Below are 72,089 nucleotides of genomic sequence, written 5' to 3'. Positions count from 1 at the left end.
GATATTTACATTAGGCTGCAGGTGGACATCTCAATATTTTACATCATTAATAATGTTCTGGCACTGAATTAACAAAAATGTTTTGTGAAAACTACACTGCAGACATCATGTGTTTATGGGGTTTATTCTCTGGAGGGTGCTGTTGTGTCGTTGTCGTGAACATGCTGGATTTCGAAGAAAAAAACCTTGGAATTAGAACATCAAAGAACTTCACAGAATAACAGAACATCAGAGAACATTAAGTACTTGTGTAATAATTTAATTAATCTGAAATATTGCACAGGGTTTACCATTAGAGGGATTGTTGCCTCCAGCCATGTGAAGAATAGTCAGCAGGTATGTGCGATTTCTGAAATTGAACATACTTCATACTTGGATAAAAATATAAAAAATAAAATAAAAAAAATAAATAAAAACCTTTACTTGTTAACATAGGCTACAGGTAGTTGACATTTACATAAAAGAGAAAGAAAATTTTTTGCATACAAGACAGTCAGTTGTATTGCACATACTCTTTGCTGCTTAAAAAAGGTATATGATTATTGGTTTGTGGTATACCTGCCAACATCTGATTGTGAAAAATAGGGAGGTGCACAATGCAGACTGCGTAATAAACGTATAGGGAGCGACAGTACTGGTAAGTAATACTACATTGAAGATGAATAATACCAAGAAACTGACCCTGTATTCAGATGGTCCCTTACCACATCCTTCACAGTTTTAGCAATAAATGCTTTTTGAATTATTATTAATAAAAAGAGTATATTCTTTCATATATTCTGATAACTTTTCTGATCCATGAAAAAACCTTGATCTTACTTCTGTATTCATCTGTGTTGGTTTATATGTAATTTGTTACGTTTTTTTGTTATTTATTTTTATTTATTATTTTTTTTCCTTCACCTGGGGTTATCTTTATGACTCAGTGATTGTATTCATACATTGCTGGATCTGTGTAATTTTGTACATCTTATATTGAATATTTATATTTTTCAATATCAATTATTATTTTCAATAAAAAAAGAAAATCCACAGTTTTAGCACAATATGTGAACTATTCAGACGGTCCCTTACCACACCCTGCACAGAATTAGCACGTTTCAGCACAATATGTGGACTTTACAGACGACCCCTAACCCACCATATAAAACATTTACAGTTTATATAATTGTTAAATTAACGATCTAGAACGATTTCTCCGTGACGCCATCTGACCAGCTAACAGGACAAATCGTCATTTCATATTTAAATAAGGGACGATCCCATATGAGCAAAGTGTGGATGCAGAAAATCATGAGCTTATCAGGAGAAATTGTAAATCGGCAGTACAGCGGGAGGAGGGGTGGAAAATCGGTAGAAACCCGGTCAAATCGGGAGTGTTGGCAGGTACGATTTGCAGGCCTATTTTTATTGAACAAATCACATAATCTACAAAACTGTTAGACAATATTTGTCTAAATGAAATCAGATATTCATTTCCACTATTATTAATTATTAATCTATTAATATCAATCCTTTATAAGCCTTTTAAAGACATTAGTTGGTGTAGGCTATGTGTTGTAGATAACACCAAAACCATCTCTTGATATATTAAAGCTAATAAATAATAATAATAATAATAATAATAATAATAATAATAATAATAATAATAATACAATTTCGTGAGTGGTGGTGATTTCTAGCTGTGTTTATTCTTTATCCTTTAAATAAATAAATAAATAAATTCCTGACATCAGATTTAAGTCTCTTCATTTTATCATAAGAGTTCTTCTATTGATATTTTCATGTTAGTCATGGGAAAGCAAATGATTCAATATATTATTTCAATATAGAGATCAACACAGGTTCTGTGACTACTTTTCTTGGTTTTATTCTTGAAATGAAAAATGCAGGCTGGCCTGTCCATTTAGCTCTGGGGATTTAGAGGTCAGTAGCTTTAGTAATTTGCAGTACAAATGTATATTTTATTTTCAAGTGACAGATTTATTTTGATTTTGAACTACCATAAGCTGTATTTTTGTGTGTTTGTGCAAATAATGTGATTTTTCTTCTTTTTTCATTTTTAAGAATAAAGGATGTGTTCGTTTCCTTTAATTGATTACATTTACACGGACACCAGAAAGCTGCTTATTGCGAGAAAGTGGGTTATTGAGAGAAAACCGCGTTCCGGTTTACATGCACTGTATAAGCGGCGTACTCTTTACTCTCGTATAGTTGCGGCTCAGTCAGTAAGCAGCTTTCTCCACAGCAACGCAATTTCCCTGCGACGCTTGTGTAAAGAACAAACATGGGATATGGGAACAAACATGGGAAGACTTTGCTATTTTATTTTTCGTTGCTTCGCTTTATTTCCAGATAATTTATTTCCGCTTTATTTCTGTGTTTTTTTCCTTAACTTTCTATCGCGACCTGCAGCGGAATTGCGCTGCAATAGTGGGGTTTCCCTCTTACATAAAACTCCAGGATTCCCCCAATGTACAAGCGCATACTGCAACGTGAGGGACAGTGAATATTTAAAATTGGTGTGTATGGGTATAGTTTATAGTGTATGTGATTTTCCCTCATTACTCCCAGAAATGTTGAATTCTTTCCACTGTATTGACATGTTGTTGGGCTCCATCCTATGACGTTTGTTATCCTGGTCTTTTCCACACACCCGCACTCTTCAAACACCCATCAAAACTTCGCTTATGCATTTACATGGCAACATTAAGCTGCGTTTTCCGAGAGAAACCTAGATGTGTGTAACTACTTTCTTGAAATCCCTTAAACGCCGTAAGGAAATTAGCATTCTTGTTTACATGACGTTTCAGAACGCCGCTTCCTGCTAAAACCCTGGAATAAACCGTTTTCTTAAGTGCATGTACACGTGGTCATTCTCATTTTAACTTAGATTGTACTGTATGTTAAATGTTAGTACTGGGTGGAGAAATTTTTAAGGGAAGTTTTTGTATGTATTTGACAGACTACAAGAGCTTCTCTACAGAAGCTAATGTATACAATTCACCCCAAGCAGGCAAGATGCTCTCCATACCTAATTTCACCACAGCATTTATTTCTGAACAGCCATCTAAACTGTTAGAAAGGTGGAAACAATGTTCCATGTTCATGAATTTTTCTTTGGCTTTTGTTTCACTTGCAGAGTGAGGTGGCCAAGAGAGTGGTGCGCCGGTAAGCGCAATATGAAATTTAAACCAGCCCATCAAGTCGATCTTGTCTGTAGATGATTTCATCAGTGGTTCTGGATGAACATTGTGTGCATCGTGTCATCTTGGTGCTGATTCATTTGCTCTCTTGGTTGGTGTACATGCCAGCCTCCCACTGCAGGGCTCTCTGGTTTTTATGCCTTGTAACACGGGTGGCTTCTACAACCTGCAGAGAAGCAACAGTAACACAGCATGATAAAACTGGAACTGTTCTAAATCCAGTAGAGGGCACTAGACCTAGAGAAAAACAATATCTCACCTCGTTATTTATGTCATCAATGGGTTGGATCCCAGCATACTGAGATAAAATAAAGAACAAATGAGTTACAAGGAGAAAAAATCAGTTAATACAGAATTTCTAGTTTGTAGTCTCCCAACAAACCTATGATAACATATGACCAGGGTTGGGGAGTAATGGAATCCATGTAACGGGGTTACGTATTTAAAATACAAAATATAAGTAACTGTATTCCACTACAGTTACAGTTTAAATCATTGGTAATTAGAATACAGTTACATTCAAAAAGTATTTTGATTACTGTAGAGATTACTTTGCATTTTATTGTCATTTGTTTAATTAAATATTTAGTCCTTTCAGATGGAAAACATTTATACATATAAATGATGCGATCCAAAGTGCATTTGAACAGCGGTGAAACACTTTCTTATGATGTGTTACATTCACACGAGCAGACAGAGAAGTAAGTTTGAAGTAAGTTGGAGCAGAAGAAATAGAAATAAACCTTGCTGTAACTGCTGTTGCTATTTCTAGCCATTTTACATGCACGTTACCAGGCACGATCATATTTTTTTATCAAGAAAATTCACATTGGATCATAATTTCTTTTTTCTAGTAAGACCTTTGATATTAGGGCAAAAATCATATTCTTAATAATAATTTTTGTATTGTTTTCCTGTAAAAATATTTAAAAATCCTTAAAACAAGATCAATTTGATTTATCTTGTTTTAGAAACAACACTGCATAAGATATTTAGGTTTTTCAAAGAATGTATTTTTAACATGTATATTTTGTCTTACTGTACTGGCAGAGTTTTTATAGTCAAAACAAGTGAAAAAATCTACCAGTGCTGAAGAAGTAATCAAAAGTATTTAGAATACGTTACTGACCTAGAATAATCTAACAGAATACGTTACAAATTACATTTTACAGCATGTATTCTGTAATCTGTAGTGGAATACATTTCAAAAGTAACCCTCCCAACCCTGCATATGACATACATTTTGGAATAATATTCTGCTGTTTATAGTGCCTATGCTTAAAGCTTTAAAGTGTATAATTTGTTTGATGTTATAGGCCTAATATTTTCTCTCATCCCAACTTATTCAGACATTCTTGGGTTGATTTCCCCAGAAAGTGTAAACACTCTGGCCATGTAGTGCAATGAAAACACTGCTCTGTCTCTTTAAGTATGCCAACCGGCTTGACACTTCAACATTGGCTCAACCAGTGGCGTGGGTTTGGGACAGGACTACCTGTTTGTTCGAAGAATGGAACATGAAGACAGTGTTCTGGATTATTTTTGTGATTCTGTTTGGTAACGATAGTGCAGCAGAATTTGCACACTTGACTTCAGCTTCAAGAGTTTCATTATTTCAAACTTATTTCTAAGAGAAACACAGGGTTAGATGTATGTTCAATAGATTTAGTTTACTCACTGCGCTTTCCTCTAGTTTTAGTTTGACCTGTCTGTCTTCAAAATCTTTTAGCAATGTCTCAGTCAGGCCTTTCTGAGAGAGAGTTGAAGACATGTCAGCAAGTGGGTTTAAGGGCTTGATGGAGGTTACACGGGAAGAAGTAGGGGGCATGGGCTTTGAGCTGCCCCATGGCTGGGGTGTCATTATGGACACCGAGGGCAGTCTGGAACTAAGCCGTGTTGTGGACAACTGTGAATTTATATCTGGAGAGATAAACAGAGAAAAACAAAAAGATTATGATTCATTCACCTACTTCTGCCAGTCATAAAACTGTTATCCGACACTTGCTGATATGCACTGAATTATGTTCAATTAAAACTTGACAAGTAAACATAAAACTTGTAGACTGGTGATACCTGTAAACACCACATCAGAATGCTGTTGCATGTATTTCACAAAGGATAGCTGAGCATACTATTTGTCTATTGCACTGATAAGTGTACTGTGACTTGAGCCTGACATGAATTCTCAGTTTGTATGTGTTACCGGTCCTGCTCAACCCGCTCCGAGCGGGATTTGAACTGGGGTCTCCGGCATGGGAGGCGGGTGCGATAAAGAGGAGGCAAAAGGCTACAGTGTCTAGCGTCAGTCGCTAGTGCACCTCTTGAGGCCAGGGGAGTGAGGTTTAAACACTGCACAGCTACCTACAATCTGGCTTCCATTACATATGTACAGGGCACTGATATTGGATCACCAGATATAATTATATCAGAAAACAAGAAATAACATACATGCATTTGATCGCTTAAAAGCAATCTTTAACTTTAAATGTGCTTTTACATCCATATGGTAAATGATTAATCATTCTTCAGTAAAGCAGAATGCCATGCCATGGACAAAGTTCAGAAACTAATTAAGTTGGCAATTCTTTCACATTCCTTGGTGCTGTTGATATCCATAAACATTTAACACAAAAGTTAATCATTAATCTATGAACACGAGAGTTATGAAATGCATTTGCCCAATACACTATAAAGAATGAAAGACAGTTTCCTGGCAACAGACAATTAGAGGGACAATAAGGCCTGTGTTCAGCAACCACCCCCCCCCCCCCACCCCCCAGAATAGACAGAATAGTTATACCTGCCATGGATATTTGGGAAGGGTTCAGATTCCAGGAATTAGGATAACTATAATCTGTCTTCTTTTCTTCTACGTCCATCATGTACTTCTGCATACTTTGTGGTGAGGATAGCGTTTCCTCACTACTGGTTGGTAGGGGCCTGGATTCGACTGGAGTCATGGGTGCTGAGATGGGTTCTGAGAAAGAATGGCTACTTGACTCTCTCAGCTCCTGGAGCTCCTGTTCTCGCCTGAGGTCTTGTTCGATTTCCTGGCGGATGCTGTCTGGGGCATTCTGAATTTGGGGACACCAGCTGGTGCATTCAAGGTGAGACCTCCACGTAGGGACATAACGAGTTTTTGTGGGTTCCAGTGGGGACAGAATATTTGGAGAGGATATTCTGTCTCTCCCTGACATGCTGGTGCCATTTTCCGCAATCCAGGATGGCAATTTCTTTGTTCTTAGAGAACTGGTTTGTGTCTCAAAAACATTTTCTTTATAAAACCTTACTTTAGAATGGAAATTTTCCTCAAGATTTGCAGTAATATGGACTTTTATATCTTGGTTTCCAAAAGAGCTGCTCTCACTGTAGTTTCTCTGAAGCATAGATTCATCTGTATGTCGATGGGTGCAGCAAGGTGAAAGAACTTCCTCTGAATCAGAGCGGTCATCTTCATCTATTAGTACAGGTTTCTCTGCAGTTTCCACCACAGAGACATTCCTTTGCTGTAAATCATTTGTTGGACTCTCTCTGGGGCTTATCCTTAAAGATGTGATTTGAACTTCTGGTTGTGTCTCAAATTTAATCCTCTTGTCTTGTGCTTCACCTTGATTCTCTTTGCTTTGAAGGCTCAAAACCCTGTTATGGCTCTGTCGCCGTTTCTCAAGATCAAGCTCTCTCTGAACGAGGAAACTCACCCTGTTTGTTTCTTTGGCTTTTGGAGGTTTCAGCTGTGGATATGACTGTGGCAGAATTGGTTTGGTCTTGATTTCCACTATCTCAGAATGGCCTGTGTGCAAGATACCCCTTAATCGTCGTAGATTCTCTTCTCGTTCTTGGGCAATTCTGATTTCCCTTTCAATGGGAGTCTCCCCTGCACTAGGCACTGACAAGCTACTTCCCATTTCTGAAATGGTGGGATCATTTGAAATGCTCCCATCACTGGCGTAACCTCCACTTCGGTCACCAAGGCCAGAGTCAATGTCATCTATGGCACCACTCTGAACTCCATCTTCTGGATCCTCAGTCATAATTACAGTCAACTTTTCTACCTCTTGTTGTGTTCTCAGTGGGACCTGATTCTCCCTAGGGGTGTACTCTTTGCTTAGTTGTTTTGGTGTGAAGATGCTGGCCATTGGGGATAGAGTTCTTCCTCTCAGTTTGGGGGAACAAGTGAGCTGCTGTGGACTCTGTAGGAACATGTTCTGCTTTGATTTGTCCATCATTAGAAACTGCTTACGTGCAGCATTAAAGTCAATTTGCTCATTGTCTATGGCACTAGGCTCAGCACTGGCCTGTTGAGACTTTGAACTTGCAGGGTTGTAGCATAGACTAAACCCATCCAGGAGTCTTTGGGGAGTGTTACTAAGGTCCAGAATTTCTAACGCACTCCACTGTTCTTTGAGGGCAGAACTTTTCCTTGGAACCTGACTCCGAATGATGTCCATTCTGTCTGGATTTTCCTCCTCTTCATGGATTTTTGAGACATCCTCAACTCTGTAAGGGGCATCTCCGTTAGTTTCTTGGAACAGTCTTCCAGGTCTTGTTTCCTCTGAATACGTTTGCAGCTTAAAGGAGTTATTCTCCTTCAAGGCAAGTCTCTCAGGAGAAACCATGTGGGCTTCATTCATCTCTGCCTCTGGGCTGGTTGGGTCATCTACAAAGGAATAGAACCCAACATAAGAGCCTGTGCTGCTGGGGGTTCCAGGGCTGCTGAGATTACTGGGGCTGCTGGGCCTCCAGTTCTCACTTTCACACCCATCCTCAGACACAGCCACCTGTCTGGCCTGGACCACCACATCTGGAGTGTTTTCACCACTTCCTGGTGAAACCATCACAGTGGCCTGCATACCTGTTACTAATATGCTGTCAAATCTGAACCTGAGAGATTCACTGTCATGACTGCTGCTCCACATGTCCTCTGAGGATTGTGGTTGGCCAGTAGTGCTCAGTATGGAGTGCAAATCTGACTGCTCTAGCTTAGGGGAGAAGGGCTTTATCACCCAGCGCTTTGGCTTGCTGGTCATGGGGACTCCAGGTGATGAATGGTTCTGGGCAGGCCTGGGGAGTGGTGGTCTCAGAGAATGATGGGAATGGATCACAGCCCGCTCCTCTCCTGAGAGGTGTGTACATGCATCATATGGGTTGTCTATCACAATCGATGACTGCCTCTGGGTAAAAAAAAAGAAAGAAAGAAAATGGACTAACTAGTAGACCACATGCAGAATATCAGCTTTTCAACATTTATTGTGTATAATGCCTAAGTGGAAGTAATTAAATAGTTCAAGTTGTGTAACATACAAGGTTTTATATTTCTGAGCTTTAAAGGCTAGACAGAAGACTTTTAAAATGTATTACATAAATAACATTTATCCAAATTCTTTGGATTATATTTGTTTTAAATAGCCAAAGATATAAGACCACAGGCAGTTACAGATAATACATTTTTGACTGATCATCCTGTCTCTAATTCTTGTAGAGTAACCATATTTTACAATATCCATAGTAACTACAGATGAATCACCCTTTATTCCCTTACAGATATTTAGTATGGTAACCATAGTTTTACCAAAATACCATATGTACAGTTGATGTCAATGAGTTAAAATGGGATATCCTTCAGGCAGTGTAAAAAGCGAGTGAGAGTGGTGGCTAATACCAAGTTACCACAGTTGGATTGTAGTAACAATAACTGTAGTAACAATGGAATTTAATGAAAACTATCTGTAAGGAGGTTCAAGCAGGAAGGACACGGGAGGCGGTTCAAAGTCTACGTGAGTCAACCTTTAATGTAAGTGTCTTCAGCTCTCAACGAAATATCTGCTTTCAGCTTCACATTAACACATCAGCTTTTCAGCTTCACAACATTAAGCACACAGGTAGCGACTCTAGACTCTCTCTCTCTCTCTTGTCGCAATTGGAAACAGGTGTTAGTCATTATCTGGCTCAGGTGTATGCACCCTTATCACTTTCTCTCTCTCCGGACGAACGCTCGACCACTCCCGCACTGCCACATTATCTTTACCATTGTAAGGGTTACCAATGTTAGATCAGTGTAATTATGGATTCTATAAAGTAAACAATTATATTGTTCTGAAAAAAAAAAAAAAAAGGAGCCTAAACACATTTAAAAACTGATGTAATTGTTATAAAATGCATCGTCACTAATAGATTATTTACAGGGAAGCAGCATAATTTACTCCATTTATAATAAAACATTGCCTTGCTATAAGAAATCCATGGTTCATTTTTGGAACATCATAGACTTATCATTCCACGTAAAATGTTTTAAGTTTTATGTTTTAAAACATTTAAGTTAAATAACCTTTTTGATGAGAAGGGTTGTCACTCACCTCCTATTCAAAGAGAGACAGAACACAGTCAATACTGTTTATCTGTTTAAAAAAATAATTTTTCACTGTAGAAAAAATTAAATGAACTTTGTTGGATACTGCATCAAAACAACAGATAAGTTTGTCAACCCCTTTGAGAAAGCTTACGCAGTTGTAAGGGAGTTTTGCTCACAGGCTGGCTGTCACTGTGTGTCCATGTGTGACATGGTGAACTGTGAACCCCTGATAAACTCACAGCAGGCCAGTTTCCTGGAATCTGCTGCTCTGCCTATTCTGATTGGCTCAGACTGTTTACGTGGTCTCCCAAAAAGACTACTACAGCTTTAATGAAGTATGTCTCTTCTTTCGCAAAACAAAGAATCATGCAAACTGTGCCACAGGGGTCATCCAGTGTGAATTAGTCTTCACCCCATGAAACCTTTTAAAAATATACCCACAAGATACTGTAAATAAAGAATTATTATGTAATTTTTCCTGTTCAGATTCAAATTTAACCTTGTGATTATAGCGAGTGAAACACAGCAACTGAGAGCAGAACAGAAATGTTATAATAGATGCTCCCTCTGGTGTGCAGTGAACTTGAAAAATGGACTAAGCACAATATGTAAAATCATATTCCCTGTTATTTTTTTTATCTCTCTCTCTCTTTTTACTTTCTTTCTGCCAGATGCAACAGAATTGTTCTATAAAATAATTATTGTAAGACAAAAGTTATATTCAACTGGACACAACCTTTTGCCTCAGTGAAAATAAAAAGGTCTTCATAGTGGAAACATTCCTGCTATATAAAACGTTTATATTATTATAACACTAAGTTTTATATTTTAGCCTCTCCCAAAAACTGAATTTTGTAGATATCTGTTTTTCAATTAAATGTCAATGGTTGTATATCGATGTGCCTGATACATCATTGCTGCAGAGTACAGATGCAGAAACATTGCACGTATATACATCCAATTAAAATACCTCAACATCAACCCTGACTTACATCCAGTCTAAATGCCAACTATAATGCACATCTTAACTTTACAATGCATGGCACTCCAGTTTTCTCTAATTTAGGCAGTTAACATATCCCCTGTCTCTCACAAATGACCGCTAAAGTTAATTGTTTAAACCTAACATAAATCTTTCCAAATGAACAAATAACATGAGCTTTTTATGAAATATTTATTCTGATTGAACAAGATTTTCAAGTGTATCTTTAGCTGAAAATAACTGACCAAACACTCACCCTCAAACATCAATGGAGCGAGAGTCTGTAGTGTCACATGGGAATGAAGACACTTCTGTCTTTACTGCACTGACTTTACAGACAAAGTTCAGCTAATATCACGTATGCATGCATAGACACACCCCACAGCGAGGCTGAAGGAGTGCAAAAGACAGATAGATCAAGGATGGGAAAAAAAGACAAAGAAAGGGTAACTGAGGCTTGTATTAAACCTTATGTATACACACACACACCCTCACGTACCATCAAATCCTTTTTTAAACTAAAAGGCACCTGGCATATTAATATCAAAATTCATTATTGAACCATCTCTGTACAGAATTAAAACAAGAGATTTTGTAAAGGGCCTGGATAAACTCATATAGTTTTTAATTGTGTGCATCAACATGTAACTATGATATCTTACAATTTATTTTTCTTTCTTTTCACAACCATCCATCAGCATATACAGTATGTAGGTCTTATATAATTATGGGACACATCACTGAAATTCCATTTGTTTCACCAAAAGATTTATGATGTTGATGAAGTGAGATTGGTTTGGTATTTTATCTATACATTTGATTAAAATTATGATTTTTGCCATCATAACTGGCAGTTTGAGGATCTATTTGTCCAAGTAACCTTACCTTAAAATCATGATCCATGCTGTTGCACAGCACCTGCCAAGGAGGAGTGTACCTGAACATGCTTTGTGTGAGTCTGAGCTGGTTAATGCTGCAGGACTGCTTGCCTATTTCTTTTGAGTTTCACTGGACAACAACAGCAAGCAATCAACTCAATCCAGTCTGAGGAAGAGGAATTGTTAGTTAGAAATGGAAGAGTGAAAGTATGTACCATAATAAAGTACTATCATCATTACATGTGCATGAATTATAATTTAATTAGATTACTAAACAACTAAATAATGAGGCGTATTATTAGATGTTGATAAAATAAAGTATCACATTCACATATTACTTAAATTGGTTTGAAAATTCAGTCAGATCTTGTTGAAGGGACTCACCTCATTCTTAGGACCCTGATGGAAGGAGAGAATTGAATTGTATCTAATACCGATGAAAGGTACAGTGAAAGATGGGACCAGCAAACCCCATCAGCATTGCAGCAGGTGACAGCCTGATTCAGCCTATATCTGCCAGACCTGACACTAAGTCCTGACCTACCACCCATAAAACTTGTGTTTTAGGCTCAGTTGCTCTGTTTAAGCTCCACCTCTAATATGGCTGTATGTGTGTGTTATTTACAATTCAGGGCCAGAACATGTGGTCCAAGTGGTATCAGCTTAAGAGGTAAAAGCCCAAAGTGTGTGTGGGGTGAATCTTGGCTTTGTTCAAGCCAAAGTTTTAGTGCATGAATGTGTAGGTGTGTTAGTGTGCTGAGGGTAGGGATACCAGGCAGGAATGCTGCTACCATCAGCAATTTCAGGACAAAAGCTGAGCGTGTCCCTCTAATATCCCATAATGCACCCCATAGTTGCTCTGTAGCCTGCTCATTTAGTTATTTACAATGGCAGTGACAATACAGCAGTGGCTCTCAGATTAGTTCTAAATGGCAGCAGTGGTGTTCCTCAGGTCTCACTACTAGGTCTGTCTCCAGTTTGTACCTGCAATAATTCAACCAAACTCTCTCCTCTCCATTCTTTCCTCCACAAATGTTTCAAGCACACAGGCAATTATATTCTGACATCATCTTAGGCCTGAAACATATTTATAAATGCAAATACTTGAAGCTTGATTTCACGCTTTGTGTTAACACAAACCAAGTATGTGTTGCATTCTCAGTGTTGCCACAAGGGGCGCAATAGAGTGGATCAGTGCCCACCCAATTTTCTTGAGAAGGATGTAGATGCAGGTCAATCTCCAAAAAGGGGCGGGAGCTCCAAACTGCCAACAAAGATATACAGAGCCCCAAACCTAACCCTTTCCATAACACTAACTGTGTGTGGAAGTGTCGCCCCTTTTGGAGTTGGCCCAACCCCTTCTGGAGATTCCACCCCCGTTTGGAGATCTCCAAGCTGCAGTTATACCTACTTGGTTGTCTTGGTTCTGGAAGTATTTTTCCCATTAATTTCTTCCATAGGGATTTCATAAAATGCTTAGTCATGACCCAAACCAACCAGTGAATCACAACATTACAAACTTTGATTTGAAGCATAAAAATATTTAAAAAATCTGACAAAAAGTCAAAGGTACTGTACAAGACAGTGTTTTTACTGTTTTTCATGAGGGCATGAACTACAATCCCTTGAAGCATGGCAAATGATGTAATCGAATTAAAAACTATAGAAAAACATAAAACTATTGTTTAAAATTATTGATTATAAGTATATAAACAATATATTTTATGTTTATTGCAAAATATTCAAATATGTACACATATATGAGTAGTTTGAGAGTGAAGGAAGACGACTTCATTGTGTCATTCACATTACATCATTCAAGTGGGCAGTCGCTGCAGTGCTTATTTGTCATGCTTTGTTGGCTGTGATTTTGTGATTGGTTGAGCGTTTCTCTCCAGGATCATAGGTGTAGTGTAGTTCTTTGCCAGGAATTCCGCTATTTAACACGATTTACTGATGGCTTCAACTGAAGCATATTCCATTGATTTACAGCCTCAGAGCTCATAATTGTCTTTGCAAGGTTTGCAAGTTATCATTAAAAATTGAAGGTGCACTCGGGATTTTTTTCCTCATTAAAAAAGTTGTACTCCTTAAGAAATTAATTGTAATTTCAAACATATGTATAAAATGATGACCACTCATGAGATGAAGACTCTTGTCATATCATATATATATTTAACCTTAGAAAAGCTGTTTTTTTTTTCAACATGGAGAGGGTCCCCTCATGGGGGCTGCCATGTTATAATCATATGACCCAGAGCCGGCCCTACCTAATAAGCGATATAAGCAGCTGCATAGGGCCCCTACATCCACAAGGGTGGATAGTCAGTGAGTGTAGAGAAAATGAGTGAGTTTACTCATATACAGGTGCATCTCAATAAATTAGAATGTCATGGAAAACTTCATTTATTTCAGTAATTCAACTCAAATTGTGAAACTCGTGTATTAAATAAATTCAATGCACACAGACTGAAGTAGTTTAAGTCTTTGGTTCTTTTAATTGTGATGATTTTAGCTCACATTTAACAAAAACCCACCAATTCACTATCTCAAAAAATTAGAATATGGTGACATGCCAATCAGCTAATCAACTCAAAACACCTGCAAAGGTTTCCTGAGCCTTCAAAATGGTCTCTCAGTTTGGTTCACTAGGCTACACAATCATGGGGAAGACTGCTGATCTGACAGTTGTCCAGAAGACAATAATTGACACCCTTCACAAGGAGGGTAAGCCACAAACATCCATTGGCAAAGAAGCTGGCTGTTCACAGAGTGCTGTATCCAAGCATGTTAACAGAAAGCTGAGTGGAAGGAAAAAGTGTGGAAGAAAAAGATGAACAACAACCGAGAGAACCGCAGCCTTATGAGGATTGTCAAGCAAAATCGATTCAAGAATTTGGGTGAACTTCACAAGGAATGGACTGAGGCTGGGGTCAAGGCATCAAGACGTGTCAGGGAATTTGGCTACAGTTGTCGTATTCCTCTTGTTAATCCACTCCTGAACCACAGACAATGTCAGAGGCATCTTACCTGGGCTAAGGAGAAGAAGAACTGGACTGTTGCCCAGTGGTCCTAAGTCCTCTTTTCAGATGAGAGCAAGTTTTGTATTTCATTTGGAAACCAAGGTCCTAGAGTCTGGAGGAAGGGTGGAGAAGCTCAAAGCCCAAGTTGCTTGAAGTCCAGTGTTAAGTTTCCACAGTCTGTGATGATTTGGGGTGCAATGTCATCTGCTGGTGTTGGTCCATTGTGTTTTTTGAAAACCAAAGTCACTGCACCCGTTTACCAAGAAATTTTGGAGCACTTCATGCTTCCTTCTGCTGACCAGCTTTTTAAAGATGCTGATTTCATTTTCCAGCAGGCTTTGGCACCTGCCCACACTGCCAAAAGCACCAAAAGTTGGTTAAATGACCATGGTGTTGGTGTGCTTGACTGGCCAGCAAACTCACCAGACCTGAACCCCATAGAGAATCTATGCGGTATTGTCAAGAGGAAAATGAGAAACAAGAGACCAAAAAATGCAGATGAGCTGAAGGCCACTGTCAAAGAAACCTGGGCTTCCATACCACCTCGGCAGTGCCACAAACTGATCACCTCCATGCCAAGCCAAATTGAGTTAGTAATTAAAGCAAAAGGAGCCCCTTCCAAGTATTGAGTACATATACAGTAAATGAACATACTTTCCAGAAGGCCAACAATTCACTAAAAATGTTTTTTTTATTGGTCTTATGATGTATTCTAATTTTTTGAGATAGTGAATTGGTGGGTTTTTGTTAAATGTGAGCCAAAATCATCACAATTAAAAGAACCAGAGACTTAAACTACTTCAGTCTGTGTGCATTGAATTTATTTAATACACGAGTTTCACAATTTGAGTTGAATTACTGAAATAAATGAAGTTTTCCATGACATTCTAATTTATTGAGATGCACCTGTATTTGGAGAAATAGTGTAAATGTGAAAAATGTAGACAATAAAGAGGATTTATCCATAAGAAAATTATGTTATCAAGCTTGATTTCCTAAATTATTAATCATTATTGTTGATACAAAGTTCAGACTGACACATATTTATTCTGTCGAACAAGCAGGTGAGCCACAAATGCGTTTTGCTGTCCATCCAACTGGGGATCCGTCAAATCGTGTCACGCATCATTTCATCTTTAAATATGGGAACAACAGTTCAGAAAAAACATCCACCAAACACAATTGGTTATGTGTATACAAATGAAAACAGGTGCAAAAAATCAGATAGGATATGTGTCAAAATATCATGATTATGCTGCACATCACTTTGTGTGTAAATGCAGCCTAGGCCTACCACTATATATTAATCCAACAACAGGCAGACCTACTGAAAATAAAAATAGAAAACCACTCTGCAATCTTATTTATTTATTTAATTATTATTATTATTTATTTTTGTATTACTGTGCTCTTACTTTATTATACTTTATTACAGTGGTTATTTTTATTTTGACAACTGCTTAACTGAATAATTTCTTAAACCTGAAGGCAACAAACATTATTTAAGGTTCATGGTGTATTCATTAATCTTTTACTTTTTAAAATCAACTTTTTTAAATTGAGTGTGTTCAATAGCATATTTGGTATTATTACTGTAGCATTTAAAGAGGTATTGATAATTTAACTGTTATTCTACCTTGGCTAAATTTATCAGACAATGCAAAAAGTAAAGCATTGATTGATTGTCTATAATTCTGTCTGTATTTGTCAAAAGAGAGAAAATGTATGTTGGCTTAACCTAGAATGCTAAATATTTGGTTGTTTAAATATTGATCCCCAGGAGCACTTTTGAAGTATTTTCCAAAGAGTGCACAGGCATCTCAAGAAACTGCAGGTGAGTTAAACCATTTTCATATATATGTCAATCAAGCTTGTATGTCAATGTGCATAATAGACTTTTGTAGTACATTATGCACAACAGTATAACAAAATCAAACAAAACTGAACACTATACATTACAAATTGAAATATATCACAATGAGCAATAATCCTTTTGTTCCTCTATCTTGTGCAGCAGCAGCCACTACCTCATAACATAGTGTTGCCACTGCTTCAATCCCCACTGCTATTGCTGCCTCCACCTCAAACTCCAGCTTTTCTGGTGCCACTACCTCAACCTCCAGTGATGCTGCTGCCACCACCTAAACCTCCAGTGTTGCTGCCACCTCCTCAACCTTAAGAATTGCTGCCACTACCTCAACATCAAGTGTTGATGCCTCCACCTCAACCTCCAGCTTTTCTGTCACCACTACCTCAACACCCAGTGATGCTGCTGCCACCACCTAAACCTCCAGTGTTGCTGCCACCTCCTCGACCTCAAGTATTGCTGCCACTACCTCAAGGTCAACTGTTGATGCCTCCACCTCAACCTCCAGCTTTTCTGTTACCACCACCTCAACACCCAGTGATGCTGCTGCCTCCACCTCAACCTCCAGCTTTTCTGTTGTCACTACCTCAATACCCAGTGATGCTGCTGCCACCACCTCAACCTCCAGTGTCGCCAAAGAGGGAGCTACTTATTCTGCTACCCTATCAGCTCCTCCAATAGATCCAGCTGACTGGCCAGCAGTCTTGTCCGACAGGGAGAGGACTGATTAAGTTATTAGAGGACCAAATCAGATAGATCCCAGCTTTTCATTTCCAAAAAGACAAGACGGGAGAAGCTTTCATTTCCACTACATGTTTAGGCAGCTCATTAATGGGGGAAAAATAAGGCATACCTGGGTTGTGTACTCCATGGAAATTGTTTTCTGTTTTTGCTGCAAGTTGTTTTCCCAGAAGACTTCAAAGCTAGTCACAGAGGGACAGCGTGACTGGATTAATATTGGAGCAGTATTAAAACCGCATGAAAATAGCCCAGAACACATGCAGTCTGTAGTGTCATGGAAGGAGCTTGAACTCCGTTTGAAAAAGGGCCAAACATTTCACCATAAAGAACTGGACCTTATGGAGATTGAAAAGAGGCGTTGGCGTGAGGTGTCAACATGACTGGTTGCCATCATTCAATCTCTTGCAGAGAGAAACCTGACTTTCTGGTGCACTGAAGACAAACTAATGAAGCCCAACAGTGATTTAAAAAAAAAAAAAAGAGGTTGAGCTCATGGCTAAGTTTGACCCTGTGCTAAGAGAGCATGTCAGACATGTTAAAAGGGGAGAAAACCACACAACTTATCTGGGCAAAACAATACAAAATTAACTGATCTCCTGTGTCAGTGATCAACTTGTAAAAACGATGGTGGCTGACATTAAAGAGTATCTGCCAGAAGCAGACAACAGTTCATAGTTTTGCATTTATAAACTTTATTCTGTTGAATAAACTGACTTGTTTGTTTGCACAGTTTTTAAGCATACTTGATTATTTATGTTGGATGTTTTCAAAGGAACTAACATACAAACTGGCATTACAGTTTTGTGGTTGAATACATATTAGTCTGCTGTAATATCAGTAGCAATGTGTGCCAGTGAGTAGTAGTGGGTTGGATGTTATGCTCAGTGGCTGGGGGGATGGGAGGGAATCTGCTTAGGGCCAGCCCTGATACGACCAACCAAATACTACTTGCTTAATCTCAGTAACCACCCTGTTATCTGAAACTCTCACTCATGGATTAAAACTATCATAGCTGACTTTGAATAATGACAATGGCAATGACTGTGAATTTCTACAATGATACTGGTAACTGAAAACTATTGTGTTTGAATGATGCTGCATCTGTGCCCCTAGTGATCAGTGTCCAGTAAAACTTACTGTGTACACCTTTAAAGGAAAAAAATGAATGGGATATTTACTTCCTCTGTGTTCAGTTTTCTCTTTCAGGACAACTGCTCTCGAGGCAAATTAGATATTACAAATATGTTTATAGCAAGTTAGTGGACTTATACACAGACAACTGGACTGCACACCTGCAACATGTAGGCAAAGCATTTGTATCTGCATCCCTGTTTTGGGTATTTTTCTGGCCTTATATTTGAAAAGTCATAAATTCACAACATGTCCTAACAAGGCACAATGCAACAAGTTTTCAGTGATAATTTTGTCTGACATTTGTCTCCACGCGAATGCGAAAATGGTGTGCACACAACACAATCACAGCCAATCAGAACATATTTGATCTTTAATACTGTATGCAATCATGTGTAGCAGGATTTCGGACCAATAATCTTTCACTGTGGATGGGGCTACCCAGCGCATCAGTGAAGAAGTAGAATCCAAGTGACCGTCAAACTGTCCTGTCGCACACGTTGTAGTCAAATTCGTTTAGGACATGGTTTCACACAGCTAAATAAAGTTTTTATTGTACGTTTACATGTCAAGATTTCAGAATTGTGCATACGTAGATCCAAGCACATGGTACATTCCTGTTACAAAGAAGAAAAGACAGAGGCAATAGTTTCCATAAAGCACGTCATATTTTAATATCTCGTTCCAACTATTTCTATAGCTCTGTCAGGTTTTTAAGAGAGCAGACCTTCACAACATACAGACAACAGTGGCAGTAAGAGCACACACACATTCATCATAAGGAGAATCAATAAGATAGGGCTGTTTGGACAGGTAGGGATTGACCCTGTCTGGACTACCCATTATACCTCATTGCTCATTAGAACCAGGTCAGATGTTCCTACATTTACTCTGCTATCATGCCTTTGAACGTTATCATTACAGTAGCTTGTCATCAGTGGTTAGGGGTTCAAGCGCAGATACATTATCTAACAAGGAAAGGTATATGTATATGTAGATATGTTATTTATGTACCTATAAAAGCATGCATCTGTACAAAGAGATACGCCAGGTCCATGGCCGGACGACAAGGCATTCACAGGTGAACAATGCATTAGATCTGAAATGTTAGTACTGACGGTAAGGTGTGCGGAAAAAGTGAAACCATGAAACTTACAAGTGACGCCAAGACGGCATTAATGGAGATGGTCCTGAAGCACTGTTCTGGAGCCAGTGTTTGGTTGCCTTTAGATTTGTTCAATTGAGCATTGTGGGAAATTCAAAAAATGTATAGTGTATTCACGGTATGCATTTGTTTTCAGTTTGTGTGTTCCCTAGTATTTGAACCCATAACCTCAGCATTGCTAGTGCCATGTTCTACCAGTACATAAGTCAACCTCACAGATACTGCTGTAAGTCAACCTCACAGATACTGCTGTGCACTCTCTCTCTCTCTCTGTGTGTGTGTGTGTGTGTGGGCAGGTTTAAGTGGTTTACGAGGACTTTTTTTAGGTTACAAACTGGTAATTACAAGGGTATTATGCTATAAGTGTGGTTTATGAGGACATTTCTAGTGTCCCCATAATTCAAATCGCTTAAAAAAAACATACTAAACGATGTTTTTTTGAAAATGTAAAAATGCAGAAAGTTTTTTGTGAGGGTTAGGTTTAGGGGTAGGTTTAGGGTTAGGGGATAGAATCTATAGTTCGTACAGTATAAAAATCATTTTATCTATGGAGAGTCCTCATAATGATAGCTGCACCAACGTGTGTGTGTGTGTGTGTGTGTGTGTGTGTGTGTGTGTGTGTGTGTGTGTGTGAACATGAAAAGACAAAAAAGAGTTTACCAACCGCATTCATGCTGATCTTTAGGCTCCTCAAGTCAGGGGTTCCAGCCATAGCACACACACACACCAATCTCCATAGATCTAATGTTCATTATTAGGGCAGTAAAACAGACATAATTTCAACTAATGAAATATAAGAGATGTATGACACATATTAACAGACATAAATCATGAATGCAACCACGCAGACACACTTGAACACAAACACACTCCATCTAGAACACCTCTGCGCCAGCTAGTAGTGACAGTGAAATAAGCACTACATAATTTAATTCCCCCAAAATTAGTTTAGCAAACTGCAAAAATTTGCCATCTCTAAATAAAATTGACTACGTAAGTAATTTATAAGTAAGGTACTTCAAAGGGAATAAAATTCATTAACACTGTCCAATGTAATGTATAACAAAAATTATTTACATTTCCATTTGTGTTGGAAAACAAATAAAAATAGAACATGAACATGAATTAGTACCACCTTAAACCAAAATGCAGTCAATCATCTTTTGTGCAAAAACAAGCATTTGTTTTGTGTTAATACTGAAGCATTTGACATCATAGCTACTTAAAAATTTATTTTGAATTTTTCCATTTTCACCAGCGGAAAATCTTAATATTTTATAATGGGTATCTGAGAAGGAAAAAAATGAAACTCTTATGACCTATTTAATGTTTCCGGTACCCTGCCACACTTCCAGCCATTTCCTTGATGCTGAAACAACCCAAGGAAGGATATTGTTCTTCCTGTCCATTCTGTCTCAGAACTGTTATGATTGTGTGTAGGAAGTGAGAGAGTTTGCTTATTCTGAAACTAGTTTACGCGCATGAAGGATCCTGTATAGGAATGGCTGGAGCGGTTCGGTGATGTCATTTGTTAGGAATGAGCTGTCATTCACCCAGTTTAAGAGCAGGGCTGATGGCAGTGTGGACTGGCATACGATCTAAATCCCATCCTGGACACAGCCAACTTGATACTTAAACACCTCAAATGTTTCATGTGCAGGACTGTTTAAATACTATAAATATTTGTGAGATAAAGTGTTTAGAGATTAAATGAACTAATACATGTTTAAATCAAATCAAGGGGAAATGCACTGAATTGGGGTTCTGAAAGTACAATTGGACCCGCCTGTATGAAATTCTCATTGGTCAATAATGACTAGTTACAATTTTCTTGCATGGTGGACCATCACATCCGCAAATCCTAGTGTTTTATCTCTTCTTCCTTGCAATGTACCATCCCCATTGAAATCAATGGATTTGCAACCTTCTCTGACATAGTGTAAACTCTTAATGTGTAGGTGCCCTTAGTCATATACACACAGGTACAAACACACACACACAAGCTCTTTGCTGGACCAACATGACTGAGAACAACCACCTAAAAGCAAAACATAAGAGCTTACTAAGATATCCTCAGCTCACCTGTCCTACAATTCAATATGAAAAAGCGCAATCTACTTGACTCACGGTAGAACAAATATAAAGAATATTGATTTTCCTTTCAAAAGGAGAAAAAACAGGGTGTATGACTATGTGTGTGTGTGTGTGTGTGTGTGTGTGTGTGTGTGTGAGGAAGGGAGGTGAGGTACAGTAGAAAAAAGAATGGGGGCATTTTGGTCAAAGAAAGCACTCATAGAACCATTCTCATGTCCACATTAGAAGTAAACAGGAATTTGTGAAAAATTCCTTATACATCCTTATCACCAACACATAAGGATACACATTTACAACACCTGTATGATGGACTTTGCACTCGTTTAAATGATTCTATCATTTCTAAGCAAATGCCAAGTGTGCTCTGAAAATCCCACAAATTTTATTCCTATCTTAGGAAAACCAGAATAAATAGTTTCATGAGTAATAAATAGAGCACAATGCATAATGTTGGGATTAATCTTCAATGTTTTCTTTTCTTGAGAAAGTGAAAATACTTGTGTAGAGCACGCAACATATCATGCTTTTACAAAAATTCTGGGTTTTTAACAAGTTAACTCAAAATAAATACAATAATTTTTCAAAAATAAAAGGTTCATATACATTATATAGTTATATAGAGATTTTGAGTCCTCCATATGAAAAGAAGAAAAACTAATTCTATGTAAAGTGAATGCTGAATAAAGGGGCTTGTTGGATGTTTATCGTTTCAGTTCGATTGAAGTGTACAGAGAAAAGGTCTTAAATTTTTAGACTTTTCTCAGAGGAGAGTGGCAACAGTGCCACTAATGTGTCATGATTCAAATCAGCCACAATAGATCCAATCCAGAAAAAAAATACATGAAACTAAAATGAGGTTAGAGAGGATCATGGGTAATGGGTTAAAAGTAATACGGTAAATATAAAATGGGTAAAAATCAATAAGGAAACAACAGCTTTCTATCAAAAGATATTGAACGTTTATTCTTCTCTGCCTTGCTATTGTTCTCTCTGTATGTTGTTGCATTTCATCATCAAGTCCATGTTTGGAAGGGTGTACTGGGGCTCACATGATGATGCAGCATTTCCAGGGTTGTTTCTCCTTGCTCTTCACCTCAGTAGTGCCGCCCTCTGACTGCCCAGACTCACCTGCTACCTCTTCAGTCTTCGGTGGCTCCGCTGGGGTGCCATTAGGGGGTGCCTGCTCCTCCTTGGTGTCAGTGACTGTGTTTTTTGCATCTCCATCCTCGATGACCACCACCTCTGCCTTTACGGTCGTGCTCTCCAGCCCCAAAACCTTCTTTGTCTCATTCTCCTCCTCCACATTCTGGTAACCCATGAAAACCATGGTTACCGGGTTCTCTGCACTGGCCCCACCCACTTCTGTCTCAGGGGCTGCAAGTTTCGCCTCCACACCGGTGATCTCCTTTATGGAAGTGGAGTCAGCTGCAGTTGGGACTACCTCTTTTTCCACCTTCTCCACCATCTCAGTTTCCTCAGCTTTACTACTCTCCAGGCAGGGCATGGTCTTGCTGCTTTCACTTATTGTCACCTCATCAGCTTTGTGGAGGAGCTCGTCCACCTCTGTAGAGCTGAGCTGGTGAACACCATTGGTTACTGCCCCATCCACAGTGCGCACCTCATGCACCACTAGATAAAGAAAAAAAGAAGACAGAGAGACAAGAAAGGGTCAATCGAAAGCCTGAAGCATACTCTATGCAAGTATGTGAACGCTGATGCTTCTAGCTATGTGTTACACGTCATTGCATACTAAAATGTGTCATATTACAATTTATAAAACAACACAAGTGCAGGTTGTATTATTAGCATTGCCGCAAGGGGCACTATAGTGGACATTAGCATACAATTTTTGCAGTCAAGTGTCTCTTTCAGGTAAACTACCATCATGGTAGGGCAATATAAAGAAAAACTTACTAAGCAAATTAGATAAACCTGAAAAGTACCATCTGGTTTACTGGCACTGACATTTGAACATAACTATCACCCCCTTGAGTACTGACGTTTGTTTACTACCTTGCACGTTAAAGAAGAAGTGTGTAATTTCTGCGCCACCAACACCACCAAATGGAATTGCAAAAATGCATCTGTAGTTCAACAAACAGATAGTCCCGCCTCAAACTTACGCCATTGGTCGAGTCAATGTTATTGTGTCTCAACTCGGAATATTAAGCTGGGATAAGAGAAAGCATTTTAACACTGAAAAAGTTACACACTTCAGCCTACAATTGTACGTACAACTGGACCGCATGCTTGCAATGCACTGGCCAAGTATTCTCGTCTGCATTTGCATATTTGCATAAAGTATGTTTCTGGCCCCAAAATTTGTCAGACTGACCTTCATTTCATGATTAACATGATACCACTTGGAGCAATTTTAATCCAAATAATTCTAATACCATTTTTTAGGGAAGAAAATAGCACTAAGCTGATACCATACCTGCTGACATTTCCTTTTAAAGTTTTACACGTAAAGAAGTGTAGAATGCCTGATGATATTCTGAACCTATAGACCCCTGTTTACACCAGGTATTAAGACGCATTTCGGGTGATCTAATCACAAGTGGTCAGGCGAAACACATAGCCATTTACACTTGGTATTAAGATCAGTTTCAAATAATTATAAAGTACAAAAAAAAAGCTTAAAAAGACAAAGAAAGTATGATAAAAATTGGCACATTGTTTCACAAACGTGACATTCTCTTTTATTTTAGTGGAGTACCTTTGTTAACTTTGCTTTAGATGTTTGGGCTTCTTTGTGCTTCTTTGCCCTTTTGAAAGCCACTCGTATCCAGCAAATTTTAAAACTCTTGGTTTAGCGCAGTGGTTAATTGATAGGTGAAGGGCTTCACTTCTGTCCGGGAAGCATCAAGACAAATTAGCGTTTACACCTCTAATGCAATGTGGTCACAAGAGCTTTTGGCTACCTCTGTATGTAGTTTTTGTAATTTGGTCACAAAACGTTTTGGACCCTGTTGACACCTGTGCTGACCACTTGTGATCAGATCACCCTATACGTATCTTAAGGTGTAAACAGGCTCTGATGAAAATATAGTGTTAGGGCAAACCTCTGTGGAAAACGTCTTGCGAACATTGCTGCAAGTTTGTAATACATTAACTAAAAGTTTGCCACAAATAAACCGTTTTTGCAAGGGAAAGTTTATAATACTGTGACTGAAGTCAACAAAGATGGCTAGTAAAACTCTACCCATAGACAAAAAGCATAATGTGTATGTTTAGTGAATACTATTAGCACTGCAAAGACTTTGAGGGTTGTTTGTCAAGTGCACTTCACTTGCTAGAAGTGCCCACTTGACTGAAAAGGGATCAAACACTGGGGAAGTGTGACAAGCTGAGCAAACGGAGCAGAAAGCAAGCATGGTACCTACTGTTGTTAGCATTAGTAGCTATCAGCATTACAAATAGCTTGCAGGCATAGTGACACAAGTATTAGTATTAAAAGACTTAAATCAACTTATCTTAAATCATCAAAATATATTTATGTGCAACATTAGTTTAATTGTGCAACAGCACATAATAACTGTGAATTCTCTTACAAAATATCTAGAGTTCTGGTAAACTAGCCGCAAATTTGCCACTCATTATTTTCACATGCAAATTAGCTTGTGATTCACTGTAAATGTTTGCCAGAAGTTTGCAGCTATTTACCGGTAGTGGAGAACATGCAGCAAACCTTTGGTGATAATGAAGAGTCTGCTGCAAGTTTGTTGTGAAGCTCATTTGTATGTGAAAATAATCAGTGGCTAATTTAAGGCAAATTTGCCATGAACTCATGATTTTTGAAAGGCTTATTGCTAAGACAGCAGCAACATGCTTAACAACAACATGCTCAAAACTAGCAGCCTACTAAGTTGCAGGGTGACCAAGTGATAGTTTACAGCTAGACATGGGCTCAATGTAATGTGCGGGGTGGCCAAATTACAGTTTTTGGTAATGCTGCATCTAAAGCCATGATAGAGGGTGAACTTTTTCCTTTACGAGAAGTTCCCAGTGTATTTTATAACTGACAAGAGTAGATTCAGATTTTCACACTAAGTTGTAATTTGTTGGTAGAATAGAAGCCAGTGTTAGTTTCAGTTAAAGGAATAGTTCACCAAAAATATTTAATTCTGTCAACATTTACTCACCCTCATGTAATTCCAAACCATATGTGGAACACAAAAGGAAATGTTTAACAAAACGTTGACAAGTATACATTGATCACAGTCTGTCTAGCTTCAAAAAGATAAAAAAAAAGTACCATTAAAGTAGTACATCACTCATGCTTGCCTTCTGAAGCCATAGATAGCATTGTATGAGGAACAGACTATTAGTATTCACTGAAAACTCTTGCCCTATACTGCAGGCTCTCCAATGTAATTCTCAATTGTGCACATTGATATGAAGACGCATCACCCCAGGTTTGACATTAGTGGAGGGGAGGATTTTCAGTAAACAATGACGTGAATTTTGACCTGTTCCTCATACAATTCTATTGTATTTCTTTGTTTGGATGAAAGAAAGTCATATGGGTTTAAAATCGATATGAGGGCAAGGAAATGTTTACAGAATTTCATTTTTGGGTGAATTATTCATTGTCTTAATTAAATCAAAACAACATAAACATCAGTCTGTATCAAGCTAATAAAACTTTAGTTAAAAGCCTGTTTCACACCGCACGTGAAAGCAGTGCATACGCAGCACATATTTTTATCAGTGCCCATATTAACAGGTTACAGCATTCAAACTGTGCGTGCTGTGGTGCATAGCAGGAGTGTCACAGTCGCGAAAGTGAGATGAGAGTATTGGGACTATTTTTGCTATTTTATGCAAGTTCGACACGCAGTGATGGGTATACAAACGCACATTCTGTTCAATAAAACTAAATTAATCCAAATGATTTAAGCAGTTCATAGTTACACTTTAGGGTTTGGGTTCCCTTTTGTTTAAATTAATCACCATTTGCATGTAATGTGATGACTCTACTCATGTCAATTAGATTTCACGACAATCAACTACTATAATTAAACAATAATTCTCAATGCCCAACCCCCTATGATCATTTTATAACTTATCGCATTTATTAACGGAAACATTCAACATAGTAACCCAGAAAACACTTGATTTTCTGTGTAGAGATGCAGCTCTGTTATGCAGAAAAAATTTGGTTAGCGTGAAAGCTCATTACGAGCCTACTCCTGCAGCTTCGTGTACGCAATGCTTTAACGGGTGTAAAGGTTTTGATAACTTTTACACTCACACAGGAGACTGCAGTGGGGAGCCTAGCAGAGTGGCTGGTATGGTCTTTAAGGTGTAACGAAAGCACTTGGACGGGGTTCCATGTGGGAATGAAAAACCCTGTGGGACCTGAGCAGCATGGTGCATTTTTTTTTACATTTGATACCAACCTTCCTTTGGAACATTTTAAATTAAATATGATTGACAAGACCGGAGCTTGTCGCCTTATAAAAGGACTGTGCTGGCCAACAAACTTGATATCACGAGCGGACAGACCGGTAAGCTGAGTTTTCCCTCTGCAGTCTCTGTAAGTCTGCATTCATCACTATGCACACACACTGATTTAGACTTAAGCTATGTCCATGTCAAATGCATACACCTCAGGGATAGTTACAAGCGGGCCCTAGCTAGATAGCAATTAAACTAAAATCCCTAGACTGAATAGGAGTAGCTAGGTTTCCCTGGTGAGTTAGCAGGGTAGCCTGTAGCGTAACAACTGACGATGTGAAACAGGCGTAACAATTTACCTACAGCTTGGGATGGTTTGTTTAGTTGGTTGTTCAAACTATTGCAGTTTTTTGGGAATACTGACTGTTCTTTCACAGATTAAAGGACAAAATCAACAAGCTGACATATTCTCATCAGCCATAATATTTTTGATGTAAACTTGTACACTTCTCGTAAAGCAGGCATATCTGGCAAAACCATGCGTGTCTGCTCAATGGCCAGCCACCTTTCTGTTCATCCTCATAGACCTTGACTCCCTGCTGTGAGAGGTCTTTGGGGAGCAGAGTGTTAGTGGACAGGACTTTGGTCTCGCCCGTCACCAGGTCCTTCTCAACTGTGATCTCTACGGAGTACATCGCTGCGGTGCCAACGAAAGAATACATTAACACCCTGCAATGGTTTGCTGTCACTCTCACAATTAAACAATCATTTAAAACACGCACACACACACACGTTGGTGCGGCTATCCTAATGAGGACTCTCCATAGACATAATGATTTTTATGCTGTACAAACTATAGATTCTATCCCCTAACCCTACTCCAAAACCTAACCCTCACAAAAATCTTTCTGCATTTTTACATAAAAAAAAAAAAATAAACAGTTTAGTATGTTTTAAGCTATTTTAATTATGGAAATGTCCTCAAAAACACACACCCACACCCCCCCACACACAGAGTGCTTGGGCCAGTTGCTTTCTATCTTCAAATCCACCTCTGTACTGTTAGCTACAATTACCATTATTATTGACTCTGATAATCATACATGAGTGATACATTAAAAAACAGACATCTTTCCACAATTGGCTGTTTGAGTTGTAGTGTGATGTTTATAATGGAAATTGTTAATGGAATAATGTACAACATCTCCAAAAGCAGCAAAATAGGAGATAAAAAGTGCCATTCAAAAGTCTTTGCCTTTGCTTTATGCATTTTTATAACTTGATACAGTTCATGTTAGTTGATAAAAATAAAATAGTTAATTGTTAGTTCATATTAGTTAATAGTGCATTAACTAAAGTTAAAAAATGCAACTTTTGAATTAAAAAATGTATTAGTAAATGTTGAAATTAACATTAACCAAGATTAATAAATGCTGTAAAACAATTGTTCATTGTTATTTCATGTTAACTAATGTTGTTAACTAATGTTAACAAATGGAACCTCATTGTAAAATGTTACTATATATATATATATATATATATATATATATATATATATATATATATATATATGTATGTGTACAGTAGCGGTTCTAGCTTGTAGGGCACCCTGGGTGAAACCCGCTTCATCAAGCCCCCAAAGATGCCGCCCTGGGCAACTGCCCATGTCGCCCATGCCTAAATCCGCCACTGTATATATATATATATATATATATATATATATATATATATATATATATATATATATATATATACCCCACTGAACATTGAGTCAGTCTGGGATTAAATGAAGAGACAGAAGCAATTAAGACAGCCAAAATAGATAGAAGGACTGTGGTGAATTCTCCAAGAAGCTCTGAACATCCTATCTGCCAACAAACAAGAAAAACTGTGTCCAGGTGTCCCTAGGAGAATTGGTGCTATTTTGAAAGCAAATGTGGTCACACTTAATATTGATTTAGCTTTTTTATGTTTACTGGACTTTGACATTAATGTATTAATGTATGACATTAATTGATAAATGAAAACTATTTATGGCATTATTTTTGAAGACATCCTCACTATGCAACATGTTTCACAAGTGCCTAAAACTTTTGCACAGTACTATATATATATATATATATATATATATATTGCTTATTCATTTTACATGATTATTTCAAAATCCAGGTTTCCCAGGTTTTTAATGAGGATTTTTGAATGCTACTGTTTAATGTAGGATTTTGTAGATCAATATCAGTACCTTTATTAATATTAAAAAATATATATATTTTTTTTATAATATTGTTTTTTATTGTTAAATTCTACCACGAAAATGTGTAAAAGCCGTAGTATCTTTACAAGAGGCAGTGCTACCATGGCAACCTGATATTATCTGAAAGAGCCGTCAGAATAATTTCTAAAAATAACCATTTCTGTTAGATGTTATTATGCTTTTCAACTTGATTCATGAGTGAGGGACGATCTGGTGTATATGGCAGACCCACACACACCCGCACGGACACACGCATGCACACACACACACGCGCACGCATGCATGCACACAGAAACACACATCAACTGAGAAAACAGAGAGAATTAGAAGACAAAATTAGATGAAATCAGCACAGTTTTAGTTACAGACAATTTTAACATACTGCCTTAGGGAAATATCTGTGGGTTGATGAAGAGTTTATTTACAAAACTCATGATGTAGAAATGCAGTTGTATATATCAGTACATAACTTAGCAGAGAGACGCACACATACACCTCCCATGTGAACTAAGGGAGCCTCTGTTTTTTACCAACTTTTTACTTTTTGGGATGACTGCAAAACCACTCTAGCTCCGTTTTTTTCTAAGTTTCATTCTCAGCAATCTCTCAGAATTCCAAGAAAAGGTGCAACAAGTAAACATCTTAAATGCCAAATCAAATAAGATGAACATTAAAGATGTTTACTAACAATAAATCATTTAGATTGTCAAGTTTAGGGTAAAAATAGCATGAAGGGTGTGTGATCTTTGTGTGAGTCACGGATGGACCGAAACTCACCTGTTCTCATCGTGTCAAAGTCACCTCCGGATTTCTCCAGACGAGGGCTGAGGTGAACTTTGACCTCTAATAAGGGTCATGAAATGAGATTATGTAAAAGAGAGAAGGACAGAGAATGATAAAGATGTATAAGAAGCAAAAAAGAGGAAGAGAGAAACAAGAGAGAAGGAAGAAGGGAAGGAGGAAATACTACTGTACACACAAGACCGACTACAATGTCCAATGACCCAGTGGATATGTCACAGGATACCTGCACAATTTTTTGCAAGGTTCTACCATATCTGAACATCTTTTTGCTTTGTAAATGAAGTGCTGTTGAGATTTATCTTTACCTTATCAAATTAAAAATGAGAATAGCACCAAATACTTAAATCATAACAGTGGAAGCTTTACAGATCTGAGCGTGGAACTGAAAGCAGAAAAAACATGTTTGCTGCCTGTATGATGAAGATGGCCACTGCTGAAATGCTAAAAACAGGACTGTTAAGTCAAGCCAGATACGTCAACCAAATCCAGTTAATATGAGGAGTACAAAATGAGATTTGTCATTCAAGAGCTCTCAAACTGCCATGAGCCTAATGGGTCAAATAGTAGTAAAATTGCAATAAATTGACAAAATAGCATGATAGAGGCATTTTTGCTGTCAGAGATAAGGATTGTACCTTTCACAGAGTCTGTCACAACCTGCAAAAAGTAAAGAGAGATCGAGAGAGAGAGGGAGAGAATGGAAGATAGAGAGGGGAAAAAAGTTATTCAAAGTTTATCAGATTCAAGCTATATTTTTGTAATAATAATGGTATGGCTGTGGTGTAATAACTATGCAATAACATCTTTATGACTAGAAATGTATTGCTGTGTCTGACATTGACTGTGCCTGTACAGCGACTCCAGCCATTCGTGAAATGTAGACCATTAACATAAACATAAAATATGATATCAGCATATCATCACTCATGCAATAATTCTACAGAATATAATTGTATTATAAGAAAAAAATCCTGACCAGTAGTCCTGATTACAAAACCTCCTCTGCAGAAACTTCAAGCACTAGAGGTCAGCAGCTAATTAACAGTGACAGACAATGTACTTTAGAGAAGCAGGATATTGAGTACCACCAAAACAGCCAATCTAAGAAAATAATTAGTGTTGCAGCGTCTTTAGTCTTTGGCGCTGCAATGGAATCTGCTCTGAAATTGGCCCCTAATTTAGCACAATAACAAATTCAGTAAGGGCAAAAGTCTGTCAGTCCCAGTTGTTTAGTGCATGCTGCTTGAGTAAGACTGATTTCAGCTCTCCAAAGCAATCTGCACTGTTACGATGAGCTCCATTGCTTCCCTTGATCAAGATGGCCTTTGTGTAGCCGGACATGAGACTGTCCCCCTTTGTGCCATGCACTAAAGGCTTCAATAGCAGCCTCTGGATCCCTTGCTGTCTAATCTGGTGTGAGGTTTGTGTGTGCGTGTTGGAAGTATTGCTGCTAAATGTGTCAAAGTGCAAAATCTGAAATCACCTTTTCTACTATGATGGTGTCGACTTCCTGTGCCATGTCTGATAGGATTTCTTTGGTGGATGTTGCAGACACACCTGTCTCCAGTTCTTCTAGCTCTCTTTCCATTCTGTAGTTGAGAGAGGGAGGCAGAGAGACATTTTTCCCCCTGAGATCCACTAATGCTGTTGGTAAAGTTTTTCACCAAAAAACAATCATAATTTAGTTTTTAACAACCATTTTCACACTCTCTCTGACCCTGAACGGTCTGATTTTGCCATTGTGCCTTTAAGAAATGCCCCGTTTGCATGTGAAATGAGCAACTGATAAATAGTCTGGGATAAAATAGCTTCAAATTTTGTTTAATAAATGTTGACTGTGCGGCCAGGGTGCAAAATTAGCCCACCAGCCAAGGTGGCTGGTACATGAAAAAAGTACCAGCCAGTAACATTTCTTACCGGCCAGTTTATTATTATTATTATTATTTTTTATTTTGTTTTATTTATTCCATTTTACAAGTGTTTTTTGCAGAAATGAGAAACTAATAAACAATACTGTAAGCATAATTAAAAGTAAACAAATGACTTTTTAAAGAATTGTATTGTTTTATTATTTATGAAATATTAAATTGCCAGATACTCCATTTAGAATTCTTTTTCAGATTATTCACTTATTACAACAAAACTAAATTTGTATTTTAAACTGCATGTTGTCATATGAATGACCAGTAAGTAACTCTCATGAGTCTCAAGTACACATAACACAGTAACAGTTCTTGTTTTTTCTCTTGGTGAGTAAACTCATTCAGTCAGCTCTTAATGATTTATAAGGGTTTTTTTATTCATTAAAGGTGCATTCAGTAATTTGGGGCTAATTTAAAATGTTTTACACATTAACAAAGTGTTTTTGTGAAGAGTGATCTGACATACGGGTATAAAAGGAGATGGCGTGCACCACATAATTTTGAGTGTCAAAATCTGGAGTTTAGTAAACTCCAAAGTAATATTGCTGCTCGTTCAGATTACTTCTTTAAAATAAAAGCAAACAAAATGTCACTTAGTGAAATAATCTTACTGTAGAAATTTAAAATGTAAGTTTACTTAATTCATTTACAGTATGTTGGGATTTCTATAACTGTACAAAATGTCCATAATTTACAGTAAAAAACGATAATATACTGTATTTAATAAGACAATACTTGTAATTGTACAGTAAAATATTGTAAAAAAATATTTTAGATGTAAAAGTACCATATAATTAATGGTAAACATTGATATTATGTTTAACAAGAGATGTACTTTTATGGTAAACTATCGTGAATTAAAATCACGGTGAAAAACAATAATTGGTCATTCCCACATTTCATTATATTTTATGAAAATAGATATCTTTCTTCTTATTTTTTATATCAGCTATGTACAATGGTGTGTTCTATGCTATATTATATGTAGTTTAGTTAATGTTTAATACATTATTTTAGTGTCACATGTGTTACCGGGATGGTGTTTTGTGTTTGTGTGAGTAACATAGTGCACTGTCTATATATGTGTATTAATTTCATTATTGCTTCTAGAAAGGTCACTCTTGATGAACTTTAAGTCATCATGTGGCCTTTTGTAGTTAAGTTTTTTAACAATAGAGCTAAAAAACATTTAAAAAAATATATAAAAGCAGATAAAGTGAAAAACAGATATTTGTAGTTCCAGAAGGCTCATATTTGAAGTTTTTAACATTTAATAATATAAATGGTAGTGATCTGTAAAATTATGGTATTTTATTTTTTCCCAGCATGCTTTGCATGAAACTCGATGGGGAGAGTAAATGTTAAAATTAAGAGAAATTGTATGTGTTTTGTGCAAGATGAATAAAGGGGGAGATTTGTAAGTGTTTAAAGTTCTGTTATGTTGAAACTTAGAAGAGTTTCTGTAATGTTGGAGTTTTGGGGGTTACCACTTGTGGTGTAGTCGAGCTTGAGCTTAAAAGCTCCTGAAATGTAAAGTTTCTAAGTCTTACAATAATAAGTCTAAATTAGTTTAAAATGCATAGTGGAGTAAACCTACTTTAACTTTTAGGATTAAAACACTGAAAAGTATTTGTTGGTGAGGCATGGTAATTACAGTCAAAATATGTTGTTGCTGTTTGTAAGTATTGGTTTGATTATTTTTCTATATGAACAGTCAAAACAAATAATTTCATTTTATAGTTGAACCATGTTCTTTCAAATTAAATTTTAAACATGTAATTTCAAATTACTGTATCAATACAATTTTTGAAATTACTATTTAAAAATGTTATTTTAGTTTATGGTTGAAACACCTATTTCATTTTACAGTCTAAACATGTTAAATCACTTCATGGTCTAAAATGGTTATTTCAGTTTATGGTAAACATTTGGCATCCTGTGCTACCATGCATTTACCGTTATTTTACGTTATTTTGTTTTTTTACAGTGTACATTACAGTCCAGAGAGAGTGCACGCTTTTTAACAACAGCCGCATATACACGCATAAACAAAACAGACTTTGTTGACGGCAGCTAACGATACATTGTCGGATAATAATACATCTGTGGTGGATAATCTCTTTGCTCAAAAAGAGCAAACACAAATCAGGTCAAACTGGTGGCATTCATATTTTATAGGCGCAAAACACTGCAGCATTGCTATGGTTATCACTTGCCAATCATCACAATTGCTGGAGTCAGTCCTGTATTCCGCACACACATATAATAAAAATACAGGGGATTCACTCCTACATTTAAATGCGGTTGTTACTCCCGGAACTTTGTAGTGTGCATGGCCTTTTAGTCTAGATTTCTGTCCGAATCATCGGAAGCTGTGTCTGAATTACAGCGCGAAACACACAGTGTGTCCAGTGTACAGTAGTCCAATTCTTGACCGAATGACTCTTCTGAGCCGTTTTTATTTTGAGTCTACTGCATAAAACACACTGCGTGACCAGTGTAGTCGTATTCAAGAACAAATTACTCTTATGAGCTGGTTCTTTTGCATCTACAGTGCAAAACACAGCACGACCAGTGTGGTCCAATTCTTGAAGAAATTACTCTCATGAGCCAGTTCTGCATCTATAGTGAGAAAAACACAGCGTGACCAGTGTAGTCCAATTCCTGAAGAAATTACTCTTATGAGCCGGTTCTTCTGAATCTACAAAATGAAATACAGAGTGTGACCACTGTCTGTTTAAAATGTATCTCTGATTTGTTATATCTGCTTTGTTGAAATCTGAAACAATCTCATCATTTGGCAACAGACTGCTAAAAATTGCATTTATTATTTCTAAATATTTCTTACTCAGAATTAAGAATCGTTAATGGAACTGTTAAACAATCAGAATCGCTATGAGGAATTGGAACTGGAATTATTGAATTCCTTACGATTCCCATCTCTACTTCTCAGTGCTCTATCCAGATCTTAAACTGGAGCAAAATGTAGGAATGGGTTTAGTACTTCACTCTTATCATAAAGAAGAGTGATTTCTTTGACAAAAAAATGGTCATCCCTGGATGACCTGCAAGGGAAGGGCTGATGACAGTGACATTACCTTTTCTGAATACAAGGAACAAGGGCTGGAACAAGGAAGGAAAATTTCTGTACCAATTATAATTTGATTTAATGTTGGAGCCGTGGCCTAGCAGTTGATGTGTGTGCACATTGAGGTGTGGTGCTCCTGTGGGTGACAAGAGTAAGAATCCAGCTCGTAACATTTCCTGATCCCATTCACTTTTTTTCCTATCGTTTCTTGTCCTCTCAATTGTACAAAAAATACGATTTTTCTTTTTTTTTTACTTCATATATTTAGTTATTTACACAACCTCTGTCTGAGTGTTTCTTCCACACCAGGTCTAACTGGCATTGGCTGCTTACTGGCATGACTTAATGGTTGGCATGCCAATCTTGCGCCAGGAACACTTGCAGCCAGAGCAGAGATTTAATCAGTGAATGGAGATTCAGGCTGACCTGCCAGCCAGCAGAAAGACCAGTGCCACTTTTTCACAATCAGGAATACAATGAGACAAATCAGATAAGAAAGATCCCAGCCTCTGGATCCACACTACACTGTCTGGTGTGATAGATCCCACATCAGAGACTTGCTATCTTACCACAGCTGGACTGAAAAACACCGCTTGACGACCCAGACTAAATGGTCTCTGTTCTATTTACCCCTCTTGTGCCCCTTCATACAGTAAATGTATCACTAGGTTGCCAGGTTGCTGTACCGTTAGTTGCTAGTAGGCGATCCTGCCCCTCGGTGCCCATATGTTATTGGTGGGCTGTGCAACTGTCCACAGCTTTTGGAAATCAGATCACAAATGGGATATATTGCTGGTAAAAATGGCATGTCAGGAATCAGTTGTCAAAAAATCAGAATTTTCAGAATTGCATCACCAATAAGATGTGTGCTCATGTTGCTCGAAATCGCCAACTCATTGAAAACTATTGACTTTAGGTTGCTATGTTGCTGGAGATTGCTCTGTATGACTCTGTTTTATAAATTATTGTACAAGAGCATAACAGGTGTTCTGGACTGTTTAAACATTTATACATAACTCTTAAACCTAGCAAAGCTTACCTGAGAATAGTCTCCTCAAGGCTTCTGGTCTTGGCTTCATCCTCACGCAGCTGTTTCCTGGTCTCATCTTCTTCAGGGCCTGCAGAGGGCGCACCGTCCAGCAGCCATCTTTCTCTCAGTGCCTTTGACTACAAGAAAAAGTACAAAATAAAAGAGAATGTTTGGAATAGCATGCCATCTTATTACTCACGTTTAACAATATGCAATACATTTTCTGTATGCAAGGAACACCCGGATGACCTACTATATTTATCAAAATGTCAGTGATTTATTTTTACATCTTTTCTTGGCTCGCTGATTTGATTAGAGTGTAGAAAGTCCTAAAAAATAATAATAATAAAAAAACAAAAAGGATTAAAATAGGAAAACTGGACAACACTTGCTGAATTTAACATAGTGAATGCAACATAGTGATGTCACATACCACTGTTAAAAACAGGTACAGTTGCACATTTTACACTGGTTAACATACTATTTTAATGTATGTGCAGTATACAGTATAGCACACTATTATTGCATTCCAAATACGTCTGAAGTTTTTTTTTCTTTAATAATGAAATAGACATGTTACCTAACAAGAGTAGAAACATGACAGGCATTTTTACAATGTAGCACCATTGCCTCACCCAAAGTGAAGCATTCATCTTTGAAAAATGATGAAAGTGAATCATGCCCACCCCCCCCCCCAAAAGGAGCTTAATTTCTGTTATCTCCAGCCTGTGGAGATCTCCTATGAGAGAAGAGATCTTTACTAACCAAATACTGCACAGCCCTTCCTATGCCTAAATTATTCAGTTGATTGGCACTAAAATCTAAGTGTTGAACTGGCACAGCACTAAGTTGTATTGACACTGCTCTGACTTATTTTCTGAATCTGATCTTACCCTCTACCTCTGACACTTAATGGTTGATGTTTGCTTATTGGTAAGTTTAAATCTTTGCAGCTACATGGCAATTTGTTTGCCATTCACATACCATACAAGACGTGTGCATGTACAGTACTTTGCAAAAGTTTTAGGCACTGGTGAAAAATATCGCATAGTAATGATGTCTTCCAAGATAATGCCATAAATAGTTTTCAATTATCAATTAATGTCATGCAAAGTCCAGTAAAAAAAAAAAAAAAAAAAAGCTAAATCAATATTTGATGTGACCACCTTTGCCTTCAAAACAGCACCAATACTCCTAGGTACTCCTGGACACAGTTTTTCCTGGTTGTTGGCAGATAGGATGTTCCAAGCTTCTTGGAGAATTTGCCACAGTTTAGGCTGTCTCAGTTGCTTCTGTCTCTTCATTTAATCCCAGACTGAATCGATGTTCAGTGGGGGGTCTGTGGGGGCCATTCTATCTGTTGTAGAGCTCCCTGTTCTTCTATTCTAAACTATTCTATTTACAAAGTAATGTTTGGGAGTCTAAAATGAATATTTTCTATTGACCCACTAAAGCTGAAGACATAAATAACCATCTTAAGACAAATGTTTTTGTGAAACATCTTATGTGCCTAAGACCTTTGCACAGTACTGTATATGGTCTTCCTTGTGCCCATCCTATTACCAGCAGCCATTAAAGGCGGATGTACACAGTGCGATTTTCGGCTGTCATGTGAGCTCCCGACCGATTTTTCTCCAGTCAGGAGAGATTGCGTGGAAATCGTTGGTGCTCATGTGGTCGTGGCTCGCATCGTGTGAGAGGAATATGAGCGGAGCCGAGTGGCTCACGACCTCCTGATAATTTTTTACCATTGTCGGCTTGAATTTTTGAGGTGTGTTCAGTTGAACGAGCCGATTTGGCAATCTACCTGAAGTTGACCAATCAGGAGAAGGTGTTACAACTCACACGATCAATGAATACTGAGTGTTCATTTAGCTTTTTCACATTTGGAGAAAATTGTCGTGTTAAAACAGTTTTCCCCATATTACTCATGACCACATCACTGGGAATGATTCTACAGAAAGTCCATGCTGTTCCCTGCTCTTCAAACAAATAATTTGCATTATGGGTTGCGCTAGAAAAAAATCTTTATCACTCTTACGGACAGAGTTGTAAATATCCGTCAAGGTCTATTTTTATTTAAATAGTGGATATGTGATAGAAGATTTTTTTTAACTCTCCAAGCATGTGTCTGTTGAAACCAAGGACTTCTAGGTTAAAAGTTCTACCTGTCAATCAACCGCTGCGCTAAAACAAGATTTTTAAACTTTGCTGTCTGCGGCTTTAAAGTGCATTCACATGGACAAGACCTAACAGATCTTCTTCAGAATGGCTGCTATCAACATGCAAGCAGTGACACAGATGAGAAGGACGAAGCCTATATCTAAAACTAAATAATACAGGTAGCCTACTCCACTAAAATAACTCAGAATTCTGCACTAAACATCATATTTGCGCTTAAATTAAATCCAAGTATAACCGACAGAAATTTTCCGCACATTCTTTTTAATCTTGTACATTTTGTGTACTTTATTGTCATGCAGTAACTGGCAGCAACACACTGACGTTATGATTGATGTATGCAGTCATGAAATCACACAGCCTCGCTTCGAAATCTGAATCTGTCAAAAGTTGGACAGCATTTGTAATAATTATTCATTTATTTTTATTTTTTATTTTTTTATTGGCAGATGAGTTTTCAGCTAATGCAGCCCCTGGCCATGCTAGACTACTTTTTTATTTCTAAATTGCAAGCTACGAGGAATTAAAGCAATGTCTTCCTCTGGCTTTATGTCTTATAATGATAAATAGCGTGAAACTTTATGCGATTGCTCTGGAATTTGCCAGGTCGTAAAGTCGTGTACAATTGCACCTGTATGATTTTCAGATAAACTGACTCATAAAATGTGCAGGGGCTCACGACCTCCCGAACTCGCACCGTGTATGCCCAGCCTAAGAGATTGCAGCTGAGCACTGTTACTCTAAACCTAAAGGGTGCTGAAGATATACCAGGCAGGGCAGCAATGGAGCTATACAAACTTTTTATGGTAGCTCATTACCAAACAAACCCAATCCAAAACCACTTCATGTGTACTACTGATTTTAATGAAAAATCTGGGTCTGTAATGAAAATGAGTAATTCCTAATAATATGAGCCACTGTGGGTACAGGCTTGGAGAAAATCAGACGTTTATTTGATTTGAGGCTGTATACATTTTCTCTCAGACTTGCCTGCACTTTTAGTAATCTAGAGAGTGATTTCACACTGTGGCTCTCTAAATGCAAAATAGAAAACAATACACCCACAGTTAGCGCAAACACTCCAGCCCACGCCCACATGTGCTTTGTGCTGGCACGAAAATTGCACTTAGAATTAGCGCTCTTACGAAAATTGGATAAGAAGTAGCACATGGTCATTGCGCGTAGTGCTGAGCTTTGCGCACTCACGAAAATAGAGCCCTATATCTGCTCCTCTAGCAAGTGCTCACAAAAAAAACAACAAACAAGAAATGTATTTAGTGCACACTGAAAGACTGAGCATTATGGAAGTAAGCTGTACGATTTGGCGGCTGTCCAGCCCTTAAAGGCATTTACTGCACAGTGCACTGCAGGCCTTAAACATTCCTGCCTGTCCCAGCTGTTACTGATCAAGCCTTTGAAGATGGCCATCTCCCTCTTTTCAGAAGTCAAATAACTTTCTGTGCTAATGCAGCATTATACATTTTGATTTGGATTCATGCACACCACTTTCACATTCTTTCTAATAAAATGAAAGCTACTTTGCAACAACAGATGCTATTTTATGAATAATCAGATCACTAAAAAAGTAATCCAATCATCAAAGTAATCCTTCCCTCCTTCTAAATCATTCTGCACCTCTCTGTCTTTCATTTCTTTGTTTGACTTCATCTCCTTTTTCATTTTTGCCTGAACTGCCACCTCCCACTCCCTGCAGACCTACTGTGTGAGCATGTGCTGACCACACACACACACACACACACACACACACACATATACACACACACATCTTCACTGACACAATGCAATCAAAAAATAGAGGACAAAGATTAAAAGCTCCTCATGGCTGAGCCACTGTATTACAAAGTAAAATGGATCCAGCTTTTTGCGCAACAGATTAAAAAATGACTTTTGTTGCCCCTTAAGGGTTAGTTCACCCAAAAAATGTTAATTCAGTCATTGTTTACTCACCCCCAGCGGCGTCTCTGCATTGGTGGGCAAGTGGGGTTGAGCCTCGGCAGAGGTGGCGCTGTCGTGCAAAATGTGTGGCACCATCATTAATTTATTTTAAGAAATAAAATAATTTCCACATCTTAAACTTATATTATGTCCATTATACAAGAAAAACTTAGAAATTCTTTCAAGAAATTCTGTTAAGGTTTGTTGTGTTAAAGCCTTTTAATCATTTTCATTTGCTATGCGTGGGGCTTGCCCATTGTCCTCAATGTTAATCAACGGAGATCCTGAGAACATCATGCGCATGTGCAACGAGCCTTTAATGATGGCCCGAGGGGCTCATTTGCCTTTGCCCCTGAGCCAATCAAAAGCTTTGATCATATGTGTGTCAAGCTGTTGACATAAGCCTCGGATATGACCGCTGTTGAGTGCAGACTTGCGTGGTGAACTTCATTGGTAAGTTTTAAAAGCTAATTTTATTTGAATATGTTGCTAGTTGGATTAGTTAATGCGCACCACTCATCATTTCAATGAACTGCATGCCATTGCTTTGAGGAGTTCGTTTTGATTAGTTTTGTTATGACGCTCAAGTGAGATAATACGCACAGCCTTTGACGGTTTGCCCATTTATGGTTTTCTTTCCCTGTCACTTGAGCTTTTTTACAAGGATGTATATATTTAGTGGCATTTGTGCTGAGATTAAATTATTAGGGATGTTTGTGTGTGGCATCATGTTCAGAGGATGCACTAGAAAAAAAAAATCTTTATCCGTCACTCTCTATAAAATTTCTATCATGATCTATTTTCATTCTTCATACTTGTTTTTATTTTAAAAGTACTAGAGCTACATTCAGGGGTGTAGCATCCATTATATTGGCATATTCATGACAGTAGGCTTGGTGAAATCAAGGAGTAAGTTTGGTGAAACCAAGGAGTTCTAGGGAGCGCTCTAGGGTGAAGGTTCTACCTGTCAATCTAAAACCAGGTTTTTAAAATTTGCCAGTTAAAGCGCATACATACATGCACAAGTTTACAAACCTTTTTCATTGTCCCTGATTTGAACAAAGTGCCACATGAGAAACACACCTCTGATGCTCATTTAATACAGTTACTGCACTTAAATAACTGACAATTCTGCTCTGAATGCTGTATAATTGGCTGAAATGATGCACTGCTTTTTTGCGCTTTTTGTTATTATGCATATTTGCGCTTTATTATCATTCATTGGTGTATGCAGTCATGAAATCAGAGACCCTCTAGGCCTCTACTCAAAATCCAAACACAAAAGAGACGCATAATACCAGGTGTTAATGATGATGGTGCATGTTAATACGCTTCTTAACATATCTTAATACCAGGGAATAAACAGGGCACACACATACATCGGGAATGTGAGAGACAGAGCGTAAAGTCAAAACTGATACATTAGGTTAAAAACATTTTCTTGTTTCTTTTTTTATTTCAAAATGACAGCATTTGGAATTATCCATCAAAGTTTCAAAATGTGTCTTTTGGCAGTCTGCTCAAATAATTATTCAAGAAAATGATTTAAATTGTTGGCTGCTATAACTTCCAGTTAATTTGTTACACTAGAAATGGAAGGTCAATACAGTTTTCCTTACAGTGTGCTCGGTTGTATATTGCACATTTTGGTAAATGTAGTTTAGGTCATCCGGGTATTTAATGCATACAGCAAATTTGCGGACTATGCACAGAATACATACTTTACTGCAGAAACAGTCAAATTAGTATGATTCTATGCTATTCCAAACATAGCCTATCTCCGTTTATATGCCTTTTTGGATTAAAATAATATGACTTGTCTTATAAACCATCCCATTAATCAAATCACATCCAACTAATCAGCATTATTAACATCCTGACCACCCCAGGGAGGCCATGCATCCTTTAATCAGTCTTGACAAACTGATGAGCCAATCAAAACAAGGGAAGTTTTGGAGCCAAAACACTTCAGTGTAAAGTTTACACTCTCTGACAGAAAGTGAATAAATTAATCCTGAAATCTAATATATATATCATACATAAACTTTTGCAAGAGCAAGAGCTGGCAAGAGGCCTAAAACTCGACCCTCAGGTGGTTTGAATTATTCTGTATTTGAGCAGAACACTATGGCAGTTATCTCAAGTGAACAAAAGCTTGCTCATATATCAGAGAGCATGTGTTTTCAGGACTGTCAGAGGCCCCTCCATACTTTAGAGATATGCGGCCCACTATTCAATGACCATTCATCTCTCTCTCTCTCTCTCTCTCTCTCTCTCTCTCTCTCTCTCTCTCTCTCTCTCTCTCTCTCTCTCTCTCTCTCTCTCTTTCCCTCTCTTTCACTCTCTGCATTTTGCTGACTCTGAATGGGAGCTCCATAGAAACTGCTAATGAGGAGAGTTTTTGAAACTTACCTCTGGCCAGTCTCTCGCAGCCAGAGCTGCTCTGTAAAGTTTTGAAGCTCCAAAAAACACAGGCAGAAAAATCCCAGCCAATTTCAACTTTCACAGAGTTTACAAGACCAAATTGTTTTATTTTATTTTTGGGGCTTTTGCCACTTTTATTGATAGAGACAATACAGTGAAGACAATTATTTGGGAATTGAGGGATTGTGAATGAGATTGGGAAATGATGAATTCCACATTCCAACCTGTCCCATGTGAGCACCAAAGTACTAACCGCCAGTGGCATTGAAATGGGGGGGGGGGGGCTCAAGCACCTGATAGTTTTAATGACTTATGTTTTTGTTGGTGGCAATGAATCAATGAAGGTCACATTGAATGTACATGTTCGCCTTTCAATACTTTAATAGGCTACTAACCCAGCTGCAAAAATAAGCTGCATGGGGCTCTATGATAGTAATGTCCGAAACATTTGGGTTGAATCTTCAAACCAGTTTGATTCTTTTCTAAGTCTAAGCTCCTTATCTCTTCCAAGTACTGCCTACTGCATTCAGCGCACAACAAGCGTTACAGACAGAAGCGACATTGTTGTCACATGACTTCACTACATTGCATGTTTAATTCAGCGAGTGATATCCAGATACCAACCTGGAAATAAAAAAAAGTTATTTTGACATTTTAATCCAATTTTGTTTAAAATTGTCCTAGCTTTTGCAGAAGAAGTAGATTCACAGTTGATTTTACTTCTGGTTCATATGTCATACTGGAAATGGAAGGTCAAATAAAGCACATAACTTTCTGGTATTTGGTGCTCAACAGGGTGTGCTTTGTTCTATACTGCACATTTTGTAATGCACAAATTTGCATAATGTGCACAGTATACATACTGAAGAGATAGAATTTGTATGCTAGTGTGTATTTTAGGAAATAGCTAGAGACATTAAAATGTAATCACTGTTTTAATATATTTCTAAAACTGAAATCTGGGAGGGGAAAGACACCTTCACAATCGTGTACACCTGATCTGGGTGCCACAGAGATAATACAGCATATATTTAGCAGGGTGAAACATTTCCCTCTTCATATAAACAGGATGTACTATCAACCCCCCATAGCCAATTCTCCTTCCTGTGTCTGACGGGTGTTCTTGGCCCAAACTGCACCATTTCATACAGGGGTGTCCAAAAGCTTTCAAGTCACTGTGGTCTGGTCAACACAGCAGTCTTATACAGAGACCATCCAAGAACTCACCATCTCTTCCTGACAATTAGAGGCCCAACGCCAAGAGAACAGACTAGTTTACTGACAAAAACACAAAGCTCACAACTGGTTAATCACTCATTATAAAACAGATAATTCCAGTCCTGGATGCTGATTGATCAATAAAGTGTTTCAGTTGTGCTACAATGCACAATGTAGTAACAGCTATGACATGAAACACCTGTACCCTTACGACTCAGTACACTACACATTGCGTGCTAACGCATATGGGGAGTGTCCTTCCACACGACCTAGCTGAAACCTCTCTAAAATAACGGCAATATTCTAATATTGGCTATGGTGTTTGAGCCCTGCCCTTTTAGGCATGAAGCTATCCGCTATAAAAGCAGGTGCGCAAACACCATTCCTCAGAATTTCCTTCCATCAATACAGCGATTAATCTCTCGTCTAAAAGCCCTCTACTGCTTCGCCATCGACTACACGAGTCCCTTGACACTTCACTGGTGAACGGGCCGCTTCAGCATCCTGATTCCCTGCAGCGCTTCGACAGGAGTTGTGTATCCTTATAAAGCAATTGTATATTGTGTGTATATAAATCACACATGCTTTTTCAGTTCTGCCCACAAATTTCAGATTGAGGTCAGGGCTTTGTGATGGCCACTCCAATACTTTGACTTTGTTGTCCTTAAGCCATTTTGCCACAGCTTTGGAGGTCTGCTTGGGGTCATTGTCCATTTGGAATACACATTTGCGACCGAGCTTTAACTTCATGGCTGATGTCTTGAGATGTTGCTTCAATAAATCCACATAATTTTCCTTCCTCATGATGCCATCTATTTTGTGAAGTGCATCAGTCCCTCCTGCAGCAAAGCACCCCCACAACACGATGCTGCAACCCCCATACTTCACGGTTGGGATGGTGTTCTTCGGCTTGAAGGCCTCACCCTTTTTCCTCCAAACATAATGATGGTCATTATGGCCAAAAAGTTCCATTTTTGTTTCATCAGACCAGAGGAAATTTGGCAGTTCTGGATCATCACATCTGACTGACCCCCACGGTAATGCGTGAGAAGGAAAAAGCCGCTCTGTTGGATGCTCCAGTGTCTCCAGCAGGCATCTTTGGCGGCTCTGTGGATAAGTTTGCCAATAGTTACGTCGCGACTCAGCAAAAATCACAGGCTATGAGACATTTTATGCCGAAACAGAGTACCATATCACAGCCGGATCACTCCCACTCTGTTTCAAGCCAGCGCCCGGCCAAAAGCCCCATATCCGCTGCCTCAGTTCTGCCACCTGCCACTGCCGAGCCACCGGTGAGGCCACACAAGCCATGGCCGAAACGGAAGCAGAAGTATCAGCGCCCGCCCTGGGCCGGCAGACCCCCCCCCCCAGTAAAAAATGCAATAAATGCAAAAAAGAATACAGTGCTCTTTGCACAAGCACGAGACGCTCACACATTCTCAATAAAGAGCTCTTTTCATCTTCAAAGTCCACACATTGTGCACAACCGCTTCCCACTGGTGAGCGGCACATTATATCATACAATGAACAAACCAAATTGCCCTCTGTCCCGTTACACGAATGCATGGCGAGCCCTTACGGGTATTTCAGATTGGGTGCTAAAATCTATCGAACATGGGTATATGATCCAATTTGCACGCCGGCCACCCTGTTTCAACAGCGTTCTGTCTTCCACGGTTTCGTCTGAAGATGCGCCAGTGTTGCGAGCCGAAATACACAATCTCCTCGCGAAAAATGCGATAGAGGTTGTTCCAAATTTTCAAACCCAAAAAGGGTTTTACAGCCATTATTTTCTTGTCCCAAAGAAAGACAGCGGGCTTTGGCTAATCCTAGATCTGAGACATTTGAATCACGCACTTGCAAAGTGCCAATTCAAAATGGTTACTCAGAAAAGGATCTTATCGCATGTCTGCCCACATGACTGGTTTGCGTCGATAGATCTGAAAGATGTGTACTTTCATGTCCAAATTGTACCACATCACAGGATGTTTTTGAGATTCCCATTTGAGGGAACGGCGTATCAATTCAAAGTCCTCTGGCTCCTCGCACGTTCAAAAAGTGCATCGATGCAGTTCTCGCCCTTCTGAAACTGAGCGGCGTGCGCATTTTTAACTATCTCGACAATTGGCTGTTACTGGCCCTATCAGAGGCTCTGTTATGCCAGCACAGAGACTTACTGCTTCAGCATCTAAACAGCTTGGGCCTCAGTGTCAACTGGGCGAAGAGCATGCTCTCCCCCAGCCAACAAATCTCCTTTTTGGGAGCCCGCCTCAACTCCATGAGTGGGCACACGCACCTCACAAGCGAGCGCGTTCAGGTAATTCTACAGTGTCTGTCTCACTTCAAACTGGGGAGAATACTTCCACTGAAGCTGTTTCAAAAAGCATTGGGGTTTATGGCGGCGGCATCTGCAGTCATTCCATTAGATCTTTTACACATGAGACCTCTTCAGTGCTGTGTCAAGTGTCGTGTGCCACAACATGCTTGGCGCCATGGGCGCATCACTATATCTCGCCGCTGTATAGCTGGTCTAGCACCTTGGACAGCTCCTGCCTTTTACCAGTGAGGTGTCATGCTGGGGCAGATTTTCAGGCTGAAAGTGGTGACTACGGACACTTCCAACACAGGTTGGGAGGTGGTGTGCGATGGACGCCCGGCTTTCGGCATCTGGACAGGTGCGAGGAGGGCGTGGCACATCAACCGCCTAGAGCTATCAGCTGTATTCCTAGCCTTGAAGGCTTTTCAGTCAGAAATAGCGAACTATTCAGAAATGTTCTGGTTCACACAGACATCATGACAGTTGTGGCGTATATAAACCGCCAAGGCGGAATTCATTCAGACTGACGTGTCACCTCCTCCTGTGGAGCGAGCGTCATCTCCTTTCCCTGAGAGCGACATATGTCCCAGGCCATCTGAATTACTGTGAGGACCTATTGTCATGCCAAGGGATGATCTGGAGGCATGGAGACTTCATCCTCAAACTGTCCTGAGGATTTGGGAAATATTTGGCAAAGCAGAAATTGATCTATTTGCCTCAGTGGAGGACGCCCACTGTCCCCTCTGGTACTCGAAGTCCCAAGCCCCACTGGGAGCAGACGCAATGGCCCACAAATGGCCGGCGAAACGCAAATATGCATTTCTCCCGGTGTGCCTAATTCACTCTGTCATATGCAAAGTACGAGAGGACAAGGAAACGATTCTATTGGTCATGCCGAAATGGCCCAGTCAGCCATGGTTTCCGGAAATTATAGAGATGTTATATAGCTCGCCATGGGAAATACTGCTGATCTCCTCTCTCAGGTGCAAGGCACAATCTGGCATCCCCAGCCCAAGTTGTGGAACCTGCATGTGTGGCCCCTGAGCGGAGCACGCTAAACGCGCCAGAACTGACACATTCAGTCATGAACATCATTTTACAGGCCAGAGCACCATCCACGAGAAGCCTCTACATGTTAAAATGGAATGTGTTCACTGATTGGTGTCTTTCACGTGGTAAAGACCCAGTAAACTGCCCCATACATGAGATTCTTAGATTTCTTCAAGAGCAATTAGATGCAGGACTCACTCCGTCAATGCTCAAAGTTTATGTGGCGACTATATCTGCTTATCATGAACCTGAAACCAGTGCCACTATAGGTAAGCATGATATAATCATTAAGTTCATTAGAGGTGCAAGACGATTAAATCCACCTCGGCCGGCTACATTCCGGACTTGGGACCTAACTTTGGTCATAAAAGCGCTTGCAGGGCCCCCCTTCGAGCCTTTGGACTCTGTTGATTTGCACATGCTCTCCATTAAGATCGCACTACTGTTCGCTCTGGCCTCAGTAAAACAGGTCTTTCAGTGACTTACGTGCACCATCAATTGACAATTCATGTATGGAGTTTGGTCTTTCAAAAGCCTCTGTTAAACCCAGAAAAGGCTATGTGCCTAAGGTTATAATCACGGCCTTCAGAGTGCAGGTGGTTCACCTTCAAGCCTTCTTCCCTCCTCCATTTAATTCGGATGAGGAACAATTCTTGCATTGGTTATGCCCTGTGCAGGCGCTACACGCGTAAGTTGAACGCACCCGCCATTTCAGACTGTCTGATCAGCTCTTTGTGTGCTAAGGAGGATGCACGAAAGGAATGTCCATCTCCAAGCAAAGACTTTCTCACTGGAATGTTAATGTTATTGCCCAGCTTTTGGGTCACAGTGTATGATTTGCCCAATTGGTGTTAAAGTACATTCATCTAGAGGCATGGCCTACTCATGGGAATGGATGAATGGTGTGTCTTTACAAGACAAATGTTTTGCAGCAGGATGGTCTTTTCAAAACACATTCGCAAGGTTTTACAACCTAGACGTTATGTCTCTCTCTTCACAAGTCCTCTCTGTTTAGAGCGCTTGCTATTTCGTTTGCCAAACATATACTTGTGCCCCTTCCACAATGCGTTAGCACGCAATATCTTGTTCCCTTCGTCTCAGGGAACCGAGGTTACGTACGTAACTGAGACGTTTATGTAGCTACTTTGAATCATTGTACAGCACCCATGGATGCCAAATATTAAGCGTAATTTGCATGTCAGGTATTGAATCTTCAAGCAGAAGGATGACACTTAATGAATTTGCTTAAAGGGGTCACAACATGAGGAATCAAATTTCCCTTGATCTTTTCACAAGTAAGAGTTCATTGTACTCAAAAAACATACTATGAGTTTCAGAACTTATTCCTCACTGTAAAAAGACCATTTGTTGAAACCAAGCTGCCAAAATGGTTCATCCTCCACATTGTGATGTCAAACTGGGGTAGACATTTGCATCTGACCACCTCCACAACGACACATCAACGCCTACATTACCTTATCTCTTCCGTAGTCCTGCCCAGTAGTGGTGAGCAGTGAGATGGCAAGGAGAGAGCAGGTCAGTCAAGATCAGAGAGACAATCATAACAGTGGGCATTTACTGTCAAGTCTTAAAGGAGAAGCAGCACCAGGGGCAGTGGTAGCTCAGCGGTTAAGGCTCTGGGTTACTGATCAGAAGGTTGGGGGTTCAAGCCCTAGCACTGCCAAGATGCCACTGTTGGGCCCTTGAGCAAGGCCCTTGACCCTATCTGCTCCAGGGGCGCTGTATCATAGCTGACCCTGCACTCTGACCCCAGCCTAGCTGGGATATGTGAAAAAGAAGAATTTCACCATATATGTGCAAATGTATAATGTGTGATAAATAAAGATAATTATAATTATTATAATTATAATAAAATTATAATTATAATTAATTATAAAACTGAGCGTTCTGACAGACAGTCAGAATGAGGGTGGAAAATGATCATGTTTTACTGTTTTTTGCACACACAAAAAACACTAATATTATAAGTGAACCTCAAGGAACATATTAAAATAATAAAATAATGCATGTCATGACCCCTGTAATAAAGTACCGTTAACTGAAAATCCGTAATATTTGTGACTTTATTGCTTAAATAACAAACAATAGACACAATAAAACAAATTATTTATATTCTGGGTTGGATTGAGTTCAATGGTCAGGAAATATTAAATCTAGTTTGCATGCAGTGTAATGAGGCTTTAAAGTTGAGGCTCGAGATTATAAGTCATACAAGTCATTCTCTCCAGTCACCGAGTAATTTTCCATACTGCACAAATATAGCTTTTTAACCTTACATGACTCCTGTATACTATACAGATATATAAAAGAGTGAAGTAATGGGATGAATTTTCAAGTGCCGATGTTACAGGGGAAATAAACATGCCAAATTATTTGGCCCTGTGATGTCTGTGTCTTACCTTGAGGTGCTGGAGCTGTCGTCTGTCATCTTCTAGTTGTCTCTTCTTATTCTCAATTTCTGTCTGTCTTTTCCTCTTTTCCTGTTGAAAAAAAAAAGAGCTCTCCTAGTTTTGTACGAGATTTTCAAGAATTTGCATTTCAGTCTAAAAGGTCAGACAAAGCACAATTTTCCTAAAAGTAGTTGACATTCACATAAAAGGAATTTACCCTAAAAAGATAATTCTGTCATCATTTACTCTAATTTACTACCTAATGTTGTTTCAAACCTGTAAGACTTTCTATCTTCTGGGAAATGCAAAAGGTGTATGTTAGCCTCAGTCACCATTCACTTTCATAGCATTTTTTTTCTATAGATCGAAAGTAAATGGTGACTGTGCCTGTCATTCTGACAAATATCTTCTTTTGTTTTCCATGAAAGAAAAAAACTCATACGGGTTTGGAAGGGTGAGTAAATGATAACATGATTTTCATTTTTGGATGAACTATACCTTTAGCACAGACATGCAGACACTTTAATCAGTGAAATAAACAGACATACTTATGTATAGTTTTTGTTGGAAATGAACTCTCAAGAGACAAACTCACATATATTCAGTTTCTATGTTGTGATAATAAGTGCTAACAAAATTCACATGTAAGAGAAAATGAGCTGAGAAGCGTATGCTCATCAATCGGCGAGTGAGGCAACAATTCAAGAATGAGAGTACATGTGTGATTGCGGGTGTGACTTATGCACCTCAATGCATGTACCCATGTGTGTGAGGGCTAGAAAGAGTGCATTGATTAACAGACCAAAATGATGTACGTTATGTAGACTACAAGACAAGATAAAGCTGTGCAAACGAACACTCAAGGCTGGGGTGTTTATATGTTACAGTATTAGTTTTGTTGGGGAGCGTAGTAACTTACAATATGGTGTCAAAGGGCCAAAATCTTTTGACAATACAAAACACCAGACTCAGAATTTGATGAACAAGGATGTCGAGAAGCCAGGAAAAGTTTACACAGCTTAATCCAGTTAAACGGATTCCCCATATTTGTCAGTGGTGTTCATTAATGGTTAAAACGCAAAAATACAGACCACAGGGCTTGGCCTGATCATTAGCTATCAGTTGAAAAGGTTGGCTGGTTGATTTATTGCTATTTTACTGCAATATGCCTCTTTTCACCTTAAAAGTGAAGTGTGTATTTGTTCAGTTTTCAAACAGGTTTCTAGAACACTCCCTTCTATTGGTCTTAAAACAGATAGTCCCGCCCAAAACTCACACTATTGGTTGAGCCAATATCGGGCTGGTTAGGATGCTTAGTAATGTTGAAAGAGTCACAGTGTTTACACTTTTTGGTGGAATTAATCTAAATGGCTCACTTATTGTTGTGTCTGCATATTAAAGTGGGATAGAAGGTATTTTAACAATGAAAAAAATGACAAATTCCACCTTTAAAAACATCTGACATTGTTTCTGTTTCAATTTTAATAACTTAGACCAACACTTTTAGACACAGATTGACAAATCAAATACTTTTGAGATCAGTTGCATTTGTAAAAATCCCTGACCCAGTTTGTGATCCATGAAATGGGTTCAGTAGGTGGGTTTAGGAACGCCAGGGGAACATGGAGTGTGAGAATCTGACTTACTGCTATAGCCTGGAGCCGCTCCTGCTGTGAGACTGATTCTGACATCCTGCGAGATAGAGAAAGAGAGTGAACATATAAGAGGGGCAGACAGAACAATCAGAGGACAGATTTGTTTCCTGCTCTGGCTTCTGGACTTCGTTAGCTATTTCTGGGAACTGAGAGGACTGTGATATCACATAGTTAATAATGCTGCATTCAAGTTGCCTCAGAATGATCATATTTAAGAGATGAGTATGTATGAATTGCACCACAATGTTGTACTTACCAGTGCCCAGACCCTTCTAGCTAATTGGTATTGATCTTCATATGTTGTAATTGTGAAAGTTTGACTGTGCAATTTAGTTTGTATGCTCTTTGTGTACTTTTAATGAAGAATAACAATAAAGCTTGACAGAAACTACTACTCATTCACCCGATTTATGAGGTGACAGGCTTTCACAACCAGAATGACCAGAATGTCATTCTCTGTGGCAGCACCAGAATGTTCTACATTTATGCTGCTCTTTTGCACCCAGGAAGCTCCTATGTTCAAGTTGGGCATTTGCTTTTATGACATGTAATGCATTTAAATCGAGAAATAAAATAGAGAAGGCAAATGAAAAGAAATATGAAATGAACAGCTGCAAAAGCTCTTTTTTTCTATGTGTGAATATACCTGCATCACAGTTACATGACCAATAAGATGTATTAATGCATGGTATCTTACAAATCATTATTTAATTTGCATTAAAAAAATAAAAAAATAAAAAAAACAGTGAAGGGTGACACAAGCTTAAAGGTTCACCCAAAAATGAAAATTCTCTCATCATTTACTCATCCTCATGCCATCCCATATGTGTATGACTTTCTTTATTCAGCAGAACACAAATGATGATATTTAGAAGAATATCTCAGCTCTGTAGGTCCATACAATGCAAGTGAATGGGTGCCAACATTTTTATGCTCCAAAAAGCACAAAGTCATCGTAAAATTAATCCATATGACTCCAGTGTTTTAATCCATATATTCAGAAGTGACATGATAGGTGTGGGTGAGAAACAGATCAATATTTAAGTCCTTTTTTTGCAAGAAATTCTTCTCCTAGCCCAGTAGGAGGCGATATGGATGAAGCAAGTAAATCACCAAAAACACAAGAAGAATGTGAAAGTGGAAGTTAAAGTGGAGATTGACTGAGCAGGGAGGAGAATTTATAGTAAAAAATTACTTAAATATTTATCTGTTTCTCACCCACACCTATCATATCGCTTCTGAAGATAAGGATTTAAACACTGGAGTCTTATGGATTACTTTTATGGTTACCTATGTGATTTTTGGAGCTTAAAAATTTTCATTTTGGGGTAAACTATCCCTTTAGCAAAAGTTGACTATAAAGCCTCTCATATATAACAAATTCAGCCTGGTCTCCTGAAATTTACGTGACTAAATTTTTGTAATTCAAAATTTACGTGCTGTATAGCATGTTTGGCAGCAGTTTTACAGTGAAATGCCCAACTGGGGTGCCAAAAGCAAGTAAGATGGTTTTGTATTCAGACACAGTTTTAAGGTGAATTTTAGCTAAAAAAATAAATAATATAAATGTAAACATACACCCCTGAACTAAAACTTTTGCCTGAACCTAACCAATAGTGTTTTAAAATATATATGAGACACTAAAAAAGACATCCTTACCTTATCAATGTCTAAAAACCCCCCCAAAAAAGCACAATTTCTGAAGCAACCACATAATTTCATGCAGCTTCTATGACTCTGTCGTGTCACATGTCAGTTTGAGTTCATGGCTGAACTTGAACCACAGTCCTCCAACTCTTAAGTCCAATGTCCCATCAGGTGAGCTAATGCACAAGTAAATCAAGTTGGAATAAATATGTATATGTAGGTGGGTCTGTAATACAAGCATTAAAATGTATTGTTTCTCATAAGATGCGTTTGAGTAAGTGTGTGTCGATATCATAAAACAGCAGGGTCTGAGTAATAGAGAGAAAAACAAGTATTTATAAAGCCATAATCAGCCATTAAAGTCATGATTTGCATGAAAGTGAATAACACACAGTTGTTGTAGTGCCTCTACTGGAAACTGCAGGGAATTGTACCTGGAGAGACATATAACAAGTTTTTCAAAAATGTATATAGTCATGTCTTCACTATGAGACCAGGATGAACAAATTAATATTATTGAAATAAAGCACTGCAATTGAAACCATTTTGCAAAATTATTGCTGTCATCATCTTTCATGTTGACATGCCCCTTCCAAAATCACAAGTCGGCAACTCGGTTTTCATCTAGAAATCCGAGTTTCACACTAGTACATACGACTTCACTTGGTCATTCATGTGCCTTGAACTCGAAATTGCAATATTTCCGACTTCACTTGAAGTCTGTACGAATGTGCACCTTTTGCACTACATTTTATTGTCTTTGTCAGGACGTGAAAAAAAGAATGAAATAAGAAACCAGTGTATCCATTTTATTCTGAACAAAATCACTCGTACGAACATCAGGACATTTACGATTTTTAAAGTTAATAAGTAGGAACTTCACAGGGGGTTTTGAAGGCAGCAAAATTCTTATTGACTCAAATATTTTTATTAGTGCAATGACATAAAAGATGAGAAATATGACCTCAGACGTAGAAAGAACTGTAGGACTGTAATCTGTTAAATGTCTCATTGACTGCTAAAATACAGGTTAATATGGTGATTTTCCACAAAGAAAAGAAGGGAAAGGTTTTGGGAAATGGGAGCTTTCTGAGAATTCTATCATGCTGAGTTCGATTGAGCAAGAGCAAAAAATATTCAGATTTGGACTGAAACTGCAAAAATTCCTTGTATCAGTTGTGCAGCTGATTCCAAGAAAGGCATAAAATGGCTAATTTCATGTTGACCACAGCCTCTATGGCTGTGAGTGGAAGATTGCTGTCTTGCCAGTGTGGAAGTTCTCCCTAATGACAAATAAAATCTGTTTTCCGATCAGGAACATCCTCATTCAACACATACACTAATTTCTTGTGAACACATACACGCACTTCCTTGCTTCATTTGCTAATGGTCCAGCCCAAAAGGTCCTCCAGACAGTAAGATGGGACCCCTGCTGTCAGCCCTGTCTGCTGTAGGACGCAGCTGTGGCATCGGCCCCTGTACGAGAATGTTTGAAAACTGAGGTGATATGCCGTCAGGGAAAAGAAGAATGTGAAGGCTGTTCTTCAACTCTCGTACACTCACAGACAACTCACAGACCGCCCCCCCCCAGTCAGATGAGTGACATGCAGCTGAGAGAGATTAGGTTGAGGAGAGGTTTGATTTTACTTTTCTAAGAGATTTTGCTGAGTAGACGATAAAAAAGGCAAAACATCAAAACAATGCAACATAAACTTGCATTGAAGGAGAGATATGAGCCATATTAAATGACCAGAATTTTATAGAAACTTGAAGGTGAGCTTTTTGACCAACTTATAGAGAAAACCTAGGACACCCAGAAAATTGCATAGCAATGTGCTAAACACCTTAGTAACCACATAGCAATGTCTTGGTAACAGTCCACAGCACCCTAGAATTATGGCAGTAAGTTTTGAGAGGGCAACAGGATTTTGTTTTTTTTCCTATTAGTGTAGCATAAGGTCTTGATATGGAGACATTGCATCATTCATTGATGCAGCAGTTGCATGGGATTTTAGATGCAAGAGTTCATATCTGTCAGGTCTGCTTCCCTTCAGAACAAACCAGACCTGCTTTTTCAGCTAAATTCACCTCCACGACAGACTGACACACAGCACAAACACTGCAGTCCTCCAGTAACCCATAACCCACTCCAGCATTAAGCAAAACAACTGAACATATTTACAGTATATGTGCATAAAAATATTTAATGTTCCTCTTGGAATGTTAAATCATGAATTTTACAAACATGTCAATCATTCTATTCTATTTAATTATTGAAAGCCTCACACTCCTGTAATATTCCTGTAATAATAAATGAAGTTACTACACTGCAAGTGAGCAGTGCAGCGTTTGATTTTGTTGATCATGCAAGTTAAAGGGATAGTTCACCCAAAAAGGAAAATTATCTTATTTACTCACCCTCATGCCATCCCAGATGTGTATGACTTTCTTTCTTCTGCAGAATACAAATTATTATTTTTAGAAGATTTCAGCTCAAGGTTCCACACAATGCAAGTGAAGGGGTGCAAAAATGTTGATGCTCCAAAAAGCTAATAAAGGCATCATAAAAGTAATTCATACGACTCGTGTTTTAATCCATATCTTCATTAGTTATATGATAGGTGTGGGTGAGAAACAGATCAGTATTTAAATCTTTTTTTGCTAGAAATTCTTCTCCCTGACCAGTAGGGGATGATATACATGAAGAATAGGAATCACCAAAAACACAAGAAGAATGGGAAAGTGAAAGTGGAGATTGACTGAGCAGGGAGGAGAATTTATAGTAAAAAAGGATCTCTCACCCACAACTATCATATCACTTCTGAAGACATTCATTTAACCACTGGAGTCATATAAATTACTTTTATGCTGATTTATGTGGTTTTTGGAGCCTCAAAATTTGCCACTTATTAACTTGCATTGTATGGACCAAAAGTGCTGAGATATTCTTCTAAAAATCTTCATTTGAGTTCAGCAGATGAGTCATACACATCTGGGATGGCATAAGGGTAAGTGAATGATGAGAGAATTTTCATTTTTGGGTGAACTATCCCTTCAATGTTCTAATTTTTGGCCAATTTGAGATAATTGTTCCTGATTGGCAGATTAACCGGGCTCACTGTGAATTCCACAACAGTAGGTCTAAGGTTATTCAGCTAAAATTGTTCCGTGCTGACCGAAATCCAAAGCACTGCCCCCAATTGCTGAAGTGCCTAATATCTTCACTAAGTGTCTGTTGCAGCACTAGGCTCAGGGTGGGTCAGTGGGTCAGCTTTATCAAGCATTAAAGTGCATAGTAATGCAGTGCTCACAGGACAGTCAGCACCTCACAATGATGATTTCATTCTCTTTTTTTAAGGCTGTATACGGCTGCAGATGCACTGCCGTTGAGGCTCAGTCATGTGCAAAATGAGGGTCATATGTCGGACTAATTTTCCTCCCCATCACATGCTTATCAGCCACTGCTAACACAAACAACAGCAGTATCTCAGAGCAGATCCGATCAACATGCCTCATATGCCAGCGCATTCGATTTCCTTTTACTAGTTTAATGCTTTAATATCTGTCAACAGTGTGTCCAAGCTGTCATGTAATATTATGTAAGAGCATATCAATGCATGACACAGATTTATCAAATATGTTCTGCAACATAAAGTGAAAGAATGATTGATACCGAGACTTAATGTAAAAGTGTTTCAAATTTGGAATGTGATGTCATGTCATGGGGTGTGTGTGTCTGAGGTGCATAAGTCACTTACTAATGTTTGAATTTCATAAGATAACAATTGCCTACATAAAGATTTTCTGCCTACATTAAGCTTTGAGCTTCCATCAGAATGTACTGATAACTGTAAGATACTTCAAATGAGTGGTGTACACTATTCTTGCAAATGTGAAAAAAAAATAAAAAATGGCATTTTGGTCCATTTTGCCAAAGTCTTGGACTAAACTTATCCTGTCAATAGTGACATACCAGTGAATTTACTTTGAATAGGATCAGGCCTAATCTGACTCCAAGAAGTCCAAGTAATTTCTCTCATTTCTGTAGCTCAAATGGTAGAGCATTGTGTTAGCATTGCCAAGATAATGGGTTTGACACCCAGGGAACACACATACAGTAATATAAACATATTTACCTTGAATTCACTGTATGTCGCTTCGGATAAAAGTGTCTGCCAAATATGTAAATGTAAATATATGAAAAAAAATCTCCAGATTTGATCAGAAAATTAGATCAGATCATTCAAGTATACACCACCACTGTGGTAAAAACTGTGCACTTGTGAAGCAATAATTGTATCCACTTGAGTTTGGCTTTCTTGGCAGGCAAAAATATAAAGATTCTGATTATTCTTGTAGATTCTGTACCATAAATGTACTTTATTTTTCCTCAGCTATTTTTTTAATTTTTTTATTTTTTATGTTAATCACATCTTTCACAAATTAAGCTGCTTTTGACATGCACCACTTGTTCAAAAACAACCTAGGGAAAAGGAATTCCAAGCATCTCCTTCACCCTAAAGGAATCACATCAGACATGCTAGAGAACTACAACAGATGTTTTTCCACTCAAAATGCTTCATCTTGGCTAACACAGTCTGAACACGGTCTTCTAACAGTTTGAGCAGTTAAATCATGTAATATCTCTCAGCTGAGGGCAGAGATGTTTTAAGGTCGTGTGGATGAGGAAATGTTCCTCCTGCAGTGAAAAAAACATAAGTCATAGACTGTAGGAGTTCCCCCCAAACAGAGACACATTAAGAGGAACATCTAAGAACTTAGAATCGTCTAGAACTTTAGATTTTTTGTAAGAGATAATATACACTACACTCTGTTTTTATAATGGCATTGATACTACTACAAAGATTGGTGTATAAAAGAGTGTTAATAGTCAGAACAGCGATGTTTCTTTTGTGAACGAATCTGTCTTTTTGAAAGAAAATAATTCTTGTTCACATCCATACACCGACTCATATTTCTCGTTCACTGATGTCTCTCCCTTTCAAAGCCAGTGAGCTTTGGTTTGAAGTGTGAGACTGCTTTGGTGGCTTTATCATATCTGTAAATATATACTGTGAAGGAGCATTTTATTGGTTTCTCCCACTGAAAGAATACGCCCCTTCACTGAACCTGTCGAGTCAGTCGTTTGAGTCTGAACGAGATGAGACGTCTTGTTCATGAACAAACTGAATGAATCACTCAAGTCTTCTCGTTCGTGAATGAAGATCTGCTGACTGACTGAACAAGAGGTAGCATGTTCAGTTCGGCATGCAAGTCAATTGCGTTCAACAAGGAGAAAAGGGGTGAAATACACCAAGACAAGTTTACAGGTATGCACAAAATATAATCCTAAATTTATGAATGTGTAAAAATGAGTGATGACCACACATTACAATGACATACAGTCTTTTAAAACTTTTATTTAAAAATCTTTAGGCTAGTATTTTCTTTTTTGTATAGATTGATAAAAAGTCATGCTCAGCAGTTGCACAAGAGAATTTGAATAAAGTATAATAATTGCACGTCACAGTCATGAATGACTCGTTCAAAACATAAGACATCTACTGGCGCAAAGGTGTAATTTGCATGAACGAATCAATGAACAAATCTGAACAAACCTTCTGGTGAACCAAATAAGACTTAAGTCACTAATATGAATCAAAATCACCATCACTAGAATACATACAAAAGAATGATGATTTCATACTTTGGGCAGATGTGTGAAGGGCTTTCTGCTGCAGACAGCACATGAGTGAAGCAGCATATCAAACAACAGAGTGAATGGGCACTTTAGAGTACTCAAGTAGTTGTCACAGTATGCTTAGCAGGAAGGAAGACCCAAGCGCAGGAATGAGTGAAAGTAAATATTTATTTAAACAACAAAAACAAGCAACACAAAACTCACGGAGGAGAGAAAACAAACCAAAACATAAACTAGAATAAAGACAAAATACTAGGAACAGGACTGGAACACAACTGGAACACACAAACTTACTAACAAAACAATTTGACAAACACAAGAGCAAAAAGGGAACAATATATAGAGCAAGATACATGAGGGACAGATGCACACAATCAACATGACAAGGACTAAACAAGGAGGTGTGGCAAGAGGAAACAAGCAGGCAGGGTAAGGAGAGTGCATAGCAGACAGAAAACAAGGAGACATGCTCTCAAACACATTCACAGACAACAGAAAGGAGAGGGCTGTCAGACACCTATCTATGATGTGGAACAATGGCAGTAAGAAGGTTCTAGCAGCCAAATGTTCCTGAAATTTTTCTCTGGCAAGCTGTTACGAACCACCAAATCAAACTCAAAAACACCTCCGTTTTGGCCAGATTTGGTTCTAAATGATGTCACACCCGTCCGTTCTTCGAATTCACATGAAGTGAGCAGAGGCCTTGAATCTGATTCACATCAAAAGAAGTTTCAAAAGAAAGCTTCAAAGGACACCTACAAAAAACAAGGAACCTGGGAGTTTGTTGAGTGGTTGCTAGGTTGTTCTGGGTTGTTGCTTTCTGGCCCAAGACAAAAGAACCCATGCCCATGTCTTTATTGATTTCTGGTCCCTAGATATGGCCCGGATGAATGGCCCTGCCTTCCCTATTTGAGGTATCACTCATGTCTGTAGCACAAATGCTTTAACATGCAATCTAATATATATCTCTCTTTCTTCCTGATCTACATCACAGCAGAAAAACTCAAATTAGTCTAATGACCCATACTCATATTGACATTACAAATCTAATAACCATAACTCAGTAAAACATACTTAAATTTCAAGGCTAAATAGTTCAGTACCCAGAGATTATTGGTTTAACCTTTTCTTCTGCTGCTTGTGGGAGGAGAGGAGAAAAGAGGATCTGTCAGAGAATCATCTGTTCCAGGCTGCTCTAGATAAGTGATGTATTTCAAATTAAATTCCCACAAATTTCGTCATGTTTACCATCTAAAGATTTCCAAAGAGAATTTAGAAAAATCTGTAGACTAAAGGACTGCCAAGGAAATGACATGTTTTGCCTGAGGCATGGATCCAGACTATATAGACTCAGATTTATAGTGTAGGTCTAACTTATGTGAGAATCTGTTTATGCCTTTGGCTCAACACTATGGATTGTGGCATCCAACAGCCTCACAAATAGAACCATCACAGCAGAGTAATCATGTCTGGTTAAAGGGTCATAGACACAGCTGGGCAATGGGAGATTGGAGGACAGATTCTGCAATGAAAGACCTTTATGCAGTTAACCTAAGCTTTAATGTGTCCTAAAGTCTACGAGTCACATAGACATACATAACACATTATATGAAATATGAAATCATATTGCCTAAGCAAGCACCCCTGTTATTAATGCTATTTTTTAAAAGCCCTAACCTTAACTATTAAACTTTGGAGTGTTACCTGTCCTGCAACATTTGTGCTATGGACATGATTGATGCTGCAAATCATGTAGCTTGTTGTGTTTTTTTTTTTTACTGTTTCATCTTTTTTATTGCGATTAAACTCATTAACACCCATTTTTATCCTCTGTGTTACATGGATTATTGCATCGATCTCAAAGCACCGCTTTAGAGACTCCAGCCACTATTGTTAAATGCATTTCGGTTGCCAGAGCATCTCACATCAGATCAAATTTACAAGTGCTGGCTAATGCTAAACGTAGATTTTCTAAAATTGTTATTCATGTCGGCACTAATGATGTCCGGCTTCGCCAGTCTGAGATCACTAGAGATAATATTAAAGAGGTGTGTGAACTTGCAAAAATGATGTCAGACACTGTAATATGCTCTGGCCCCCTCCCTGCTCATCGTGGTGACGAGGTTTATAGTAGATTAGTGTCACTGAATGGCTGGATGTCTGAGTGGTGTCTGGAGAATAGCATAGGATTTATAGACAATTGGAAAAGTTTTTGGGGTAGACCTGACCTGCTAAAGAAAGACGGACTCCATCCCTCCAGGGAAGGTGCCACTCTCCTCTCTAGTAATTTGGCTCATAATCTTAATAATGATAGTATCTGACTAACTGAGGCCCAGGTCATGAAGCAGACAAACTGGTTAATCCGAACGTGGAGACGTCACACAGGTCACATAAACTACAACACATAGAGACTGTATCACCTAGATATCACATAGAGACTGTGTCTGTTCCCCGAACTGCCAAACACAAACCCCTCACTAAATCATTTAGAAAAAATTTGATTAAGGTCAAACTTGAACAAAACAAAAAAATTAAAGATAAACATCATATGAAGGTAGAGCTACTAAACATTAGATCTCTTTCAACCAAAGCACTAACTGTAAATCAAATTATTACAGATGATAGTTTGGAATGCGCTCTGTTTGACTGAAACCTGTCTTAAACCGGATGAATATATTAGTTTAAATTAATCTACTCCCCCAGGTTATTGTTATAAACATGAGCCTCATCTGAAGGGTCGAGGAGGAGGTGTTGCTACAATTTACAGTGATGTTTTTGGTGTTACTCCGAGGACAGGATATAAGTTTAAGTCTTTTGAACTAATAATGCTTAATGTGACACCGTCAGATATAAATAAATAAACTCTGTCATCTTTTGCACTTGCTACAGTATATAGATCACCCGGGCCTTATTCTGATTTCCTTGGTGAATTTGTTCATTTTTTATCACATCTTGTAGTTAATTTTAATTGATTTCAACATTCACATTGATATTGAAAATGACACATTGGGATTAGCATTTATCGATATTCTCAACTCTCTTGGAGTCAGACAAAATGTGACAGGACCAACTCATCGCCATAATCATACGCTAGATTTAATTCTGTCATATGGAGTTGATGTTGATAAATAGAAATTCTACAGAGCGATGACATCTCAGATCATTACCTCGTCTCTTGTATACTACGATCAGCTAATGTTACTCAATTTTCACCATGCTATCGTTCAGGTAGAACTGTTCTTTCAACCACTAAACTTACACTCTTAGGCTTACACTCAGTAAGCCCCAAAGCATAGAAGAACTTGATGAAATAACAGAAAATAGTACAATGATCACACTCATGCTCTCATGAGAGCAGCTTGGAAAATGGAGCACAAGTGGAAGAATACAAAATTAGAGGTATTTCGTGGTGCATGGAAAGATAGTGTCTTTAGCTACAGACAGGCACTAAAAGCTGCCAGGTCAGCATATTTTAGCAAACTCAAAGAAAATAACCACAACAATCCTAGGTGTTTATTCAGTACTGTGGCTAAATTGGTTAGGAATAAAGCCTCAACTGAACCAGATATTCTGTCGCAGCACAAGAGTAATGACTTCATGAATTTCTTTACTGATAAAATTGAAATAATCAGAAATAAAATTGGAATTATGCAATCATCTGTCACAGTACCTCAGAAAACAGTGTCTCAAATTTTCCTCACGTGCAACTTCAATCCTTCGCTGTCATAGGTCATGAAGAGCTAACAAAACTTATCGAAACATCAAAAGCCACAACATGTATTTCAGATCCAATACCAACTAAGCTCTTAAAAGAGGTATTCCCTGTAATCGCAGAACCTCTTCTTAATATTATTAACTACTCGCTATCCTTAGGACATGTCCAAGAAACTTTAAAATGGCAGTTATCAAACTGCTTATTAAGAAGCCACAACTTGATCCTGGAGAACTGGCTAATTATAGACCGATTTCAAATCTCCCGTTTATGTCGAAAATACTAGAAAATTTAGTATCCTCCCAACTATGTTCATTTCTACAGAGAAATAGTATATATGAACAATTTCAGTCAGAATTTAGGCCCCATCACAGTACAGAGACTGCACTTATCAGAGAAAAAAATTACTTGCTCTTATCATCTGATCGCAGCTGCATTTCCCTTCTAGTGCTTTTAGATCTTAGTGCTACATTCGACATGATAGATCACGATATTCTCTTGAATAGGCTAGAGAATTATGTTGGCATTTGTGGACTTGCATTAGCATGGTTTAGGTCCTATTTAGCAGACCGCTACCACTTTGTCTATGTAAATGAGGAATTGTCAAACCAAACAAAAGTAAAGTATGGAGTGCCACAGGGATCAGTTTTAGGGCCTCTGCTTTTCTCCTTGTATATGCTTCCCCTGGGAGATATTATCAGGAATCGTGGAATAAGTTTCCACTGTTATGCCGACAATACCCAACTTTATATTTCTTCAAAACCTGACGAAATTTAACAATTCTCCAAATTAGCAGAGTGTATCAATGAAATAAAGGATTGGATGGCCAGAAATTTCGACAAAACAGAGGTACTAATTATTGGACCAAAAACCTCTAAAAACAAGCCACTAAAATATCATTTGACTCTCGATGAATGTACTGTTACATCGTCTTCAACAGCGAAGAACTTAGGTGTTATATTTTATACCAATCTGTCCTTAGAAAATCACATTACCAATGTTTGTAGAACAGCACTCTTCCACCTAAGAAATAATGCTAAATTATGACACATGCTCACTGTTGCTGATTATTAATGTGTTCATGACCTCAAAACTAGATTATTGTAATGCATTACTAGGAGGATGTCCAGCAAGATCAATAAATAAACTTTAATTGGTTCAAAATGCAGCAGTCAGAGTGCTGACTAGAACCAAGTAATATGATCATATTAAACCCATTTTACCGTCGTTACATTGGTTACCTGTTAAATTTGGTATTAATTTTAAAATTCTGTTAACTACTGTACGTACAAAGCTTTGAATGGTCTAGCTCCACAGTACTTAAGTGACCTTTTACCATGCTATATTCCATCACGTTCATTACGATCGCAAAATTTTGACCTGTTAATAGTTCCTAGAATATCAAAATCCACAAAAGGAGGTAGATCCTTTTCATATTTGTCTCCTAAACTTTGGAATAGTCTCCCTAACATTGTTCGAGATACAGACACAGTCACTAAGTTTATACACCTAATCAGGCATACACTTAATTTATCCTTCAACTCACAATTAGGCTGCTTTGATCATGATCTATAACACTGCAATAAATTGAATGGCATCTATGCTAATATTATTCTATTTGTTTCCCTGTCTCAACCTCGGGATTCCTATCTGGATCCAGCTCCATTCCTGCTTCGTGTTGGACTCCACTGCTATGTGTCTCTGAGTGATGACGACTAATAGCAGCCAGTGCCAGCCAAACATCACTTCAGTCTATTACGATGGACTTCAGAGGATGAACTGATGCCAACTCCAACCATAAGACATGGGATACATCATATGCTATTGCCTGAACCTTGGACATAGGATAGACCTCACCGAAATTACCAGCCAGTTGAACTGCGATGCACCTCACTGATCTTTGCCTGCAAGGTAAATGATAGACTACACTCTTATAATGGAATACACAGACTATCAATTAATTGGCAACAAATCCCTTCATCAGCCAACTAACAAGGACAATGCATCTATGTGAACTTCTGCAGTTAATCCAGGATGGACTTCAAAGACATTAGTCATTAATCTAACAGTTCATACAAAATCTTTGTTTAAACACTGACCATTAACACTTACTTAGTTTAATCATTTTAAACCATGAATTGCACTATACATAAGTAATATTGGCATTATATTAATGATGTTAGCCAGAGGGGAACTGGCCCCCACAGTGAGCCTGGTTTCTCCCAAGGTTATTTTTCTCATTTAACCAACATCTTACGGAGTTTTGTGTTCCTTGCCTCACTGTGGTTCTAAATACAATTATTATTTAATTACTTATTTTTTAAACACAATTCACAATCGTATTTTACCAAACTACACAATGATAACTCTAAGACATTATAGATATTACAGTTCCATTTTCTGTTAATGCGTGATTTTCTGTAAAGCTGGTTTGAAACAATGTGTGTTGTGAAAGGCGCAACACAAATAAAAATGATTTGACTGTTCGAACTTTGGGGGGGTTCTCCAAAACTAGAATACTAGAAACATAAAACTCGATTTTTTGTCAATGATTGCGGTGGCACAATGCAACATTGACGAGTGTGTGTCCCAAATGTAATAAATAATCCAAATGACATTTTTTATGTTGGAAAATTCTAAACACACTCGAGTGCGCCTCGCGCTGTTTTCTGAAGGAATTTACAGACAGTGACTGAGTGACAGTGTGGATCCTCATTTTCACCTCACAGTAATAAGGGGACTCCCCAAGAGCTCCAACAAATTCGAACACTGGGTAAAGATGTGCTGTTACTTTTCTAATCAGACTTACAATTTTGTGAGAAATTTAGATTTATGGTGTTATATTAGCTTGGTCTATAATCCTTCAGTTCTGGAAAGGAAATATCTCCATAGTGATTGTGTAAGGTATACATTCAGACTAATATCAATATCCAAAGTCTTTGTACTGAAACCAACACTATTCTGTCCCAGGAAACGGGCATGTCCCAATGGATTTGCTTATTGAATTGAAGAATCCTGTCTAATTTATATGACCTCACCCCATTTTGTAAGCAAAGGCTGACAGCAATGGAAGATAAATGAGATAAGAGAAGAAAAACTTAATGCAGCCAAACTCCTTTCACACTGCTGGCGAAAAACAAAATGACAGGAAGTGAAGAGTAGAGGATATATTAGTTTTAATGCATGGATCTTTAGGTGGGAAGGGTTTCAGCTAGTTCTCTCAGCTTTCTTTCGTCTTCTGTCTTTGAGGAACCCTGAACAAGCTGTTTCAGCCTCTTCATTAAGGTTTACGAATCCTTTGAAGATTCCTAGCATTCCTAAGCACATGTGGCAGAAATCAGCACTTCATAAGCAAGAAAAAAGCTTGACAGTGGGGAATAGTACACATGCTGAGTTTCAAAGCAACATCCACAGGAAGTGATGCACCCATCAATCCTGGGTTTCTATTCCAGCATTCTCATGGAAGGATGGGGTCAATAATGCTCTAACTTGGTTCATATTAACACTAAAGTGAAAGTGAAAATGTACACAAATTAACAACTTTATCATACTCTGGTTCCACCAGAGCTGGATGGTCAAAAAAAGGAAAGTGGCTAGTTAAATGTGAAGTATGTAACTTCTGCATCAATAGTGTCACCAAATGGAATACAACAATAGAGCACAACAGTCTGGTTCCGGAAGTAAAAACCCCATACATTTTTTCCACTTATTTCTGTAACTTATAAACCTTTGAAGACAGATGTACCATGAGCTTTGAGGTAGTTTGTCAGTAGTAGAGTACAACAGGGCTAAAGACTCCCAAGGGTGAAAGGATCCTTTGGTTTTATTTTCTTCCAAAACACTAAATAGCAACAAAAACTACCACAGTGCTTTCCTAAACACCTGTTTGTCACTATACACTGCAAAATTGTCCTTTTCCATGAGATCATTACGTGTAATGTCTAAAGGTTGATTTTGAGGCTATTTGATGTGAAGGGAAAAACTACTTCCGGAACTAAGATGACCGAAAAAGCGAGCAGGCACTGTTGTGTTCCATAATTACTCCCTCCGTCTGCAATTGGTCAAAAAATAGATAATCCCGCCTCAAACTGATGTCATTGGTTGAGCCAGTTTTGCTATGTTGAGTTGGTCAGGCTGGTCGGGATGCTCAAACAGAGCAATATTTTAATAGTAGGGATGTGCCACTGTGCTCGACTAATCGAATAGTTGTCCAACAACTGACTAGTCGATTAGTGAGGTCGACTACTCGAATTAATATTTTTAGTGGTGGTGGTTTTAATAGGAGATGCAATTCTCAAATTAATATAGAGACGCAACTTCTTATTATGCTTAAAAGTGAATCAAAGTCAGCACAGTAAAACCTTCTGCAAGAAATTTCATCTCTTTAATGCTTTAAGTTCAGTCCATTTATGCACCACTGCAGTTTCAGCCATCAAAGTGTCACATCAACATTACATGACAAGACGATCACTGTCAAGACTTTAAATCATCTGCTGTGAGTAATGTTCCTGTATTTGTGAGGTGCTTTGGAGAGATTGAAGTCTTTTGCTAATTCTGTCTGACACTGCCTAAATAAATAGCTGCTAGTGATAGGTCGTTCATGAACGATTCGTTCATTTTGAACAAATCTTTTATGTTACTCAGAAGAACGAGTAGTCTCAGAGAGTGATTCGTTCATTTTGTGTTGGCCGTGCATGTGCATTGCGCAACCTCCGTTCGTTTGTTACGTGAAAACCGCATAGGCGCTGTACAGGAAACAGAAATGATTCGTTCACCTCTCGAGTCTTCTGGTCCGAGTCGTTCGTTCTTGTGTCACATGACAGCCATATACACTATGTACATATGGCTGTCATGTGACAAAAGAACAAATGACTTGGACAAGAAGATTCCAAAGGTGAACTAATCATTTCTGTTCCTTGGCTGCATTATCTTTTTTCCTTATTGGGACTATAATCAAAGTTTGCCTAAGTAGACGTGTTGAGGGGGATTTGGCTATTGAACATATAACATTTTAATTTAATTCTGCTTAAATGAACGAAATGAACTAAATTACTTGAATAAAGATTCATTCATTTTGCTGAACGAGACTCAAAGATTAAAGTCAGTAAAATTAATCGATCTTCCCATCAGTAATAGCTGCAGTAAAAAAAGTTAAAACTGCTGGATGTCGGGGACCTGGGTAGCTCAGTGGTAAAATACGCTGGCTACCACCCCTGGAGATTGCTGTCTTGCTAGTTCAAATCCCAGGGCGTGCTGAGTGACTCCAGCCAGGTCTCCTAAGCAACCAAATTGGCCCGGTTGCTAGGGAGGGTAGAATCACATGGGGTAAACTCCTCGTGGTCACTATAATGTGGTTCGTTCTCGGTGGGGCGCGTGGTGAGTTGAGCGTGGTTGCCGCGGTGGGTGGCGTGAAGCCTCCACACACGCTATGTCTCCATGGCAACGTGCTCAACAAGCCACTGGGATCTCAACTGGGATTCGTCCTCCACCACCTGGACTGAGGCGAATCACTACGCGACCACGAGGACTTAAAAGCACATTGGGAATTGGGCATTCCAAATTGGGAGAAAAAGGGGAAAAAAATCAACAACAAAAAAAAACTACTGGATGTCATGACCTATATGTTATGTACACGCATCATTATCTTGCAGTTCTGCACTTTTGAATGTCCAACGTGGATCAGCTTGAAACTCCCAAATGCTCTGGTTACATTGAAGCACGTCAGGATGCGCATAAACGGTTTTGTGCCACTCTGTATTAAAGCCTTTCTTATTTCTTACTTCACTTACTTTGAAACTTTTGTGCAATAAGATGTTATAGTTATTTAGCCTATATATTTTGTTGAATATCTGTTAGTTACCATGTTGAAGTGATGTGCTTCGCGTCCGTATATCCCTCTGAAATGGAGCCTAATTATACATTATTATGACACCGATTAGTCGACTAGTCGTAAAGTCCAAAAAAGAACCCCAAAACAATAGGTTTATCCCAAGTATAACCACATATTTTAGAGCTAAAAGCTGCTCAGATCATGTTCCAGGGAGGTTATTTTCATTGTGCCAATAAAACAGCAGCTAATTTCATCCTCCCCTGAATGGAGTGGTCATTTATGGGATTTCAGACAGACCCCTGCAAGTCACTAATGGAGAGGCATGTGTCATCTGATACGGGCAGGGCCTTTCATTCAGATTCCAGGAGCAACTCTCAGTCCACTCCTCATCTCTCTTTCTCTCTGTCTCTGTGGTGTAGTACATTAGAGTAATTAAGTCTGCCAGCAGTTGTCTCTGCTCTTCTAGCTAAAGCTGACGTATATGTCTTCTCAAGTCTCACAGAAGGAAACAGCATTCCCTGTGCATGGATTATTCTTTCACATATCGATTCAGAAGGTATTGCCAAGTACAGTAGTAGCAGTGCAACCAGCCCTTAAAGAAATCTTTGTCTGTGTTAACCAATAACCCAATAACTGTATAGACTGAAAACAACCCAGCTTGTAATAATAGATTAGGATTGTCAACAAACAATGAAGTAAAATCTCTCCTACTTGTCACTGCCAAAGTTATCATCCATCTATCTCATAATTTCTTACGTGTAAGTGCAACACACATGCAGCTGCAAAAGGGTCTACAGTTTGCAAACTTCAAATTAATGTACAATACACTGACATGTTTTTAATATAAACTAAATTCCAGAAGGAAATACCAGAGCCTGCAAAGCTGCAGCAAAAGAAGTGTTAATGTTTTAGGCTTTGATTCTCTGTAAATTCAATTGTGCATTGATTGTGAAGAAGAGCAAGAGAAAATAGAATACAAAAAAGAACACAGAATTGCCTTGCTATTGTGAAAATAGTCTACAGTGAATGGGGTAATACAATGCAATACAGTAGGCTATGCGGTTACTATTACACATTTCTATTACAATTATAAGTATCTCAAAGATTAATAAAGGGATGAGTTGCTTCCCATGTAGACATATCAACAACTGTACTGAGAGTCAAAGCCATGAAGGAGAAACCTATTTCTGTCAGCACTGGGGATATTGAGCGCATGTGTGCTGGATGCTGCTCACCGCTGGATGATCCCGTTATTCTGCTGTACATCACATTTTACACGCACCACTGCAAATAAGCCAAATAAGGCCTAAAATAGAGTTACATACCAACAGCGATGTTTATACTGATCAAGATTTGCAAAAGCACGAAAAATCATATAGGATAATAAACATTAGCCTTCGTAATGAGATGAGATAATACATGATTAAATAAGCGCAAGCTCTGGTGAACAAACGGAAAGAAAACTTAAATTTGTCGCTCATTTGTAGGCCAAGCGCGTTTGCGACTGCCCCTCAATAGTCTGATTATAGCGATCTATACTGAACTCTCTATATCCAAACACATTTAAACTGCCAACACAAACTCTTTGATTAATATAAAAAATGCAACCTTATTTTAAACATGCATACCGTTAAAAATACCATATTGTACCCAGAGCATAAAAGTAAATGTGTATGTATAGAAACTGCAAACACAGAAGAGCAGAGCTTAGATTTGCAGGTGTGGCTCCGTTAACTTCTTAGGCTATAAGGGCCAGCAGCACACTGGCCTGCGCTGGCATTAGATGAAGAATAGTTGCAATACTTACTCCATAGTGTCCAAATGCTGTTTGCCTCAAATTTCGGGTGTATTCTCCTTGGTGAGTTTTTTATTTTTATTATTATTATTTTTATTATTATTATTATTATTCAAATGCGCAGCACCATCTGTTTCAGTCAAATGTCCTCTCCCTGTGTGTGTGAGCAGTGAGACCGGGAGCTGCTGCTGCTGCTGCTGGCGTCCCTCCTCTGATATAGCTGTGCGGGAAGCGCCTCTCTCTCTCTCTGCCTTGATGAGACGACCGCAAACATCAAGCGGTAGAAACAGTCCAGGTCAGAGTCAAAATTCTCGAAAATTTACACCACAATTCATACCCCGTATGACAAAATCCGGCCTTTCAAAATTTTGTATGCGCGACTAATGATGCTTTTTTGTATTTAGGCAAGATTGGGCCAAGTCTGATAATGAAAAGTGTGGTTTGTCGCCCCCTCATGTATGTACAGGATAATACGAGTCAATGAATGTGACTAAGAAATGACACTTTACCCGCGTTACCGAAAACAGGGTCCACAGAGCGAGTTTATTTATTTATTTATTTATTTATTTATTTACTTACTTACTTACTTACTTACTTACTTATACAACCTCAGATATAGTTAGCCTAAATAGAAAAGCTAAACCGAAATTAGATTTTTTTCTTTCTTTCGATTTCTTATCTTCACTATCTGTTCTGAATCACTATCTTTTATATATATATATATATATATATATATATATATATATATATATATATATATATATATATATATATATATATATATCATGTTTGACACATAGGGGAAGATACTGGAAGATGCTGCTTTTACTCTTTCCTACAGGTGACATTAAATCTCATCTTATCAGATTTATTGAATGGCTGCACTCCTAATCATTGACATCTGAATATCAACATTTGTGAGATTTATTCCATCATCATAAATGTTTTGAGGTTAATTTATCTATTTTTTTATTTTTTTGTTGTTTTGTTTTTGTTTACATTGGCAAATAGTGATCTGTGACTATTATATTTGATATTAAATGTTTTCGTGTCTATTTTTTAATGTTATTGTTGTTTAAAAAATGTTGTTTTTAAATTGAAGTGAAAAGGTAAAGTTAGACCCTTAGGGTGAGATGCTCCGCTCAGAACTGGTGCAGAAGGCCCCCTGTGGCTTTTTGGTGTTATTAGTATTTAATTATATAAATTAAAATCAAATTTATATATTTGCATGGAATTATTTAACAATTATATATATATATATATATATATATATAATTGTTAAATAATTCCATGCTTTAGATGAACATTTCAAACATCTTCACTATTCATTATAACCTATAGGCTAATTGAGTGGAATTCAATCTGAATTCGTAGTATTGCTATCATGACATCTCTTCGGTTTGAATTGTCGAAATATGTATATATTTAAAGGCCAGGTCAGTGTAAAATTCTTAGAATAAGTTTACATTTAAGATAAATCTCAATGGCTGATTTTTTATTTGATTTGTCTGTCATTATTCGGTTATTCATTTATTCAACCTAACAGAGAACATACGCAATTATTTTTATAATTATTTGATTTAGTATTTTCTATTACATAACAAAAAATATATTATTATAAATAATATCAGATGTATATTACATTCTTCCAAAAACTTAATAACACCTGGGACAAATTTACCCTGGGGTGCTTCTTGCTCGAGGTGGAGGGACATCTTATACCCCAGTTGTGCTATTCTTCCTATTCTTCATGATAATATATTGGATGGTGCATCATCATGTTAGTACATGTTAATATTAAACTCAAATCTAAATATGTTACAATTTAAAAGTAAATGCTCATTGTTCTTAAGGATGGGCTCTTCCCCAATTTTTCCCTTCATCCGCTATAGAAATAATCATTTTGTATAGACAAAACATAAAAAGGGGAGACTGGAGCTAAAGGTTTATTTTAAAAGACAGTCTATATGCCTAAAATCTTGGCTAAAAAAAAAAAAAAAAAAAAAAAAAAAAAAAGCCTACGTTGACCTTTTGTGACAGCATCCAACTTAATGGGGTTAGTGGCAATGGAACCAGAACCAAAGGCACTTATTGGCTGCTTTTCTTTATTATTTGGTCCAAGTCATCAATTTCAAAAACATTTTTTTTTATAATGAAATAAATGAATATGGTGGCACAATTATATTTTTGTCTACAAAACTAATTTCAAACATTTAAGCATACACCTTCAGATCAAAAGATTTTTAAGATCATGA

At 38.2% G+C, this 72,089-nt stretch overlaps 3 protein-coding genes across 10 annotated transcripts in view; all 3 read right to left on the bottom strand.

The window, feature by feature from the left end:
• The window catches only part of si:ch211-262i1.4 (thymic stromal cotransporter homolog), a 7,984-nt gene extending 4,801 nt beyond the window's left edge, over positions 1 to 3,183 (bottom strand). The window contains exons 1-2 of one of the 2 annotated variants that reach the window (XM_051675608.1): positions 3,035 to 3,183; positions 291 to 349 (exon numbers count right to left, since the gene is read on the bottom strand). In XM_051675608.1, coding sequence (XP_051531568.1) covers positions 291 to 318 — 28 coding nt within the window. In that variant the 5' untranslated portion in view covers positions 319 to 349; positions 3,035 to 3,183. Of the gene's footprint in view, positions 1 to 290; positions 572 to 3,034 lie in introns of those variants that run through there. The other variant, XM_051675607.1, reaches the window with a different exon arrangement.
• Positions 3,036 to 11,943, bottom strand: LOC127427805 (mitotic interactor and substrate of PLK1-like). Of its 6 annotated transcripts, XM_051675595.1 has the most exons (8): positions 11,800 to 11,943; positions 11,423 to 11,581; positions 10,794 to 10,927; positions 9,532 to 9,562; positions 6,007 to 8,377; positions 4,885 to 5,126; positions 3,466 to 3,504; positions 3,036 to 3,372 (listed from the first exon to the last, which is right to left on the bottom strand). In XM_051675595.1, exons 5-8 carry the CDS (start codon positions 8,231 to 8,233, stop codon positions 3,283 to 3,285), a joined length of 2,598 nt encoding a protein of 865 aa, XP_051531555.1. In that variant the 5' UTR covers positions 8,234 to 8,377; positions 9,532 to 9,562; positions 10,794 to 10,927; positions 11,423 to 11,581; positions 11,800 to 11,943; the 3' UTR covers positions 3,036 to 3,282. The 6 variants fall into 6 exon arrangements, with proteins under 6 accessions (XP_051531555.1, XP_051531557.1, XP_051531554.1 ...); XM_051675597.1 differs by lacking the exon at positions 9,532 to 9,562; XM_051675594.1 differs by lacking the exons at positions 9,532 to 9,562; positions 10,794 to 10,927.
• A 6,759-nt stretch (positions 11,944 to 18,702) lies between these two features.
• On the bottom strand, positions 18,703 to 70,119 carry LOC127428150 (paralemmin-1-like). 2 transcript variants are annotated; one of them, XM_051676280.1, is made up of 9 exons: positions 69,847 to 70,119; positions 51,141 to 51,186; positions 49,504 to 49,584; positions 35,947 to 36,074; positions 31,381 to 31,486; positions 30,533 to 30,554; positions 29,871 to 29,936; positions 27,405 to 27,536; positions 18,703 to 23,065 (listed from the first exon to the last, which is right to left on the bottom strand). In XM_051676280.1, exons 1-9 carry the CDS (start codon positions 69,849 to 69,851, stop codon positions 22,482 to 22,484), a joined length of 1,170 nt encoding a protein of 389 aa, XP_051532240.1. In that variant the 5' UTR covers positions 69,852 to 70,119; the 3' UTR covers positions 18,703 to 22,481. The 2 variants fall into 2 exon arrangements, with proteins under 2 accessions (XP_051532240.1, XP_051532239.1); XM_051676279.1 differs by lacking the exons at positions 27,405 to 27,536; positions 29,871 to 29,936 and having other exon boundaries at positions 18,705 to 23,065; positions 69,847 to 70,103.
• Positions 70,120 to 72,089: the final 1,970 nt, after the last annotated feature.

This window comes from Myxocyprinus asiaticus, chromosome 37 (assembly GCF_019703515.2).
Source record: "Myxocyprinus asiaticus isolate MX2 ecotype Aquarium Trade chromosome 37, UBuf_Myxa_2, whole genome shotgun sequence".
In the NCBI taxonomy this organism is placed as follows: Eukaryota; Metazoa; Chordata; class Actinopteri; order Cypriniformes; family Catostomidae; genus Myxocyprinus; species Myxocyprinus asiaticus.
Note: the sequence above shows the minus strand (reverse complement) of the source record. Positions and strands in the feature narration are given on the sequence as shown.

What these genes read in the sequence shown, in the direction of transcription:
- LOC127428150 (XM_051676280.1), bottom strand. An exon ending in AGCGGCTCCAGGCTATAGCA is followed by an intron (nt 49,585 to 51,140) that starts GTAAGTCAGATT and finishes TTTTTTCAACAG; the next exon opens with GAAAAGAGGAAAAGACAGAC. An exon ending in CTTGAGGAGACTATTCTCAG is followed by an intron (nt 31,487 to 35,946) that starts GTAAGCTTTGCT and finishes TCTCAACTACAG; the next exon opens with AATGGAAAGAGAGCTAGAAG.
- LOC127427805 (XM_051675594.1), bottom strand. Translation starts at nt 11,482, where the DNA reads ATGTTCAGGTACACTCCTCCTTGGCAGGTGCTGTGCAACAGCATGGAT. An exon ending in TTCCCAAATATCCATGGCAG is followed by an intron (nt 5,127 to 6,006) that starts GTATAACTATTC and finishes TTATCTCTCCAG; the next exon opens with ATATAAATTCACAGTTGTCC. An exon ending in TAAAACTAGAGGAAAGCGCA is followed by an intron (nt 3,505 to 4,884) that starts GTGAGTAAACTA and finishes ATTTTATCTCAG; the next exon opens with TATGCTGGGATCCAACCCAT.